Consider the following 60,738-nt stretch of genomic DNA (forward strand, 5'->3'; position numbering starts at 1 on the left):
GCGTGTGTAGATGCAAATACTTATTGGTAAATGTTGACTCGGAACAGATAAAGCCCGGGAGACTTCTTTACTACTTCTAGGAGATACTGCCTCGGATAATACTGATAATACAGATAGCTTAGAAATACATATGTATTGAAAAGTTAAAGGCATTTTATAGGTCTTAGGTAGTAGGCAAACGAGCAGGCAGAATTTAAAGTTAAGTGCTTACCGCTGGCCATGGACACCACTAACAGGAGGTTTGCAAATGCGTTGCCGGCCTTTAAGTTAGTAGTAGTTTTATTTAAAATACTTGACCTGAATGTAAATGTCCGATGGCATTATTAAAGAAGTTTCTTTTTTATATCAGAACATATAATAACGATCTTAAACAAGTAGAAATTACTTGAAAACAAAAATAATGTTCTCTTATCACAACCCGGAAAAGCAATTGTTTCGCCGGAAATCTAAAGCAGACTTTAGTAGTCGTCCGATTCATTCTGTAATTATTGTTACTTATATTCAAAAAAACTTTCAAATTATTCAAGTCCATAGATTTTCTGTTCCACCCCTGACCTTGGTTCACACTGATCCCGCGAATCAGTCTTGGACACTGTTCACTTAACAACAGTAAAGAGAGACCTGCAAATAAGAGTCGTAGACGCAGTTCAATTGATGTGTCTTTGTTCTTCAATAAAATAGATAATAGAGCATTAATAATAGTCGATATTTTAGTTATTGAAATAAGCTAGTAAGTTTCTTGACACAAATACGTTGGCATGTATATGTAATGTTTGGGGGTCAGAAATTGAAATTTCAAACAATAGCAAGTCGAGTTAATATATATATGTATATAATATATATATTTCTTTTTTTATTGATTTTACACACAACAAAGACAACAAATTATATGTACCAGCTTCAACTGGCACTACAAAGTAGCAAACTAGAACTACTAACAAGGTTGAAGCCTATTAAAATAAAAGGTTAACAATGTACACAATCAAGACAAAAACAAAGTCGTTAATAATAATAATTAATCGTTGATTATAAAAAAAACCATATCAAAATAATAATGCCAAACTCATAATAATAATTATTATGAGATTTGCATTAAAAAGAATGATCATTATTATCATTTTTATTTATTAAAACTTCGATACATACAGAAATATTCAATTGACATAATTAAGAAAAGGAGGGCAACTGGCGGCCTTATCGAAAAAAAAATTAGATAAGGTAAGCAAGAAGTGCAAAGTACATAATAAGAACATTACCTATAATTGTTGTCAAAACTTATGGTAGAAATACTCTCCTACGCTATTAAGGGCACCTTGCCTTTAAAAATTTAAAATAAATAATAATAATGCTAGAGCAGTGTTGGCCTAGTGGCTTCAGCGTGCGACTCTCATACCTGAGGTTGTAGGTTCGATCCTCGGCTATGCACCAATGGACTTTCTTTCTATGTGCGCATTTAACATTTGCTCGAACGGTGAAGGAAACATCGTGAGGAAACCGACATGTCTTAGACCCAAAAAGTCGACGGCGTCTGTCAGGCACTGGAGGCTGATCAGTGATCACCTACTTGCCTATTAGATTTAATCATGAAACAGATTCAGAAATCTGAGGCCCAAGACCTAAAGAGGTTGTAGCGCCACTGATTTATTTTTTTATTTTTAAAAATAATGCTGGTATTGTTTATCAATTTTTTAGCTTACAAATATAGTAAATATGAATATTAGATATTTTTGTATGTTAAATTGTCTGTATATCGATATAATAAAAAATTGCGAATTCTATAGAACGCGTCAGAATTCTATGTTGGGTTTCTGCTAATGATATTTCTCAATAATTTTAAAGCTTGCATTGCCTGTGAAAGCATGCTAAAATCAAAACTAATTTTGTATAATTTACTATTTAAAATAAGCTGAAAAACTACGAGATTTCTTTTTACGTAATACTAAATATCAAACTTCATGTCGACCGAGCTATTACAGAAAAATAAAAAGTAATTGGATTACTATACACAAAGCTTGTCACGTACTCTTTTAATTGGTCCGATTAACTTGGATGTTAAAAAATTAGGCCCACTGTTGGTAATTGAGCAACAACATTACCAGTAATTAAAGTATTTATCAATAACCTGTTAATGTATTTATTTAAGCATATATTTTGAGACACCGGAGTCATATTTCGCACTGTCTGTTTGATTTCTTACCCATAATACATTTATCTCAATAGTTAAAGGATTTTTGTATCACCTTAATGTCTGTCGTGTGTGTGTGTGTCTGTGTGTGTGATGTGGTTTACAACTGAACGTTTTAAGGCTTATTTTTGGGAGCTATGTGGAACCAGCTGCCCTTCGAACCAATTCGACTTAGGGTCGACTTAGAGTCCAATTGTTAAAAGACCGGCAACGCACTCACTTTCTGATATTGTGAGTAACATCAGATGAGCTTCCGGCTAGTTAGCCCCCCTTTGTTTCGTAATCCTGGCTGGGCGCTAAAAGATTGTTATAATTTTTGTGCAGTGAAAAATCGTGATAAAACCGGCATGTCTTACAAAAAATCGACGCGTGTCATTCTATATAGTGATATGACGCGTGTCATATACACGTAGTATATCAACTAACGGTCTGCCTTATGGTATCTGAAAGGCATCTTTTTCATTAGAGCCTATAATGTACTTAATTTATAGACATTGTAAAATTTTAAATTTTTTTTAAGATGGATGATTTGATAATTTGATGATTTGTGCTGTACTATTCTGTATTATGTATTAATCTAATATATAAAAGTCTCATGTCACAATGTTCGTTCCCATACTTCGCCGAAACGGCACGACCGATTCTTATGAAATTTGTATGCATATTCAGTAAGTGTAAGAATCGGCTACTATCTATCTTTCAAACCCCTTAGTGATAAGGGGTGTCCACCCCAAATTTTTATTTTATTTTTCGACAAATTTTTTTGTTTTTATTTTTTTATGATAGATCATACAAAATTACATTCAAACCCTAATTTTCATCTATCCTCTACGACCAACTCTTATTTTTTATTTGTTAGTTAAGAACTTATAACTTGAACTCTGAGGTCTATATAGAGAAAAATCACAGAAACACCTAAAAAGTTTTCATTCCGGAAAACCGAACAGTCTCTGGGGTAGCATAGCAAAATGTTCCATGTTGGTATGTACTAAAACATAGGCTAGGCATTAAGGTGAAACTAAGTTTGCGCGGGCAGCTAAGTAATCTTAAAAAATTTGGCAAGATCACATTATAAGCCCTAAACAGAAAATCATACATGTCTTGACGCAATAACTGCGTGCTGATCGAGATCAGTTCCTGTAACCAACCGAAACAACAGAATAGAATAAAACTTTACTAGAATATAATAAATCAGTGTAATAAAATCATCTATACCGCAGCATCGTGGTCCAAAGCCCTTCAAAATTAACCGGTTCCTCTTCCCTCCCTCTCTAACCGACCACGGAACTAACCTACCATCCTACTTTGCCCTTCGGTCATTTTTTCATCTCACTCACGCCAGCGCACTAACTACCACTTTCCCTTTTCAAAGGACGAAGACACTAAAACGGCTATCCTTGTCCGTCCAGCAGTAAACAGTATGTGTGTCCCGTTCTAGCGAAGTCAGGATTTGGCCTTGAGACTCAGATGCAGACTCTGGTCATAGTTATTTTTACTTTTTACTCGGAACGATGACTAAATGCGTTAAGCTGCAAGTCGGTGGCCAGTTTTTGTTGTATATCGATGCCCGAGTAATTCAAATGTCCTATACTTGAAAAAAGCTACCGTTCTTTTAACGGGCGGAAAAGCTCGTTTGGAAACTTCGTAGTATTAAAATTATAGGGGATTATGGGTTATTATTATACTCTTCGGAGACTTAGATAGTTAGGCTATATCAGTACACGAAATTAAGCTGCAATGAAGCTTTTAAGATGTGTAGACCTTTTTAAAAACCTTGCATTATAATCTCAATAGAAATGTGTAGGAAATAGCTATTATTTCATAAATTGCTTTCAAAAATAAAATGTCCTAGACAAACCACGCTTTCGGCCTAATTATATATAATCACATATAATATATAAATCGATTAGTAAGAATGTAATGTAATACTGTTACAATATGAGGAGACTAAAGAATTTTAAAGTCCATGCATTTTCTACAATTACACTAATATTCTAAAAACTATCGCCTCTTCAATGGATGGAAAACTCTTAAAAAGAGTGTCGAGATTCTTATCAGTTCTTCTCGTCAGAGAACTGGCAGTAAATGTAAATTTAGACAATTTATTATTTACGTTCCTTTGAACATATATTATAATTATTAAATTATATTTTGTTTTTTTTAAGTGTCGTGTTACTTATACTGTATTCTTATCAAGCGACGATAATTATAAAATTGCAATTAATTTTTCTTTTGTACCGCGATCGTTTGGTGGCCTGAATAAAATATTAATAGGTTTATTAAAACAGATTCATCAATCGACCCTTCAAACAAAACAAGTGATTTCGTACTTACCTTCTGCTCAAAAGCAAGCTACAAAAAGAAATATCTGAAATCAAATGCACCAATGGCTTAATTAATTCAGTTTTATCAATATTTCTTTCTATTTATCAGAAAGAAAGAGAACATCTCTCTTCTCTTTTTAATCGTGCACTCTTTTCTGAGTGATCGTGGTCGATTTCTGGTCCACATCGTTGTTTTCCCGGATCTGCTGCTCGTATTACAATAGATCCCCATTGTCTCTTCTCCGCATATGAACAGCACGTAAAACATATAGGTATCTAATAAAGGTATTTTTTTATTATTTATATGATTGGGAACTACAGGACGGGAGTCCAAAATACTCTTTCTTTACAGAAGTATACTCGTGGAGTATTATTCTTTACTTTACTTCAAAAAAGACCCCTACCGGCAGTGGATTCCAATTCCGCTAGTTCGCAAACGAAAATGTCTTGTGAAGCAGACAATGGAAGACTTCCAGCCATCAAGGTGATGCGGATGAAATAAATATTGTTGTATGGTCATAGAATTGTGACAAATCCAAACGTTTTTTGCTCACCAAACAAAAACTACCTAAATTGCATCGCTCACGGCAATCCCATAATAAATAGTTCATAGTAACATATAATAACTATTCCTACAACTATCTCTTGCTAATGCGAATATAATTTATATAAGTGTCATTGACCTCGAAACAGCAAAAACTTGGGCAATTAACTGGCAACATTGTTAACCACAATGAATCATTTACTCTCGATCGGATGGCTGTCATTTGAGACCGTTTCAGGACGATATAATTGAGTTGTTAGGGTTACAATGCATTCTAAAGGGGATTTAGATCATTAGATCGATAGATAGATAGATTATTAGATCAGGAAATCCATTCGAAGCGGTGTACGGAGGTATATTTGAACTAACCTCACAGTTAATTTAAACTTAAATAATTTTCTTTACGATATCCAAGGCATCAAATCCAAAACAACTGAAGGTTTTTTACCCAAGGAAACTAAAAAAAACGCATTTTGGTTCAGTAAAATTTATCTAGGCTATACCTAAAGTGACCATTTATTTTTTGGCTCAAAACGGGACATTCGTTAAATTTAGGTAAAATAATAAGAAGTCAATTAAAAAAACACTTATTGAAGTTATTTATTTAGAAAAACTTTGTTGGCTTAAAAGTAACGAATTACAAAATATAGGTAAGTAAGTACCCAAAATGTTTATTATTATTTATATTAATCAGAAGAACAATTTTTTTTAAATATAGCTGCTGAAGATTTCAAATAAGAATGAAACTCTTGGCACGATTTTATTTTATTTTAATTTAAAAAAAATAGTAAAATCGAAAACATATCCAATAATTGTAGTGCAAAAAACACAAATTCCTCATTTCAGGCAACAAAACTGCAACCCCGTTTCACTTCCAATCTCGCTAAAACTAAAAGCTCAATGCGGGTTCAATCGCACGATAATTACCACAAAACAAGCAAACATCCCGACCTTGGTAAAACCAAAAAGTCTGACCCACATACGAGCACAATAAAAGCAAGAATTAAGCAAATAAAAGTACAGGAGATGAAAAATAAAAATAATCACCGTCTTGGTTACGCGTGTCGGCGTTTTTCATTCACGCTCCGGTAGAATAGTTTTCTTTTTACAAGAGGTTGGTACGTGCCGGTTCGTCTTTCTTTTTTAATCATTTCTCGAATATGGATCGTCGTTTTTATCGTTTTCCCGGCGGTTTTGGTTGGTCCCATTCATGCACTTGCCTTGTACGAGTTTTTGTTGGGAACAATTACGTTGTCTTGTTTATGCTTTTTATTAGTTATGAGGTAAGTACTGTCGTGGGCTGATTATGGTGTTATTATACCAAGTATTTCTCTTGAGACGTGTGTAAACTGTTTTATAGTGAATATCGCATATGATTTTTAAAACGCTTTATCACGATTTAAACTCAACTCTGAACATAATAATCAAACCATCTTAAACAAACAATATTAGCTGTCACTGCAATGACATTTACCATTTCGGGCAAATTAAAAATGAATGATGAACAAAGAATTATAAACTACTAGGACCCGATAGACGTTACCTGCATGATATTTCAAGTGATTAGGATATTACCATCCAGGGCGTCACCCAAACGCATACAAAAAAATTCATTCAAATCGGTCCAGCCGTTAAACAGGAGTTCAGTGACATACACACTGATAGTAGAATTATATATATAAAGATATGAATAAATAAATAAATATAGTCTTCTCTTCTCTATCTTCCTTTAAATTTCTTCTGTACAAACATTACCTGTCCACATCGTATCCTTAACTTTCGTACTAACTACTGACGTGAGAGTGATCTTAAATTAAATTCTCAAATTAAATTATTATGATTCATGTGCACATTCTTGTTTTTATTTTTCATGTATCCTTTATTAGTTTAGTTTATTTTTTGTTCCTGTTCAGTTAATTTTTTTACTAACTACAGTAGACTCTCGATAATTTGACACTCGTTAATTTGAATCTCTCGCTAATTTGAATTTTTTTCCGGTCCCTTGAAAAATACTCGATAAATTGAATAAAATCAATGATAATTGGTCCCTTCGGTAATTTGAAGTTAAAAAAGTATTATCTTGCTCGCCAACATGCGACAATTTGAAGTCCGGTCTTGCCTACTCTCTATAATTTGAAGCGTTTATCATGCACATACCTGTCGTTTGTTTACATACATGCACAGACTTGTCAATTGTTTACATAAATGAGTCACTCACTCAAAAAAAGATTACAGACTTCTTTTCGAAATAAAAATTTGTGAATAATTGTTATAATAATTGTTAATACATAATAAGAATATAGAAATAATAGGTAACAAATTTTGATCAAATTCCTATTTCCTTCAGTCGCCTCTCCCCCTCGTGGTTATTCAAACACTTGTTATTTTGAACTCTTGATAATTTGAAATTTATCTCTGGTCCCTTGAGTTTCAAATTATCGAGAGTCGACTGTATATGTAACATGTATTTTTGCACTTCTTGCCTAATTTAATACATTTTTTTTCTTTTCTCACAGTGGTTGCCTGGAAGAGATCGCTCGAAAGCGATAAGGCCGCCAGTTGCCCTTCTTTACATTTAATTATGTTAATTTTTTATATTGTAATGCAACGAAGTGTAAATAAATAAAAACAAATACATAAATAAATATAGCCTTTACTGACAATTTTGTAAGTTACATTATAACTTATTTCTACTTAGTTACACAAAGATCTATATCTTGCTTTCCTCGTCCATGTATATATATGAATATATGATATATGAAGATACAAGTCACTTATAGACGTCATTTAATGGCTATAATTTAAAATAAAGATTTTAAACGGTAAAAATCTATCCAAATTTAACCTAATACCTAAAGCCACCGTAACCACAGATAGAAAGTGTTAGCCCGTGGATGTTTTTGCCTCTTTTTTACTCGTTAACCGCTACACTAGTTCCTACCAATTACTTGTAGCATGGTCATTGACTTATCTTCGTAATCTAGATTTTATCTGCTTCCGTTTTGTATTATTTCTATAAGTGGAACCTATTTTTGAACAAATAAAACGAAGACTTAAGATTATTTTTTATTTTAGTAGTGTCGTTATGTTCATAGTTACGAGGAAAACAAAAGCTAGTTATTTTTTGTCTAAACTGATACTGATATACCACGCCTATATCAAAAGAGAAATACTAATAAGGTGCGCGATTATTAGGTAGACTTTTTCCTTCTTATCGTTTATTGTTTTTATATAGGCAAACAGGTGTTCCCATTTTGTGCCTAATGTATGTCATCAGATCAAGATATGGCGGCTTGTACGCGAAGATTTCCTTCGTCATACGAACAAGTGTTACCTGCGAGAATAGAAGTAAAACTAAATGGTAATTTTAATTGGATATTGAACGAACACCCTCAGTACCAACAAATCAGCTTAGTACACCTATACAGAGACAATAACGACATCCCTCACGGCTTATAACAGAAAAATATAAAACAAAAGAACGGCGCAAAATCTTAAAGCGATTATAAAACTATAATCGGTTTTAGAAACCTAAAAACGACCATGAAAGAGTCATTCGGATCTGTCACTTTAACCTTTTATGAGCCTAAGCTGTGGTCTGACGCAACGTTAGGGTCACTTCGACCTCTGGCAAAAATTATGCTAAGCATTCGACCTACAGACGTTCCGAGAAACAGGTATATTTTTGGTCATCTCCTTAATAAATTCTATTTTATCTTATACGAGTTACCAATACTTGTGTGTATTAAATTATGTGTAGACACATTTTTATCTGTATTATTGCAGGATAATCATTTTGTTCCTTTCAACGGCAATTGTATAAAAAAAGTAATAAATTTAGCCCACTTCACGTAATATATATTACATCAAAAGGCACTCGATATTATGGTGTGTTTCTAGCCGGAAATCGAAATCATAACCTCCAATATTTTTTAAAGTGTGCTTTACTCTATGCATGCATAAAATGTGTAATGTGTGATTACATTTAACCACGCATTCCGCATGCAGAGCCCATAAATATATAAATTATAGTATATAGGCATATAATCATTTATCTGTGACAGAAGATTAATTATTATATGCCTATATACAATTGTACTCTGCTCAAAGTTTCCGATTAGATAATGACTTAGTTAGAAACCATAGGGCAGGAAACACTTTTTTATAAATAGTTGCAGCTATAGTATACTTGTTTAATCATCACTGAAAGGCATAAGTAACCATGGAGAGTGTTCGCCTGCAGCTGAGTTTCATCATCGGGCGTCAAGGCAGAATACGAAATCCCACTCATATTTTTGCCGCGAACCAGCTGCCCACTGAAGTATTTCCGTACCAATTCGACTTAAGCCGGTTGCAGACCGAAAACTAAGCTATGCCAAGGCTAAACTAAGCTATGCCAAGCAAGCTAGGCTAAGCTAAGCTAGAAATAAATAGCGTGCACACCAACAGCTAAGCCAAAGCTCAGTCAGTGTGGCGAAGGATGTGCAAATGGTGTGCGGGGTAGCGGGAGGGGCTTAGCTTAGCTCGTGTAGCTGCGCATCGGCATACACAACTAACTTAGCTTCGCATATTTTAGTTAGCTCACATAGCTTAGTTCGCATAGTTTGCGGTCTGCACACAAGTATGGAAAACTGCGTCAGCTATGCGAGCTAAGCTAAACTAACTTAGCTTAGCTCTTGGTCTGCAACCCGTATTAGAGTCCTTCCATGGGCGGCGGTACCGCTTAACATCAGGTGAGCCTCTTGCCCGTATGTTCGCTGTTCTATAAAAAAAACCCGTTAACTCTTAATGAGAAAATCGTTTTTAAGTCACGGATGGACTACAGTATATTGAAATATATTTGACAACATTTATTCGCTAACATACTTTGACACATGTGTATCTACGAGGAGTGTGAGAGATTTGCCATGATATAACATATAATCGAATATTATATAAATCCATCAAACATACGACATTCATAGCAAATAATACATCATTCAGTAAGTCTTCTCAGAAAGAGAAGAGAAAAGAATACTTTTCTGAATAAATGAAATGATGCGTTGCAAATAAGAATTAGTTTCCTGTGTGAATTGAATTAAACTCCTTTTCATTTAATTATGTTAACTTTTTATATTGTAATGCAACGAAGTGTTAATAAATAAAGTATCTGTTACCGGATATGGCGCCCTAATTCTATTCTCTATGGTTATAGATTTTTTAATTATATCTTGGTCGGTTTTGGAAAGGTTTACCTACGATATGAATAGAAACCTCAGGTCAGTAAATTAGGTCACCTATTCACACTTAGGCGCGTCTTAGACTGTCGAGAGTCTATAGTAATCTTTTAAGATCATTTATCTTGAGATCCGTTTCAAGGGAGTCTGTAAAGCAAGTTTTATCTATGATCGCGTGCTATTAGGAGTGCATCTACTTATAATTGTTTAATTCAAATACAGAACAGTAACCGCTAACAGAACATTAACATTGATGTCACTTTTTAATGTTGATCTGAGTGAGTTGTTGCCCCACATATTTTTATGGTGCCACTGGCGGTATTGTTGTGTACCGGGTTGTGCAGCTCCCTCAAAAATGGTTGAGCTGCATGAGCTACTCGGGGCATGCTAGCCGTCTGCTGGCGCAGGCTTGCTCAGATCGATCTGGTTCTTTCTTCCAAAGACCAGTCCAGTAAATACTCTGCATTTGTTTACACCAACTTATTAATTTATTATTGTATTATCTGGACTATAAAAGAGACCAAGACCCCCGAGTTTGTTTCGACATTTCTTCTCAGGGCAGTCAGTTAGGAAATGTCGACTTCATCTAGTTTAGGAAGACATTGTAAAAGTGATTTATATAGTCCTACTTGCAAGAATAAACTATTTCATTTCATTTCATTTCAAAATCAGCAGAATTTTCCTTATTCCGTCTGCAGAAACCAACCAAGGAGTTCAGGCTCTTATCATTCGAATTCTTCGTGAATATGAATAAACACTACTTATTCAGGACTTAATATATTCGATAGTGGCGTGATCACTTAAAAAAAAGCATTGTAACACTTTATCTGGCACATAATCCGCTATTTTACTTATTAGTTTAGTAAGCTTTTGTAATGTGTTAAGCAAAAACTGGTAAAAACTAAAATTTAAAGTGTAATATATATTTAATTTTTGAATTTTTCTATGTTTATCATAATTGTAATGTATTTGGGGAAATACAGCTTGTAACATATACTGTAGAAATATCATTAAATATATGATGTGCTGAACTTTAATAAATAAATAAATGCCAATCAAATTTATTTATACGAAAAAATCACTTTAGTTCCACGTATGTTTGTTCCAATAGGAATGGACACATTTTGTGTCTCACTAGTTAATTTTTAGAGCAAGTACTGTGTTTGCTTGAAACTATTTATTTCGCCGAGAGTTGAAGCCTATATAAGTTATAAGTACAACCTATATGTGAAATGGTCTCCGAGCACTAACCTTCACTTCGCTCTTTTCTGAAGATATTACCTGCGTGTAGCGATACTGCGGGTTACCAACCAAAATATTACCTTTATATTTTCTTAATTGTTAATTTTTTCGTAAATAAATGTGTCTTTTATGGCTATAATTATTATTATTTAAAGTTAAATTTAATTGAAAATGGAACTGTTTATATTATATATTATTTAATATAATATATACTCATTGAAATTCTGATCATTAGTAATGTAGGAATACAAATGCCAATTTATCCAAGCCATAAATTACAAAAATTCTAAACTCTTTTTTTAAACCCATAACGAATACGCATACCTTCAACAAATACGTAGAATCGTCATACAAATAGTCGATAGCCCAAACCAAAAATCATAAAAACCATAACATCTATTTCAATGGCTTCGCATAAAGCTCGTGCTTCTAGAATCGAAGCAGCGTATTCTTTTTAAAAAAATAACACATTGTCGTGAGGCCTCTTAAACTACACATACTTGCATGGAGATAGAGGCCATATTCCCGCGCAACCGGCATTTCCGTGAAAAAAGTTAAAAGAAACAAAAATTGAATAGGGGATCGGCAAAACAACGATGTTGTTATGGATACGGCCGCATACGACTGCAGTTTTAGAAATGGCGAGCGAACTTAGTATTTATCGTGTTGAAATAATTGGCTCTGAAAGGATTCGTATGGTTTTAAGGGTTAACGAAGCAAATTCGTTGCTATGCTGAACTTTGTTGACGTTCGAATGATAAGTACACGTCAAGTAGTTAATTCACTTCTACAAGGATCGTAACTTCTATATAATATTTTCCTCCCCAAGTACAATTACGCTGTACAATTACCTATTTGCGTAATTAGTGAAAACAGACCAAGTATCAATAATATCGAAATTAATCTTGCAGGAATCTCAGCTGTCGTTATATTATACTCGTATGACGTTTCATCAGTCGTTCAGTAATCACATCAATTGAAATATAATTATTAGAATAAGTATACGTATTATTCTATAATTAAAATATTGTTTTTACTACTAGACTACCACTACTTTCATGATAATATCGAATATATTATTTTAAAATTGTTTATAATACCCATACCTCTTATCTTCAAATACACTTGTTCAATAAAATGTAAAAGGCCTTATTAAAAGTCGGTTAACGCTCAATTGGTCACACTGGTGTCCGACGAAATGAGATAACGGCACAAGGTATTGATAAGAAATTAATATCGAGTGTTCGCGACAAAGGGGTTAGAATGAGATTTTTAGAAAGTGCATTGTGACCAAAATGTCCGATATCAGACGGGAAATTGTTTACAAACTTTTATTCATATGATCTAGAACGTGACTGTACTAAATTTACGTTATTATAACTATTTGATTCGATTTCACTTACTATAGATTAATATTATGGGGGGGGGGGTTTACGGGGGTAATCTCTGGGTCTATCCAACCATATTTGAAAATTATTTTACCAATAGAAAGCCATGTCAATTGTAAGTTGAGTTATGTAGGGATTTGCAAAGTGAGTCGGAGAAAAAATGGCCGAATGAAAATGTTTCTTACGAACGCTTCCTTAACGACGAGAGTTGTATTATTGAGTTCTAGAGCTTAATAATGCCTACAAAAATGTCAGCGATAGCATCCAGTCTAACTTTATTTTTAAGTCACGAAATTACTAGTGGTAGTACTACTGAGGTGTTCCGTAGATTTTACTGTTTCTTGTATTTGTAGTTCGATAAGTTTCATGGTATCCACATCACACCAAGGTTGCTTAATCTTGACAGTTAATTTTGATTAAGCAACAACTAATCATTTAATTAGACAGTTTAGGCGCTTAAGACAAAATGGATTTTCGACTGGCCCATTGCCCCATTGCCACGTCGCCAACGCCAAATGAAAATGGTTATGTGATAAAGCGTGAGCTAATAATATATTTCCCATACAAATTTGTTTAACGTTAGTGGGCCACGCCTGTCGAATATGGTTTTGTCTTCAGATTTACGTGAACATTGCACAATAGTCTGATCAGGAGTTATATTTATGAATTTGACCTGATTTTAGTATAAATATCTTTACTGAATTGTACTTTCCTATAGAAATCATAAGATTTAATTAAATTAAAATTTTTCGCTCATCACTTTATAATAAAAATTGATTTTTAAACGAAAATCATCCAATTTGACAACAATGACATGGTTATGTCATTATTGTCATAATATGTCAAAGTCAGATGTCAAATAATATTTCGAATTTCGAACATAAAAAATAAAATCGCGAAGGTTTGTTCGCGAACAGTGTTTCGCAATAATTATTTAATAAAATAACAGTCATGCTGTCCAGCCTAAGATCTGGCGTTCAAGGCTTGGTAGGTTTCAATTCACTAGTCTGTGTACATCTAATAAACGCATTACATAATATTGACCGTCCTGCTATCACGAATATTGTGCTTTTATTTTCAAGTGGAGAGCGTCTTCTAGAGCCTTACAGACGTCTTCTACTCTTCAACATGACAGTCTTTTCGTGCACAGAGACACCCCTGAAGATAACCCAAACATTGCCTTTGAATTTACACCAGAAAACCAACAGGTGATTTTTACAGAATTTGAAATTAGAAGAATTCTAATACATGACGTATTATAACGAGATAATCCTTTTTTCTCTATATACAATAAAAAGAATCAGTTTTTGTATCACTGTTTGGTGAAAATAAATAAATTCAACCTTAATAATTTCATTAGTACAAAGTAAAATTGCTATATATTTGGTGGTTAGGTATATAATATTTATGTTAATTTTTTCAGAGAATTGATGCCCTCCTAGCTATTTACCCTGAAGGCCACAAGCGTGCTGCAATGATACCATTGCTAGATTTAGCCCAACGTCAGAATGGAGGCTGGTTACCCATATCTGCTATGCATAAAGTAGCAGAGTTGTTGAGCCTACCTAGAATGAGAGTTTATGAAGTTGCAACCTTCTATACTATGTTTATCAGGTATGTTATGGAGTCATACTTATTTGCAAGGAACAAGGATGTGGTGGAGCTTTTAACTAATACATCCCTAGCCACTTTTTTTTAAATAACAAAACAATGTATGAACACTTAGCAACTGTATATACTTATAATATATATTCTATGCCCGGATTGACATGCTTTAAATGCACTACAGATATTAAAAAACATTAAAACTGTATACATAAATGTTGAGTCCTGTAGAGCTATTGCTATAGGAAGTAAATAAATAAGCACTGATATGAAAATAACTCCTTCCAATCAATCTACAGGTATGAATGTCAGTAAAAAAATTAATGAGCAGTGTTTGCTTAGTGGCTTTAACATGCGCCTCTCATCCCTAAGGTCGTAGGTTCGATCCCCGGCTGTGCACCAATGGACTTTCTTTCAATGTGCGCATTTAACATTCACTCGAACGGTGCAGGAAATCGACATGTGGGTTAGGCACTAAAGATACTGATTACCTACTTGCCTATCAGATTTAAAAATGATCATGAAACAGTTTCAGAAATCTGAGGCTCAGACGTAAAGAGGTTATAGCGCCATTGATTAAAAAAAAATTAATCATTCTAAATTTACATTTACTGTCAGTTCTTAAATCAAGGATGGACAAGATCTGACAATAAACTCTTCATTGGTCTTTTAAATTTTGAGTAGGAAATAACTTTACCACAAAGTTTAATTTACAAAATATATTTACAGACGGCCAATTGGAAAGTACCATGTACAAGTATGTACCACCACTCCATGTTGGCTTCGTGGTTCAGATGCTGTCCTTAATGCCATCAAAGATGCTACTGGATGTGAAGTTGGTGGCAACAGCCCTTGTGGAAAATTTTCAATCTCTGAGGTTTGTGTGGTGTGCCAATAATTTTGGTTTTCTATGTGCACTATTACAATTTCTTATACTGTTTTACAACTAAAAATGACGGCGTGTGTAAGGCATAGAAAATTATTTAACTATTTACAATGTGTCTCATCAAAAAATTATGAAAACATACATTTTCAGGTTGAGTGCTTAGGAGCTTGCGTCAATGCACCAATGATGCAAGTGAATGATGACTACTATGTAAGTAACGCATTTTAATTAGACTCGCATTGGTTACTTAAAAAAATGGGTTGATGGCAATGTTTTTCTAATGTTCCTATACCCTATGTATATTTCACAAGTTGTTGTAACTTGTCTGACACTTAGTGAAAGTGTTAAGGACATGAAACTCATACCAGTGACCATAGATCAACAGTATAAAGCTGTCATTGAATAAAATAAAATATGTTTATTATGGAACATAATATCAATTATTCCACATCATAAAATTATTAATTCCTACTCATCGGCAAAGAAGACAGGGTGTAGGCCGAGAAAAAAAGCTGCCATAAAACCTCTTGGTACTCTTTTAAAATAGCAAATCATCAAACAACACTTATTTTAACTATACTTACTACACTTATTTTAACAACCCTTATTAATAACTTGCCAACATGAAGCAATTGCTTGTCATCAGACCACAATAAATCAATTTTTTTTTTTTTTTATTTCTGTTTGTATTTTGTTGATTAAGTTGGACTCAGCATGTAAGGTTTTAAGAAAAACCATATTATTAAAACAAAACAGTCCTTAACATTCAATTACTGAAAAATTAAACTGTAGCTTCCGCTTCTTTATTTGTATTTACATTTCAATGTTTCTGTTATTGCAGGAAGATCTCACGGTAGAGGACACAAAGGAAATCATTGATAAACTGAAACGCGATGAAAAACCTAAACCTGGTCCAAGGTAGAATAGATGCTTCATATTAGTATTGTACACTATATAATATTTTATAATTAGCACAAATTTCAAACTTTGATAGGGGCCTCCCCTTGTATCTGTAAGTGGGTTTTCTAATTGCTACTGCTTGATTTATCATATATTCAAAAATTAGCTTTAACTTCTTTAGCGGCGTTGTACACTTTTTTGGAATGGGTAAAAAAAATTAAACTCGCGTCAGGACACGTGACCTGATCGAAAATTCGTAAGACGGATGGAGAGTAGACAGCTGGCGCGGCGTATTTAATGTTTTTTTTTTAATTTTTAATCCATCTTCAATCAGCCTATCAGTATTTAATGTAATCAAAATTTTCATGTTTGTGTACGATAGCGCAATAAATAAATATTGTACTCCACCACATAAATGATACTTTTATATTGAAAATTAAAGCAATTCGTGCAAAATTATTCCCTAACCATTCCAAAATATCAAAAATACACAACGTTAATATTCAAGTTTACACTTCTGCCGGCACTCCCGGAGTGCAAACTGTAGTTTTTTTTCCTTTGCCTTGCTATATTTCTACATAATTGCTATTTATGTATTTACATTGTATATCTTTGGCGGGACCCATGTATTCTTGAAACAAAGAGTACCCTCGGGAGTTCTGTACTGCGATATTGCGGGCTACTTATTTAACCGGGGAACTGTCAACCCTGATGTTGTACATACAAGTCACGGCTAAATACATATATCCATCAAATCGCGGAAATGGGACAGCAATCTGTGGCCCTATGAGATTTCATAATTCATACATATAAAATGCAAACCCACTATAAACTTCTCTAGAGTTAAACCGCTATTACCACCTGCCTTATTTGTTTAATATGTTTGTAATTTCTGCAAGTGTTGAATATTGTCTATTTATTTATTATTTATCTGTTTAAGGAGTGGCCGTTTTGCATCTGAGCCCCTTGGAGGTCTCACATCACTAACAGAAGAGCCAACGGGACCTGGCTATGGATTGCAAGATGGTTTGAAAGCATAAGTGTATAGTAAATCTTTATTTAATTAATAAATCATGTTAGTTGATTCTTTTATTTTCCTTTTCTGATATTAAAATCATATAAACTGTATACATAATAAAACGAGATTTGGTGGTTGTTAAAAAAATTTTTTTTTTCAATATTGATGATTTTGAGCATGTTTTCTATCCATATAATGTATATTGAATAAATAATATACCAATCTTTATCAATACCAGTCTTGAATTATTAGGAGGCAAAATCTTGTGAACCTGAAATTAAGAAATGATTTTTTTAAAGTTTGGACAGCAGGAACTAGGCCGCTAATCTAACTACTAAGTTACTATAACGAAAGAAAGAACTAGAAAGTTTCTTTAAAATAAATTCTACTGAAAATTATTGCGATCTATGACTGAAGGGCAAAATTTAATTAGGCATCATTAGTCAAAGTTATTCATTGACATTTAAAATTAATTATTAGAGCTATCACTCTGATGTTAATGACCCTGAACAAGTATATCACTAATCAAGCAGTACAAGTTTTTGACCGGCCTTTCTTGTATGCAAGACTGTGACGTAAACGCCACAGTAAAAAATCTTAAGCAGAAGTAAAAGTATTAGCTCTAAGAAATAGTTTTTATCACTAAGAGATAAGATTTATTACATCGTTGTATGTATTGACGGCATCGCAGTGTTTCGTGATCATGTTGTGCTAATTACATAGTCCACGTAGAGTGGAAAAACGCTGAATATTTAATTCAGTAAAAGAAAAATATCTAGTGTGTTGGACGTGTGTTGTGTAATGTAAAAATGCATGGTTGTAAGTTAATTGTACTGTGAATTCAATCTCATGTTTCGCCGTACGAAAAATGATGGATTGCAAGATTATGTTCAAGTCCCGCTTTGGGATACCCCGGAAACGGAAAAAAAGTATAGTAAAACTGTAAGCATAAAATAGATATCTTTCCTAATTTTATAAAATATCACTAGATCCAAAGTGGTAAACTGAATCAGGATTTTATTAAAGTAGATAGTGGGTCTGGCCGATAAAGTAGATAATACTTTGTCGTAGTGGATAATTCATTCACAACCTATAACAATATCAAGAAGTTTTTGAGCCCATAACATAAACCATTTTTTTACAATATGTACATCATCAAAACCGAATAAATGAACACTTTATATAGTTTTATTTAAATCTTTGTATAATTTGAAATATTAAAGTAAATATTTTAATTTTTATAATATCAAGACTTTATCAGTTTACAATAATTATTTCCGACGTATCAATGACATTTACATATAGTGACAGTTTTGAACTTTGACGTTTGTCATGCATTGCGATCATACATTTTTGAAATTGACTTTTGTAATTTGTTCAGTCGCTTTGTGAACATCATTGGCTTATGTAGTGCATTTTCCGCGTGAAAATGTATTTTGAGGCTTAAGAGCTTTTACTCATCGTGAAAAATGAAAAACAGTCCTACTCGTAATTATGAAAATTTCTCCGACCATCGAGGGAAAGAGAGTGATAAGTTTTCCTTAGACAGCCAGGATACGGCAAGTTTGGTAAGCGGCTACATTTTGTTGGGTTTATTGATTTTGTTTATATACTGCTCTGTTATTGATTCGAAGTTCTTTTGGTTATTCTGGCAGTTCCGGGAATAGCATTTATAAATAAAGTTGGTAGTCATTAAAACTAAAAGCTTATATTGCGGCACAAGGGTTTCGTTATGTTTTACGTTAAGAGCGACCTAGTTTTTTTAATTGCAGGTGTTATTCTAGATATTTTCTTGTGTCCTAGGCATAGCACGTATATGGAATGGTGTTTAGGTGCAGTAAGGATGCGCATAACAATATCGACGTTTCTCGTTGCTGTACTTTCTCATGTGTATTACTTTTACTGGAAAGTAAAAGTTGTGGTTTTCTATGATTTCTATTTCATTCACTTTAAAAACTATGGTAGTGATTAATTTAAAAAACAATATTTTTCTTTTTTATTATTTTATTTCTAATAATATATGGAATTATTTATTTGTATTTATAATTATTATAAATTAGTATACAAATCACCATTATTTTATCAAATATTAGATGCTGATAAAAGATAACTGATAATATACTGTGCTATAAATTATAACATGTCATTCATGTTTATGAGATTGACTTGATTAAAATTATTCAAATGAATTGCATTCTTTATTTGATAGATTTAATACTGTACTTCTCAGTATGCATGATTATGAACCATGGTATAATATATAATCAACATGCTTTTATAATAGCTTTTTACATTTTAATTTGAAAAATTATTTTACTTAATCAAGCTGTGGATATCTCTGGTTTAAATTCTAACATATCAACATAGCTAACATTTTGTAACTAATACATATTATAATACAAAGAGATCTAACATTGGGGCTTCAGGTTACAAGAAGCCATTGGAAATGCATATTATGTCAAATGAACATCACTTCTAAGCTGAAAATACTCTTATACTAATCTACTTTTGGGTTTTAGTAGAATAACTATCTAGTCTTAATGATTTCTATATCTTAAATTGTCTTTGTGTAGGTAAAATGTATTAGTTTGGGCCGACTATTATAAATGTTACAACTGGATTATTATGGTAATATTATTTTTTTTTCCTATAAAAGTGTATTTTCAAAAAAAAAAGTATTCATTTTGAAGTTGATATAATACTTCGTTGAATTATTAAACTATTGTATTTAAAGGAGAGATCACTAAATATATTTAATTTACATATCTTAAACTGTAATTAAGACAATAATACTTTATGTGCACAAAAAACTGTTAATGTATTTATTGGTACTTTGAAATGGAGTAAACACTGACTGAATCTGAATTCTTATTCAGTTTGTACATGGAGTTGTCCCCATGGATTTTACTTTAACAATAGACAATCCGGACCCTTCTTAATATTCTATCTATGTAAGGTTCTATATATTCTGTGACCCATGTAGTGATTATGCAGCCTATGTCAGTTGTGAGAAAATATTCCACCAGAAAAGCTTGCATTTATAGTGCCAGCTAAGTGTTGTAAGCGGCTGTGCATAATGGATATTTAAACAATAGATAATAACATATGCACTATTCAATAACTGAAAACTATGACTCACACCACCTGTTTTTGTTTTATTTAATTCATTCAAGTAGTTTTAAATAAGTTATTATTTTATTTAAATTGTTCAAGACATTATTTTGCTTCATAACAGCAACTCCTGTTCATTCTCACAATACTGTTGTTATTTACAATTTTAAACAAAAATAATCCCTAAATCAGTCTAATTAATAGTGTTAACTAAAGAGCTGAACTCTTTATTTCAGCTTAGCCATTTGATTTACAATTACCATTAAGTAGTTTTCTAACAGTAAATACAGTAAAAACAATAAATGCTTTTATTTAAATAAGTTTTTAAAGTTTTGCCTAGTACACAAAAACCGTAATGCGTAGTTATTGTGCGCGTTTTCCGTTTAAATATTATTGATTGATCACAATTTAAAATCGTGTGACTGTAACTGATGTGTGTGATTCAAGATTTCAATACAATAATCGATTAAAGCATGTTTGCTTAAGACGTTACACTTAATTCATAATATTGTGTGGTGACAAATGTACTACGTTAAATAATTTAAATATTTACTTTCTTTGTTATATATTTGTAATGAGGCTAGGTAGGGAGGTTGGCTTCTGAACTAGCAGCGTATTGTTCGGCCATCAATGCGCGTATTCTACATGTCTTGCAGGGATTCATGACTTAAAGCAAGGCTTTTGGGGAATTGTAAAATATACCTTAGGAGATTTGCTGCAATTAATCCCCCCCCCCTCTTCTTGTCAGCAAAAGTAAGCAAATCTCTCAAAAATAATAGTACACAAACGTATTAATTTTTTGTAAGAATCCTCGAAAATGCACTTCGCTTTCAAGCATAGACAATGTGTGGGTAATCTGTGTAGAAAACTAAATAATTTAGTTCTTCTAACGTAATTCTTATTTAAATATGTATAATTAAATTCTACGATGTCAAGTTCATCAATTAGCCATATTGTCATTGACAAAGGTCTCCTCCATTCCTGAACCTTTCTGAACGTGCTGTTGTTTCAATACCTGACCTATTTTGCAGTGTTGTTCCCGCTCGGGTTCCCTTTTTTCTTAGTATGTATCTGAAAATACACAATACAAAAATTGAGCACAAGTCACTTATAGAACAAAGATAAAATTAATTAACAATAATTGATACGTGTTATCGATAAAGGAAATTTGCGATTTTAATAACAGCGGTTTCCTTACGTGTTTTTGTAAAGGTAATTTACCAACTTACCAGTGTCAGTCTAGTAAAAGAATTTTAGGTCTGAGCATATATTTTGATAGTTAGTATGGGTTCGAATCCTGGCTGGCTAATGAGTTTTTCTATATCTACAATTGTTCCTATAGACAATTTATAAGACCTGGCTTGTTGGCAATATTTAGACTTGCGACTATTTCTGACTCTCCTATGTAAAAAATCCTTAACGTTATATATATAAAATTCTCGTGTCACAATGTTCGTTCCCATACTGTTCCGAAACGGCTCGACCGATTCTCATGAAATGTTTTATGCATATTCAGTAAGTCTGTGAATCGGCTACTATCTATCTTTCAAACCCCTAAGTGATAAGGGGTGTCTCTGTCTACACCAAAATATATTTTGATGTAAATTTTAAATATTTATAACTACTTATGGTAGATAAATATTTTCCGTGTTTACGAGCAGAATAATATATAATTTATGAACAAATAATTAACAATGATTTCTATTTAAGTCAGCCACTAATTTTTATGCTTTTTCAGCATTCAAACCCGGAGGAGACTGGAGTACAAGGATTGAGTGACGTCGGCGTAGGCGCAGGAGACATGTGGATCAGCGCTGTTGAGAGTTCTATTCTTAGCTGGGAGGAGGTAATTTTATATTTACTAAACATTTTAATATAAGCTAAAAGTCTTCTGGTTCGAGATTAGCGTTTGTAAAAAGTTGTGTATTTTCTTGTTCCTATTAGGGGGCGTTCATAAATTACGTGAGGTGTTTCTTTAAATTTCCTGTTCCTCCACTCTGGTGAGATGTCGTGAGATTTTATTCAACCCCCATCCCCCAATCTCACGTGAGATATTTCAAAATGTGGGTTTCTTACGTAAACGCGTAAGAAGCTATCAACTCAAAATAACACAGAATGCGTTCTATTGAGCTCGAAGAGCTCAAACACAAAATAAGTGAAATGTTGAGCGTTTAGGTATGGAGTAAGCGGGGAGTTGCAGAGATGGCCTTTAGGGTCAACCGTTTTCCCAATTTTTTTTTCAATCAGAAAAAAATGCGTGATGTTTGCCGAGACCCCCCTTCTCTCCAACGTAAGATTAAATGAGATTTCACTCGAGTTGCATCTGCGTTTCATCATTGGACGTTGAGGCAGATATGAAACTCCACTCCTATCACCTCGATGTATGTCGTTCCTAGTTAACTAGAAACCAGCTGCCCGTCGAGGTATTTCCGAACCAATTCGACTTAGAGTCCATCAAGAAAAGAGCGTACCAATTCTTAAAACGCCGGTATTGCACTTGCGAGCTTTCTGTCATTGTAAGTGTCTATGGGTTAGGGAATTTTCACTTCACATCAGGAGAGCATCGTTTGCTCTCTGTTCTAAAAAAAAATGATTTTCTCATTTCCCGCTAAGTTCCTCAAGCAGTTGTCATGAGTATACTCAATTAGTGAATACGTTATTTAAGTTGAATCATTCACTTCTTCATGTACTATGTGAAGGAGTGTATATTTTGTATGTGTATTTTATGTTCCATTATGGTTGTGTTTTATGACTTTTTGTTGTTAACAGGCATTAAATTTTATTAGCACTTAAGATCTATAAAAACTAAACAAGGTAATAAACGTAAAAAAGCTAAAGTCACCTCTTGCAAATGCAGTCACTTATTAATTCCCACGAAATTCTATTAGTCCATTGAAATGTTACATGGGCTGAACATTTTGTAGAGGACGCAATCTTATTTTTGGGACATGTAGGGAGGTCAATACAAGCTTAAACCCCAGTTTGTGGGGTTTGTGGGGGGCGCCCTTGTCCCCCGAACGCCATCTTGGAAAAAGGGGTGAAAACACGTTTTTCGCTATATCTTTTAAACTATCCATCGTACAAAAATTTGTGATTACATATTTTGTAGGAAATCGCTTTGCCTACAATTATGTTTATCAGTTTGGCCCTCAAATTGTAACATTTCAATGGACTATATAGAAATACCTGCAGACGGGAAACGTTGCCATATAAAGATTGCTATAATATCGCTATTTAAATATGGGTTTTTGAAGTGAAACTTCTGGAGGTGCATGACGGTAATATTTTTACGGAACGTCGCGAAGATGCAGCGTTTTTGTCGAAGAAAAGGGAGAGAGTGGAGGGGCGAATTACCTTATAGAAATTTTAATTTTTACAATTAAAATTTCGTAAAGAGAATTTATGAAATATTAGTATTTTATGCAAAATAATTTATTGAAATCTCAAATGATGAATAATTGTAAATTAAAATGCCACGTGTTTTTATTATCAAAGAAATAATTTGTATTAATTTTCGACACTTTAAATATTTTAATGACACTTATATTCATTAAATTCCTAACATATCTTCCTTTTTCCCTCCCTCTAAATCTCGGAAATCCAAAGTTTTAGATTTGTATAAATATGAACAAGAGTTAAAATTTAGTTGTGTACTTTATACGCACGCACTTTTTTTTATAGAATAGGAGCAATCGGTCATAAGGCTCACCTGATGTTAAGTGATACTGCCGCCCATGGACTGGACAATGCCATAGGGCTCGCTCGCCCGCGGAGTTTTGATGGGGATGAAAATTATATGTGTTTTTAATTCAAATAGTTCCTCTTTATAATGTGCGTATATCTACTAATATACATATTTATCTTTAATATATGGCAATGTAAATAACTTTCCGTGTTACTTAACACCGTTACTTTTATCGCTAGGTCATTGACCTGTAATAATTTTGACTGTAGCGAGTTTTTTTAAATACAGTTACATATATTAGTTGTGTATCTATAATGATCAATATGTCCTTAGGTGTTTAATTAGTGATCACAAATTACGCCTTATTAAAGTAATTATAAAAAAAATGTTCGAGCTAAAAGTGGCTTTAGCGTGCGATTTTTAAAAAGGTTAAATCAAATCGAAATTATTTATTCATATAGGTAACACAATGTACACTTATGAACGTCAAAAAAAAGAAATAAATATTAAATGCTTCTAATTTTACATTTACTGTTAAATTAGAAGGTCGGTCATGTACGCACTACGCCGCCGTAAGAATAATCTTTATAAAAAAAATATTTATTAAAATTATACATTAACTTCAATTTCGCTGGATGACGTATTATTCAGTTATTAAAATTAAGAGTAATAGTTAAATTAAAATAAAATAGATAACTGTTAATCATTAAAATTAACATTGACAAGATTTTTGTTTCAAAAACAAATCATTCTCATGTTTTGGGGAGAAAGTCGATTACGAAAGTATGTCTGTATAAAACGTGAGGATTTCCTGGGCATAGGTTACATTACTTTTAAAGCGCAAAATTTAAAAGTATCGTTGTATCGGCAATTAAAACCCAAAGTATCGCCGATATATCGATATCGGGATCGATATCGGATTCATGTCTGAATGAGCCCTTCCTTAAAATTAAGAATGTGAATTTTAATATATAGAGTAGAAATACAAAATAATATATAATTTTGTAATGATAATAATAATGAAATACAATGATTTGGAGCAGATATGTAACAACTAACAAATCAAATGGCATTGTACCAGAGGATTTTAAGAGTATGTGCGCATAAAACACTTGCTATTTTGGGATTGCCAAGTAAAATTATGCGTCAAAACTCTCGTATGTCCAAAATAAAATACATTTTATAAATAGTCCTAAGTCTTAACTCTGTTTAGGTAACCTTCACGATGACAAGCGTCTGGTATAAACAATATTATAAAATGTTAGACCAAGGTCCATCATGGGCCAATAATATGAATAATATAAAAGGCGTGTGTACCTCTTCTCAGGTGGCTGATCGTCTGCAGGTGGAAGTCAGGCGAGGTCTATCATGGCGAGACGCAAATGATCGCATGAACTTCGTGGGTCCCAACGAGTTCCAGGTGAAAGAGGAAGATCCATTATGGAAGAAGTACATCGAGCAGTTCCAGAACCCTTTGATACTTCTGTTGTTAGGTAAGATGTGGTAGAATTTTTGTGCTGCTAGTGATTTGGTTTCAAAAAGAAAACATTTATAAAATATTATACACGCAACGTTAAAATACAAATTAAAACGCGTTTATTTATAACATCTGTTTAGAAAAATTATAAAATGTCTTATAATCAATATTAATATAAATAAACCTTTATTTCACTGCACGTAATTTACAAAACAAATAACAATTATAAATAATTGAAAAAAAAAAAACAAGTAACATTCTTTAGCAACCAGTTTTGTCCATTCTGTTCTATCCCGTGCCTGCTCTCTTTCTTGTCTCGGCAGACACTATGTCTTCTCATGGATACATCTTTTATTAAATTTCTCTTTTTTAGTTCAGTTTATTGTCTTAATAGTTTCGTAGAAATAAGAATAAAGTGCTTTTATTTTTTTTGTCTCAAATAGTTTAAATGTGTTTGTAGATAGAATATCTTCGTAATTACCACATATCTCTTGAATTAATTATTGAATTATTCGGTATGATGCAAATTGTTATTACGTTCTAAGCCCTTGGTATGAGAACTGGCCGTAATTTTAGTTATTTAATTTCTCTTAAAGATTATGTAGGTGTGTAAAATTTATAGTCTTTTAGGTCTTGGCCTCAGATTTCTATATCTAATAGACAAGTAGGTGATCAGCCTTCTTTGACAAACGCCGTCGACTTTTAGTGTGTCGGCTTCCTCACGATGTATTCTTAGCTCTCAAAAATAATAGTACATAAACGTATTAATTTTTTGTAGGAAACCTCGAAAATACATTCGTTTTCAAGCATAGACAATGTGTGGGTAATATGTGTAAAAAAGTAAATAATTTCTGTTGACGTAATCACCAAATAAAAAAACTAAATAGTGCTTACGTAATACTTGAACGGGTCCAAATACACAATTATACTAATATATATTACCGTTAATATATTTTCATTTTGAATTACGTATTACATTAAAATATATCTGTAAGTGTGTGTGTGTTGTATAAAGACATCCAGCGTAAATAGCGACGTAACCAGTTTTTGCACAGGTTTTTTCTATTTAGACCCCGTTCATTGACTTTACGGACAATAGGTTTTAGTGGATGTGTTATTCTCACTTATTAAAAACTTAGTATTATTAAACTGTTTTAAGTTCTGAATAAGAAAAATACTAGCTGACCCGGCAAACATTGTTTTGCCATGTATATTATTTCTAGAAAACATTTTTTTAGCTTAATAAAAATAACTATGTATCTACAATAATAAAAAATAGGGGTTGATTGTAGAAGGGTGAAAATTAGGGGTTGTGTGTATTTTTGTATGCTGAATCATAAAAAAATAAAAACAAAAAAAGTTGTCTAAAAAATAAAAATTAATTTTTTGGGGTGGACACACCTTATCACTTAGGGGGTTGAAAGATAGTAGCAGATTCTCAGACGTACTGAATGCATAATTTTTTTTATAAGAAACGGTTGAGCCTTTTCGGAGGAGTATGGGAACGAACATTGTGATACGAGAATTTTATTAGAAAAATATAACGTAGTTATAATGGTGTGGTACCACGAAAGGGAAAAAACGAGTGCCAGGTAGACAAGATTGGAGGATGATAGTTCGGAGACATTTATTTTGTATTTAGCATATATTTAAGTGTTGATAAATCTTTGGGAATATTATATAGAGTCGCGAATTTATATTGGACACAAGCGGAATACATTTGCACGGCTGGGTGTTTGTTTTTTATATTTTTAAAATAAATATGTGTTAGGGAAGAAGCATTATGAAGCATTCTAATGGTGTTTTTTTGAGTTTACATATTTGTTACAAAAATCCAAATCTTGGGTAATATTATTGTAAACTAGTTGCCCTCGCGAACTTCTTTTCGCCTTAATATGATTCTTTACTTAGCCTACCTTTTAAGTACCTAAATACCAATTGATCATTTTGATATGACCATAGAGACTGTTGGCTATTCCGGAATAAAAACCTAAGTAGTAAATAAATCGATTTTTTGAAGTTATACTTCTTTAGGCGCGTTATGAAAAATTGATGAGAGTGAAATTTTACAATGCGCGCGCACCGTGACACAAAATTAACAGATGAAGTTGCCCACGGAAGATGCTACGGCATTGGACATAATTTAAAAACAACATTCGAATAATAATAGAATTTATGTTAGGTACACTTAATGTAAGAGAATAATAATAAATATTTATTTATTTAATTTTTCAAATGTAAACTGAACTTTATTGACTATAATGACTCCTTTTCCAGTCTTTGATTACTAATTGTAATTAATTATTTGCATGCAATCAAAAACTATTTTTCATAATGCCAAAGAAGTATAACTTCTTACGCGCGTATATAAGTACACGTACCCTTTTTCTTTCTTAAAACTTTCTATACATAAAAACTCTCAGAGTGCATGGAATAAATAAAATAAAATACTTGTATTGGTACAGCCGTCTTCGAGTTTTGCACTTAAAAACATTTGTGAGTGATATTTATTTATACATATTACTATAGATAACTCATATCCAGTGCTTTATATTTTGCGAGTTTATATTCGTTAGTGTTTTGTTTCCATTAAATAAATAAAAATGTGATGTATTCGCGTACAATAAAACAAAAGAATGAATATTTAAATTAATAATAAAAAAATAAATATAAAAATTCGAGTAGGTATTATTATACCTATTATTTATATCTATCTATCTATAGGATTACATTAAGTTTATTATTGTATTTAATATTAGTACGACCGATGCAGTGAAGCCTCCTCCAAATTCTTCCATTTGTCTCTCATCTCAACTATTTTCCAATCTTTCTCAATTTATAATAAGAAATGTTAATTCTTCTAGTCTAGGTATATATAGTCTAGTTATCATTGATGATAATTTAAGTGATCCTATTCCTTGGGATTTTAAAGAGAGTAGTTTTAGATTACAAAGAGTGGGGGAGAGTTTTTTGCCAGCTCTTCTTGCCCGCTCTACGCCCTTGACTTGCGAACTGGTAGTAAATGTCAATTTAAAATCAATTTAACATCTTCTATGTTGACGTTCAAAAGTGTGCTTGGTTACCTAAATGAATGAAGTTATTTTGAGTTTGAGTTTGTGCTTCCATATTGTGGCTATGACACATTTAAAACTATAATTTACGTGTAAATAAAATTGTTCTACTTGTTAAACATATATTTTCTAATTAGATAAAAATAATCCTTATCGTTGTGATTTTTTATCAAAGATAACACAAATCGGTCATGCTGGGGCTGATGTTTCTAGTTAGAAATGTTCCGTAACCATAACATATTTAGGTTCTGCTCTCGTATCGGTAAATCTGGAAATTAATATCTTTCATCATTATACATAGGACTCTACATAGTAGCCCATTAGGCACGCGATCAGGCCGCAACTGTAGTCGAGAAGCTAGGCAGCAAGGAAGTGGCAAACCTTCTCTTTCCTTAAAGGGACTTTATTTGCTTAAGGTCAGATGGGAAATAAATATCTAGTAATGTTTCGAATCCAAAGACAACAAAATTGAAAGGATCATCTGGGAAAAGATGAGTGGGCAGGCCAAAATGAAAGGTGGGCTGATGAATTGATAGAAATAGCAGGAAAGGAGTGGCAGACTATTGGCATAGATAGACACCTGGAAATGGTTAGAGAAAACCGTCACCCATATCCAAAGTCGACTAGCATATTACTACTAACATTAAGTAATTAATTACTGACCAATCGCAGTTTATTAGGACCGTGTTGGTGTCAAAACTCCTGTAATGTTCGAGAAAATGTTAAATGCGCACATAGAAAGAAAGTCCATTGGTGCACAGCCGGGGATCGAACCTACGACCTCAGGTATGAGAGTCGCACGCTGAAGCCACTAGGCAAACACTGCTAACTTTAGATTACTATTACAATTTCTAAAGAAAGCTAGTCATTGTACACTATAATGTATCGTATATGCCGAGATAATTGATAAGATTCCACATTGGTTTCGCATTGATTGAATTACACAGCGATTTATGCGATAACAAACAAGGATAATGTACAACATAATTTAATTTTTTACATTTATATTGACAGGTTTCGCGTTGTTTATTATTTTTTGGTAAATTTGCCGAATGTCGAAACCTTAATACAGCTCAAAAAAAATTTTCTACATATTTTCATCACTTGGCGGTGTACCATGCGACAATGTAGTGGATGGCTCTGTCCCATATAAATTAATTAAATCTGTGAAATTAATTTACGACTTGTATGAAGTACCCCAAGTAATATTAAAGACACAATTTATAATATTACATGCATGATGTAAATGATATTGTCTCAGTTCCCAGTTAATTACATTAGGTTAGGTGTTTTTAGAAATAAACTTGCGCTCCGACTGGGAATCGAACCCGATACCTGACCTAATTAGTTATCTATTCGTAAAAATATTTATAAAAATGTGATGCGCCTTTAATAATAGAAATATACATTTACACGAATAAACGGGTTGCTTATTACTAAGGAAAATTATTAACGAATAAAAAAACAATGTTCTACGTATATTTTTATAGATTGTGAATTAAGTGTTATTTCGACTATTATATCGCTTTGGAACGGTGTTTAGAAAATGAATCAAAAATGGTTTAATTATACGTGGCTTATCAGCTTCGCTATTTCCTACCTGTATGCTAAATAATAATAAAAAGTTGTAGGTAGTTTGTGCTTCTCTTTCTCTTTTTAATCAAACATTATTGCATATAAGGTAAGGACCTGATAAAGTAATAATATGTATTTTATACGTAAGGTAGTGTAGTGATAGAATGTAAACACGTGATGTACTCACTGATTGATGTACTAACTCTCATGTATCGTATACCTTCATATTATAATACTAATTACCAGCAAATAGATATATTTAATTTAACTAAAACATATTTTCTTTGTTATAAATTATTTAAATAAATGGTGTTTTTAGAACAATGTTTTAGTAGTCATTTTTCGTGTATGTAATCCGTTTTGGCTTAATTTTAAATTAAAAAATTGTAAATATTTCTTTAAAAAAAAGTGGATTTGTCAATAAACTGTAAATAGAAATAATACAATAATAATTACATTTTCCTTAATTAAACGCTAGTACTACACTTCTAACTACAACACTAAACATTCTTTATGAGATTTAAACATAAAATCCTCTGCGATTAGCTGCTTACAATTTTAAAAAAAGTGCTTGTGTACAAAGAAAAATGTCAGAAGTAAAACTTCTTTGACAAACTAATCTTTAAGTCTTTTCATATTTATACAAAGCTAACACATTAGATTTCCGAGACTTAGAGGGAGTGAAAAGGAAGATATGTTAGGAATTTAATGAATTTAATTGTCATTAAAATATTAAAAGTGGCGAAAATTAATACAAATAATAAATTTATTTTTTTATAATTTATTTCTTCGATAATAAAAACACGTGGCATTTTAATTTACGAATTGTAAATTCTTAGTCATTTAAGATTTCAATAAGTTATTTTGCATAAAATATAAAATACTAATATTTCATAAATTCTCTTTACGAAATTTTAATTTTAAAAATAGAATTTCTATAAGGTATTCGCCCTTCTCACTCTCCATCGGTCTCAATCGCTCTCTCCCTTTTCTTCCACAAAAACGCAGCACATCTTCGTGACGTTTCATCCGTAAAAATGTATCCTCTTGCGCCTAAAGAAGTGTCACTTCAAAAAAAGCGTTGGAAACTTATTTATTATACGTAACCTTTATTAAATGTAATTAAATGTTTCAGTTTTATTAAATTTAATTCCAAAAGATACAATGTCAAATCCCGTTGCTGACAATGCCCCAACTTTCATACATTAAAGTTGTCTATTGTAATCTGTGGTCTCTATTTTTGCTTTTAAAAATGGCGTCCTATTCACTGTGCTCCCATTTCGAGTGAATCTATTGAAACGGCTGAAATATTAATATGAATTGGTATAATCGGTGTGTTATTAAGCGAATATAAATCTTATTTCATTGTTGTAGCCGACTAAATTGCTTTTACGCGTTATTAAACTCCTGATTGCTCGTAATTAGAGGCGCAAGGTCGATTCTGGCATTGGCGTTTTGGTAGTAAATGAAAAGTTATAGAGCCAGTTAAAATAATTAACCTAATTTGTAATTATACAGCCCTGCGATTCTGTAACTCACTTTTCGAACTCACACAGCGGTTTTCGCATCGGCGGTCGCTCTGAAATCAGTTGTGAGGCAGTCATTTTATGATTTGGCACTCTGAAAACCGCTGTGTGAGTTCGAAAAGTGAGTTACAGAATCGCAGGGCTGTATTTATTATATTCTTAAACTACATAGTAATCACTACATAGTATAAAACAAAGTCGCTTTCTCTGTCCCTATTTCCCTTTATATGCTTAAATCTTTGAAACTACACAACTGATTTTGATGCGGTTTTTTTTAATAGATAGAGTGATTCAAGAGGAAGGTTTATATGTATAATAACATCCATTAAATAGTGGAGAAGTACTGTTATTTTTGAGGTTTCTAATGTGATGTCGTAAATAATTAAATTTTTTCCGCTTACATTGCAAACGCAGGCTGAACCCTACGAGTTTTATCAAAATAATGTACTAAGTATTGTACACATTGAAAAGGTCTACAGAAAAGTCCGCGATGGTATATGTCTATCTCTTATGGATAACCCACAATAACTTTTTTTTGTCATTTACTTTTTACGACAAATAATGGCTAATTTTCGAAGCGATTTTAACCATTACAGCATTAATCCTTAACCAATTAAATACCTTGAATACATTGTTCATTTAATATAGATCTATATGGCCCTTTACACCGTATGATTTAAGTGAATATTTTCGAAGATATTACAGATTTAAAAATTGCGGGACGTAGCATTTGCGGCGGTACCGGCCGGCCGCACAGTTTTTCTGTAGTGTATTTAGTATCAGCATTGCACCCGTGCGAAGCCGGGGCGGGTCGCTAGTAATAAAAATAAATCAGTGGCGCTACAACCTCTTTTGGTCTTGGCTTTAGATTTCTGAATCTGTTTCATGATCATTTTTAAATCTAATAGGCAAGTAGGTGAACAGCTTTCAGTGCCTGACACACGCCGTCGACTTTTTGGGTCTAAGACATGTCGGTTTCCTCACGATGTTTTCCTTCACCGTTGGAGCTAATGTTAAATGCGCACATAGAAAGAAAGTCTATTGGTGCACAGCCGGGGATCGAACCTACGACCTCAAAGATGAGAGTTGCACGCTGAAGCCACTAGACTGCACTGTTCAATTTCTATTAATTAAAATTAATATAAATTTAAAAGTTTGGTCCCGGTGGCAGTGTACTTTTATACCTGGCAGCATTTCCTCGATGTATTGCGATACCTATTCGTAATTTAATTTATAAAATCTTTAAAAAGTATCTAATCTGTACGACGTTTTATATTTATAGGTTTTGAGTAGATTGAAGTTGTGGAAATATAAGTTTTATTCCCCTTTAATATGCAGAATTTGTACGATTAAAAAACATATTTTTTAGGGTGGGGTCATCATCAGTCATACAACATTTATTAAAGTTAAGAAATGCGTTAGTAATATTTATTTATAGGACTATTTATTTTTAGGCAAGTAGGTGATCATCTTTTTGTCTTGACACACGTTTTAAATTTTCGAGTTTAACATGCCATCACCGTCGATCTGATCGAGAAATTGGTATGGTAATGGTATAGAGCCAAGATTCAAACCCATGACCAGCTAAGTGGAAAGCTACCCTTACCCTCTTACCCTCTAACTCTATAGACAATATGAATATCAGTATACATACAATAAACTATTGCAGCGAAGCAATAAAGAAAAGTGCCGATCGATTTAATAAGTGTTGTATCGCTATAAACACAGTGTTGGGCTTGGGCGTGGTTAAATGATATGGGCTATATCAAACGAAATATCATTGATTTTGTGTTATTGTATTATCAATGTGTTTACAAACTGAAATTTCGAATAGGAATTGTGTTCGAATTTAAACAACATATTCTATGTCGTGTAAAATGAGTTTAACAGATTGAAGTAATAATTTTAGGGTCCTTTTTACAATGTCAGGATAAGTTCCAATTTAGCTATTTATTACTTATTGGTAGGATAAACACTATTGTTGCGTTTCACGACTGTCAGATAGCGCTATTCGTCACATAAAGTCCATCATAGGTTATGAGTCCGATGAAGTGTCAAATAGCACAATTTATTTGGTACTTTATCCATACATTGTGCAACTATTAACTAACTACTAACATTGTGTTATGATGTATTTAACAATACAAAAATCTAAGTAATTATTATCTTACTGTGATTGTCATATTATTTTATCAATTATTATTTCAATAACTTAATTAATCAGTAGGTAAATGTAAAATTTTTCGTTAATGTCTCATTTCCATAGGCAGGCCGAAACAAAAACTTCAAAGACAAAGTATGAAACCCCCGTACCACTAACAAACATTTGCTTTCAGGCTCCGCTGTCGTAAGCATTTGTATGAAGCAATTCGATGATGCGGTGTCTATAACAGTGGCAATTATGATCGTGGTAACGGTGGCCTTCGTTCAGGAGTATCGATCTGAGAAATCCCTTGAAGAACTGAATAAGCTTGTCCCGCCCAGTTGCAATTGGTAAGATTTTTATTAGTTACCTCTTAAAAAGCGCAGTAAGCATTTTTATGCTATCCTGGTGGTGACTCTTGGCATAATAAATTGAAAAAAAAAAAAAAACAATTTAAATGCGCAATCTTTCCCGGCCTATTCGGTGAATTAAAATGCTTTGAGGAAGCCGACACATTTAACAGTAAAATCAAAAGTCGAGAATTTAAATTTTTTTTGATATGTACAGCGCTAAGTCTCGACTATGAATCTTACCCTAAGGACCATATATTAATAATAATACACTAAAATTACAAAATTGTAATTAAAATTCTATTTAACTTTGTAATGGAAGAGCTAGAAACCCTGACAGGTATTTTTACTTCCCAAATCTTACACATTGTAATCCATTGTTTATAATGAATAAACACATTTTTATTTTATTTAATACAAATTCCTACAAAACTAATGGCGCTACAACTCTGTTTATTCATTTAGGTTATGGGTATTAGTCTTAGGTTAAACGCATTTATTGGTAAATGTATAAATGTTATATTATATTTGGTCGAGATAACTAGATATTATTATTTAAGTGTTTTTGTGTAATGAATAACTTCAGTTTTTATGCAAAAATATTAATCTACTACGTTTTAACTATGAAACAAATCGAAACGGAAATCGAATTTAGGACCATTAGACACTTAGTGTGGAAAATGTTTAGGATAAGGTGGGAATTTTATACTCTCTTCGATCTGCAACTTTAAAAAACCATTAACATGTATTAAAAATTCATTGAGAATAATTAAGGCGCGGTGTGCCGCTGCGGTAGGCCGCGGTATATACGGTCTGCGGTAGCGGCATGCCGTATTCCGGCTAACCGTCCCTATTGCGGTCTGCCGCAATCGTCACTCGTCAAGTGCTTCTTGAAATATTGCACATGATGGACGTTGAAGAAGTTGCGGCAGTTATTTATTTATATCATCGTAGAAAATATCGTCAAAAACCTCTGCGTAGTGTCTAGCGCAAAGAACAAGCGATGACTGAGGCGGGTAGGACGCGGTATTTGCGGCTAACCACGCAGAGTGCGTGGAGGGGACGCGGCGCGCCGCATCATTCAACCGGTGCGGCACGTCGCAGCCCCAGAACAACCGGAGCGGTTGACAGTTGTCCGCAAATCAGTGCGTCGTTATCGTGCGGTTTCATATAATAATCGATGTGCGGCCTACCGCAGCGGCACACCGCATCGCGGCCAGCCGCTAGTGCGTTGTAGGCCTAATTCAACTTTACCCCTCTTTCCAGCCTCCGCGAAGGTAGCCTCGAACATTTTCTGGCAAGAAACCTAGTACCAGGCGACATAGTGCATCTGAATGTTGGCGATCGGGTACCAGCTGATCTACGACTGTTTGAATCGTCTGATTTGGCCATTGATGAATCGTCATTTACTGGTGAAACAGAACCAGCAGTGAAAAGTGTTCTGCCGAATAAAGCATCCGCTGGAAGGGTGAACAAAGACAACATTGCGTTTATGGGGACGCTGGTTAGGTGTGGGAATGCTAAGGTAAGTTGGTATATGTTTTTTTAGAGACAAATTACTAGATTAGATTACTAGAAGCGATTGTCCAAAAATGTACCAATACTAATTACAGAGACAATAGGACAATTTTAATTTCAAACACTATTACTAGATGGTGCTACGCAGGCCATTTTTCTAAATAATAAGAAATATTATGATTATAAATATACCTTACAGTTTTATTTTGAAATAAAACCCTGTGGAGGAACAGAAGAACATTTATAAAATATATTTTTTTTGTATGTTTTAAAATCGAAAACGAATAAAACGTTCGTATAGAATCGTATCCAAGTAATATTAGGTCTTTGCATATGTAGTTGATGTTTTGTCGTACTTGATCTCAAATATCTCCTCTTTGATTAGGAATTCTGGTAAAAATTCAACTCTGATGGGGTAGTCGAAAGCGCCTTCAAAGAATATGTTGATTCCCGTCCGAATGGTTTGTGGTAAAGGAATCAATGAACTACTTATAAGAAGGCAAAAGTAGATAGATAACATAGATAGCAATGGTACTATTATATCTATGGATAGTTTGATTAATTAAATATATTCTATTTAAAAAAAATCTACTATTTGTAACTATCATACAAAACGCCAATTTCATATGTATCAGCCGTGTTGTGCCGGCTTATAGAATAGCACCTCCCCATCTCTACCCGTGGGTGTCGTAAAAGGCGACTAAGGGATTTTTAAGGCGTAGGGCAGTGACGACCCCATCGCCCGTTGGTGGGATATTTGAACAATAACTATTTCCACCAGCGCAGTCAGTTAGTCCAAGTAGTGGGAGTGTCATGCTGCGTAAGCAGCCGAATGAGCCGACACGACCGGGGTAATACCACTCTCCCATTGAAAAAAAGCGTGAAGTGGCCCACGCAGGACGTGTGTCGCGTTTCGTTTTATATTGTGGGATTCCCGGAAGCTCATTTCCTTCCTCTCCGAATCATCATGGCAGCGTTATTAAATAGAACTTTTTTACCCCAGGAGGGTACCTGCACTTCTAGTACAGGAGAATCCGTCCCTGGGTGTACTCACTCAGGCTGTCCCGCGTATTCTGGGGGGGACAAAATACCGCTCAACTGCAGAGGCAAATCTAGAAATAAACTCACGGTAACACAATTTAACACAGACTTTACTAACATTAGGGGGCTTCAATCTAATTTAAATCCCGTCCACTTTCACCTCGAGACGGCTAAGCCGGCCTTATTGTTTCTAACGGAGACCAAGATAGTTCCCTCGTCTGTTGAACATTTGCACTATCCAGGCTATTGTCTTGAGCATAATTTTAGGCCACAAGCCGGTGTATGCGTTTACATTCGTGAGGATATAAATTTCCGTCGCCTCTTACATTTGGAAGAATCCGATCTTTCTACCTTGTGGGTACGCGTAGAATGTGCTGACCATCCCCGCATATACTGCTGCCTTTACAGGTCACACAGCGGCAACACCGAGGTCGATCGACTTATAGAACATGTCCAAACTGCACTCGATTCCCTTCTGTCTCTATCGCCTGCTGAAGTCGTTATACTGGGTGATTTCAATGCCCATCATTCTGAGTGGTTAAATTCTCGTACGACCGACTATTCGGGAAGAGGCTTCCATGATTTCGCTCTTGCATATGCTTTAACTCAACTGGTCACAACGCCTACGCGAATACCAGACCGAGCTGACCATCAGCCTTCGTTATTAGATCTTATGCTGACTTCTCACCCAGACTTCTATGAGGTTACTGTGGATGCCCCACTTGGGTCCTCCGACCACTGCTTGGTGCGAACCGTTGTGCCAATTAGGCGTCGAATCCGCCCGCAGTTTTCGGAATGCCGTCGTGTCTGGCATTACAAATCGGCCAATTGGGATGACATGCGTCATTTCTTTGCAGCATACCCATGGTTGCAAGTCTGCTTCAAGGGTAGTGATCCTGACGCCAGCGCTGAATCTGTCGCCGATGTGGTGCTACAAGCAATGGAACTCTATATCCCTTACTCTATGGTCCCCATTCGTGGTAAATCTCGGCCATGGTTTGGCCACTCTTGCAAAGAGGCTTCCCGTCTTAAGCTAGAGTACTATAAAATCTGGGCTCATGCAATGGCCATAAAGGATCCCGATGTAGCTCTCCATAAAAAGAAATTTAACGCAGCTACCCGAACCCTTAAACGAGAAATTTTTAAAGCAAAATCGGAACATATTGGCAGAATTGGTGAAAAGCTCGCGAAATTGCCCTCTGGAACTCGAGCCTTTTGGTCATTGGCGAAGGCAACTCAGGGAAACTTTTGTCAGCCCTCTTTACCATCCTTGCGAAAGGAGGATGACTCGATGGCTCACTCGGCGAAAGAGAAAGCAGAGCTCCTTTGCTCTCTCTTTGCTTCTAACTCCACGCTCAATGACTCAGGGACCTTACCGCCCACTATTCCGCATTGCGGGTTTTCTATGCCTGAAGTTCGATTCGAACAGATTGGTGTGCGGAGGGCCTTAATCTCCCTTGATACCCACAAGTCAAGTGGTCCTGACGGCCTTCCCTCGATCGTTCTTAAGACCTGTGCTTCTGAGCTGACTCCGGTGCTTACACGGCTCTTTCGACTCTCGTACTCCTCGGGCGTAGTTCCAAGCTCATGGAAGACTGCGCATGTTCATCCCATTCCCAAAAAAGGTGACCGCTCTGAACCATCCAGCTACAGACCTATCGCAATCACTTCTTTATTTTCAAAGGTAATGGAGTCTATCATCAATAGGCAGCTCTTGCGATATCTGGAGGAGCACCAGCTAATTAGTGATCGTCAGTATGGCTTTCGCCGTGGCCGCTCGGCTGGTGATCTTCTTGCCTATCTAACTCATAGATGGGCCGAAGTTGTGGAAAGTAAGGGAGAGGCATTGGCCGCTAGCTTGGATATAGCTAAGGCCTTTGATAGGGTTTGGCATAGGGCGCTTCTTTCGAAACTACCGTCATACGGTTTGCCCGATGGCTTATGCCGATGGCTGGCAAATTTTCTTGTAGGACGTAGCATTAAAGTCCTAGTTGACGGAGCGTGTTCCAATCCTAGACCCATCAATGCAGGCGTTCCGCAAGGTTGTGTCCTTTCGCCGACCCTGTTCGTTCTGCATATCAATGACCTGTTGAATATCGACGACATCCATTGCTATGCAGACGACAGCACCATCGACACATTATATTCCGGCCATCCGAACATGTCTCGATCTGAAGTCGATGAGAGTCGCAACATACTTGTTCTCGAAATTGAGTCGATTCTGGAGAAGGTTTCTGTGTGGGGTAGTAACAACCTTGTTAAGTTTAATCCTACAAAGACTCAGGTTTGTTCGTTTTCTGCCAAGAAAGATCCTTTTGTCGTATCTCCCCAATTTGAAGGCGCTCTCCTTAGTTCGTCACACAGCCTCAGTATCCTTGGGGTTGGCATTTCGAAAGAAGTCCAATTTCGCAGTCATCTGGAAGAAAAAGCCAAGGCTTCCAAAAAGCTGGGTGTTTTGGGTAGGGCTAAGCAGTATTTCACTGAGGTGCAACGTATGCAGCTCTACAAAGCTCAAGTACGACCTCATATGGAATACTGCTCGCATCTCTGGGCCGGTGCTCCCAAATACCAGCTTCTTCCTTTTGACCAAATTCAGCGAAGGGCTTGTCGAATTGTCAATCTCCAATGTCTTACTGATCGGCTTGATTCTCTATCGCTACGCAGAGACATTGCGTCTCTTTGCGTTTTTTACAAAATTTATTACGGAGAGTGTTCTGAAGAATTGTTTGGGTTGATCCCTCCTGCCTCTTTTCAACACCGTACGAGCCGAACGACCTCTAAATTTCACCAGCATCATCTTGATGGTTGGAGGTCTTCCACGGTCCGCTTCACTAGGCATTTTCTTTTGCGAACTAGCGAACTGTGGAATCGGCTCCCGGGGGGGGTCTTCCCTCAGAGATACGACCTCCAAATTTTTAAAAAACGAGCCTACTCCTCCCTCAAAGGCCGGCAACGCACCCACTAAAATGGGTGTCTATGGGCTGCGTGGACTACCCTTTTTGGTCGTCCCGCAAGCTCGTTTGCCCCCCTATTATATAAAAAAAAAAAAAAAAAAAAAAATATGTAATTACCTAATACTTTATTTAAAATTTAAAGCAATTGCATCGTTAATCTCCCTCTCTTTACTTCCGCGTAAACGCAATTAGACAGAAAGTGACAGAATAATACTTTAGAATGTCGATTTACTGATTTTTATGAACTGTTTTCAGGGCATAGTAGTAAGCACTGGCGAGCGATCTGAATTCGGTGATATATTCCGTATGATGCAAGCCGAGGAAGCACCAAAAACACCTCTTCAGCGATCCATGGATACTCTTGGAGCACAATTATCGCTGTACAGCTTCTGCATCATTGGCTTCATCATGGTGGCTGGGTGGCTTCAGGGCAAGGCTTTGCAGGAGATGTTCACTATTGGAGTCAGTTTGGCCGTGGCTGCCATACCAGAAGGTAATATACATTATTGAAGTGAAAAGTTCTTTAGCGGCGTTGTACACTTTTTTTGGAATGGGTAAAAAATGTTAAACTCGCGTCAGGACACGTGACCTGATCGAAAATTCGTAAGACGGATGGAGAGTAGACAGCTGGCACGCCGTATTTAATCTAATATAAATCGTCATGTTTGTGTACGATGGCGCAATAAATAAATATTGTATTCTACCACATAAATGATAGTACTTTTATACTGATTATTTTTCCGACCCAAATATCGGCCAATAGAATTGCACCATTCGACGTCACGTGGTACAACCTACATGGTATTATACTGATAATTTTTTGTGAAAATTTTCTCTGGTCGTTCCTTCAAGAAAAGTATTAAGTAGTTGTTTTATTCATTATGAAATTCTTATTTGTTAACTGTACATTTCGTCTCATGGTGCAATTCTATTGGCCGACATTTGGGTCGGAAAAATAATCCCCCGAATACCACACGAGCTTCAAAATTATCGGGCATTTCCCTCAAGGTTCCCTGCAAACAAATATAGTCGTCATGACGACTATATTTGTTTGCAACGAACCTATCGGGAAATACCCGATAATTTTGAAGCTCTTGTGGTATTATAACTGATAATTAAAGCTATCAAAAATGCAAAACGTTAATAATCAAGTTTTCAGTTCTGCCGGCACTCCCGGAGTGCAACCCGTAATATAATTTTGAAATACAGCACTAGATGCCGCTTGCTTTAGATTAGGCTTTAGGTAAAGTTCAGTTGAAACTTCGCTTAGTATGACTGTCGTATGTATGAAGAATTTATATTTACAAGATCATACAAAAATTTGCAAGGTTTTAACTACGTTTTCGAGTCGTTATGTTCTAGATGTAATAGGTAGACATTTTTTTTTGTTTAAGCTAATGTTTAAGTTGTAGTAAGAGCAGAGTTGGCCTTGTGGTAGTCACTCTCATCCCTGAGGTCGTAGGTTCGATCCCCGGCTATGCATCAATGGTCTTTCTATGTGGGCATTTAACATTCGCTCGAACGGTGAAGGAAAACACCGTGTGATATGTCTTAGACCCAAAAATTAGACGGCGTGTGTCAGGCACAGGAGGCTGATCCCCTACTTGCCTATTAAATTGAAAAATGAGGCCCAGACCTAAAGAGGTTGTAGCGCCACTGATTTATTTTATTTTTATACGTGCAAACTAGCGTAGGTTTTAAAGTAATAATATTTGACTGACAAATATACTCAGAAGCATTATTAGGTTCCTTTGTAATTAAATAAATATACAAAACCTATAAAGTCTTTAGTTTTTACAGTCTATATATTTTTATATTCTATAGACTATACTTTTATTTACATTATACGTGTCTTTTAGGTCTGCCCATAGTGGTAACAGTGACACTAGCACTAGGAGTGATGCGTATGGCCAAACGGAACGCGATTGTCAAAAAACTACCCACAGTTGAGACTCTTGGATGTGTCAATGTCATTTGCAGTGACAAGACAGGTAATGTTGACAAAATTTATGTGATTGTTTGTTGTTTTTCGTTCCATTTACAAACGTTTATCGGGTTTAATTTCTTCTGATTATTTTTTTTTATATTTCTATAAAAAAAATATTTTACTAGCTGACCCGGAAACCGTTTGTTTTGCCATGTATATTATTTCTAAAAAACATTTTTTTAGTTCAATTAAAATAACTATCTACAATAATAAAAAATATGAGTTGATCGTAGAGGGGTGAAAATTAGGAGTTGTATGTACTTTTGTATGCTGTATCATAGAAATTAAAAACAAAAAAATTGTTTGTGGTGGACACCCCTTATCACTGCGGGGTTTGAAAAATAGATAGTACCCGATTCTCAGACTTACTGAATATGCATAAAAAAAATTCATAAGTATCGGTCGAGCAGAGTTTCGGAGGATTATGGGAACGAACATTGTGACACGAGAATTTTATATATTAGATTATTCTTACACTTGACTCTATGATTTGAGAGTTATGTTATTTTTTGTATTTAATTTAAATTATTTAGTAATAATAAATTATATTTGTTATTTTTTTTTATTCTAGGTACCCTTACAAAGAATGAAATGACAGTGACAACACTTTCAACGTCCGGGGGACATATAGCCGAAGTGTCAGGTTCGGGATACAACTCCAAAGGGGACATTCAGCTAAGAGCTTATAAAGGACGAGACCTGGATATTGCCAGGATGGGAGTCAATAGTATGCTGGAGGTATGAACAAAAATATATTTCCACTTGTGTGTGTGTTTAGCTGTGAATTAGTGTGAGTGCACGTTAGTCTTAAGTACTACATAGGAAGCGTCTTCCCCTTAATAGGGACTGTTAGTAGTGTTATTGGACACTTATGTAAATGATTCTGTGTAAAAAAATTGGTTTTTTTTGATAAACTGATAACCGCCCATGGACACCTGCAACGACGGGGGCTAGTGGGTGTGTTGCCGACCTGTTAGAAATAAAGCTTCTATAACAATATAGTATTGTCTTTGATTAACATAACTTATGTTCATTTGAATAAAACACTATTTTGACCGGATTGAAGTTATGTATTATTATAAATTTACAACTATTTAACATAATTTTAAATTTATCCGACGATATCGATACCAACCTCCATCTTTTAGTCGATACCAACTCCGGGGAAATAAATACACATAATGCAACTTTCTCTGCAGCTGTGATACTTTTTGACATTCAACATCTTTTGTCTTCAGTCACCGTGACCACGCACGCTGTAAAGCACGCGAAATTCGGATAAATTTAAAATGATGTTAAATAGTTGTAAATTTATAATAATACATAACTTCAATCCGGTCAAAATAGTGTTTTATTCTATAACAATAATTTTAATATTTAATAAAAAAGCTGCGGTCTTTATATTATATTCTTTAATATTAAAATAGTACTGGTGTGTAGAAAAATATACTTAAAAATATTTATTTCAGGTTGGTATATTATGCAACAACGCACACATAAGGGATGAAATATTGTTCGGACAACCCACAGAGGGCGCTATACTTGCGTGTGCGCTTAAAAACAATATGGAGGATATACGTGAAACTTATACACGCCTGAACGAGATACCGTATAGGTAAAGAATAATTATTTAAATATTTATTACGTTTAAGGTCTAAAAGATTTAGAATTAAGTGTTGTGTACTAAGAAATCACCAAAATACTGATGTCGGTATTTTACACGATTTTGTATTGGTTTTAAATTTTATTTTTATATTTATATAAGTTAAAATCATACTTATATACACGAGTATTATTTTATATATAAATATTTATGAGACATAAAATACATCGGCATTCATGACAATAATAATATATATATAATACTAACTAAAATTAAGTACTACAAATAAAAATAAAAAAAAGCGGGATAATTCGTAGATGTTTGGGTTCGTTTGTTCAATCTTAAACTGTTAGGGGATTGTAGGGATCTTTTATTAGCCCGTGCCAAGTGTTGAGGTACAAGGTGTCTTTAAAAGTTAATTTTATGTTTTTACTAGTCGATAATACATTCAAAGATGAAACAAATACTTAAATTGTTAGAATTTATAAACAAAAACAATTTTTAGTAGGACTTTAATAAAAATGATTGTACGGTTTTGGTTCGAAGTTCGAGGTGCAAATAATTATGCAATTTATGCTAGAAAATTGCTATGCTTTGCGTATTATAGGCATTCTCCACGCCACGCTTATAAAATTAAGAAAGTCCGAGTGAGCAAAATGGCCTTGGCTCATTCAATTCAATTTATAAATTAAATGATTAAAAATATTTCAGCTCTGAAACAAAGATGATGGTGGTTAAATGTGCTCCCAAATTTAACGACGGGCAACACAAAGAAGAGGTATTCGTTAAGGGGGCAATTGAGAATGTGTTGCCACTTTGCACACATTACATAGACAGTGCTGGCAACTATGCAGTTATGAGTAAAGAGAAACAGACCGACTTTATGAATGAGGCTTATAATATCGCTAGGATGGGTAAGTAGTAAAACATTTACAGACTAAACGTTGTTATTTTATATCAGATAAATGAATTATGGTATAAACTTCAAAGTTTGTTGTTTTGTCTTCAACCATATATATATATATAAGACAATAGTCTGTATTTCAATAGCAAGCAAGAGGCTAAATAAAACTTATATTTGTTTCTCTGTAAATAAAGAATGCAATTTTATTTATCGAGTATGTTACACACTGATACAATCCTTACAAGACTAACACAATCTTACCTGTAAATAAAGAAACGACAATAAAAGTTCATTGTTATCACCTCTCGATGCATATAGCTTAATGGTATTAAATTAATTTACAAATAAGATTAAATACAATTCAACAATCTCAGCATATTTGCCCTTTGCATCTTTGACAATGTCAGCTAGCTTGACGTGACACGACGCGGCTCACTCACGAACTAGCAGTGCGCGCGAATATTCAAATTAAAGAGATCATTCTCTTTACATATATATATATATATGTATGTATGTTTTAACTAATTATCACTCCAGCCCAATAAAATATCTAATTTAATTGGGCTGGAGTGAATCATTTTTATTGATTGACTTTAGACTTAGTTCAAACAAAATATTGCAATACCTACAGAGCCTTCGTCAAATTGAATGGCGCTACAATCTTCTAGGTATTGGCCGCAAATTTCTGTATCATGCATGTACGTACATGTCGCACGTATACGGAAAACGATACCATCGCACGTTCAAGCCACTAACACTACTAGTCTATTTAGATGTTATAAGAAATATAATTTTCCAGGTCTACGTATAATCGCGTTATGTCGCGGTAGCAGTCTTGAATCGTTAACGTATACGGGCGTGTGCGGAGTCTGCGATCCGCCCCGCGAGTCCGCTCGTACGGCCATCGCTGCCTTACGAAGATCTCAAGTGCAGGTCAAGATGGTCACTGGGGACGCCAGGCCTACTGCCCTTGCTGTTGGTAAGGATTTTGATTGTAGCATATACATGTTATTTATTTTTATCGACATCTTTTTATCGTTACTTGCACATAATTACAAGACAACTGGTTTTGCATGTTTCGCGCGTATGTGTGCGTGCACGCAGGTAACCAGAGACTAGAGAGTACGTAGTCATAGTGAGTGCGCTTGATGTCTTTTTATTGGATGCACATATGTTTACTTCTTTATATTATTATTGTAATCGTAACAAAACATTAAATAAATTTAAAATGGTGGTTGATTTATCTACTCCATATGTTTAATATTGATGGAATTGGATTTAAGAGACTTTAATGTAATGGTAAACTCTTCTATTTAGTTTGACCGGTCAATCGGATCAACCATTAAATTATTAAACAAGATCGTGGACGTTGTAACGACGTAAAAATTTGTTTATTATTATTATTGAATTTATAGTAATATTGGCAAATAAAAATCCAGTTATAATCTGTATATATCTCATAGTAACGCCATAACTCCGACATATATTAGGCAAATAAAACTTAGAAAAATATATCCCGTACCGTAGTGTTGAGGTTAGAAAGTTCTACGACTGATTTCTAATGTTTGTTCGTTTTGGGAACTAGCGAGCTATGGCTTCCATTGGAAGTCTTTCCTGGGAAGTTCGATCTTCAATTTAAAAAAAAGCTGGCAACGCACCCACTAACATTTATGGCCTTTCCGTAGGCTTGTTTGCCTATATATACATTACAAAATGTGATAGTATATATCCTCAGTACAGTTCACTTACACAGTAATTGTTTCGTTGTAATCGAAGCCATGCGTGATAACGATAAGGCATACTTGCTGCTAAAACTTGCTGAGTTTTTTGCCCGTTCTTCTCAGAACAAGGCCTCCTGGTAATTTTGCGAACGGATGGCGTAGTCTTGCTCTTTCGCGAATTTTGTAAACCTTTTTGACATTCATAAGCATGCCCTAAGACGCATCTAAATTGAATAAACGTATTTTGATTGATTGATTTGCATCAGGAGATAGTTTAAATATCTTATGTGTATGTAATTTTAGGACAAATGGTGGGCTTGGATGTTCTCCATTCGCAGTCCCTGTCTGGAGAACAGCTAGATTCAATGTCTGATGATGAACTGGATGCAATCATAGATACCGTAAGTTTATTGTTTAGATTTTTTATAGATTTATAAAATCTAGCGATTAGGTAATGGTTATAAATTTCAGAATGTATTTTCCCAAAATAGAAATAAGTAATAAATTTTGTTTAATTTCAATTATCAAATTAATTAAAATAAAACATTTTTAATGTTCTTATTTTTGTGGTGAAAATACTTAGGATATTGTTTTTAACATCTACTTATTTTAAATCAATAAAAATCAAGGAATTAAATATTACATAAATGCTTAATACAGCTATTTCAAGTAGTCTTGGTATCAAATCTACGAAAATTTATGTGTTTTGTTAAACATTTATAGGTGAGCGTGTTTTACCGAGTGACGCCAAAGCACAAGTTATGCATCGTGAAATCTCTTCAACGGCTTGGGAATATAGTTGGAATGACGGGTAAGTGTTCTAACATATCATCACTCTATTCTATTCATATATACATATATAAATAGTATTTATTATGATCTAAATATCATCACGAAATCGTGTCCTATAAAACAATTGTGTACATTACTTTAAGCTTAATATGAATTTAAATTGAATTGTAAAAAATATTACTATAGATATATATACCCGTCGAAGAAATTAGGAACCAAAATTTAGGGGACAATGAACATTTAACATCTCATTCAACGCGTGACCATGCTTCATTCTTGAGGTGTTGGCCATGCATTTCATAAATTCCATTAAATAAAGAATGGTTGAACTGTTCATTTATGGTCTTTTAAAATTTATGTAGATTCTGACATGAATAAGGTATATAATATTAATGATGTATGGTTTTTTTCTATGTGTATGCATTGATATGTATGTGTGGGAGTAATCTGCTGTGGTAGTTTATTTTGTTAAATAAATAAAATAAAAATTACAGGTGATGGGGTAAATGACGGTGTGGCGTTGAAACGCGCGGATATCGGGATAGCGATGGGAAAAAACGGAACGGACGTGTGCAAAGAAGCCGCCGACATGATACTTGTTGATGACGATTTTGCTACTATTATGTAAGATTTTTGAGGTTTATTTATATATATGTATATTCATAAAATATTAAATTTGAAAGTCATTTATGTCGGGAGCGCGATTTATACATATGATAACTGCTATGTTACTGAAACAATTACGGATTATTCTAGTTTTTAAACAAATTAACTATATTAAATAAATTATAAAAACTAAATATACGTGAAGACTAAGTAAAGTAATTAATAATTAATCAAGTACCTGAAATAATTATAGAAACAACATGAAGAGTTTGTTACTTTATAAGAGAGTACAATTATTTTAATCTCCCAATTAAAATCTGAAAATATTCTATCAAAAAATGCTTAAAATTTAAATTTAAATCTTAAGCATTTTATGAAAAAGATTCGCGTCTTTCCACAGAGTGACATTAATGTTTAAAGAACTTTATTTCTCATTACAAAAATTATTTTTTATTTACACGAAAAATTTAATATTATATACGATATTATGTACGTCGCCATCAGCCAGCCCAATTTTAGTCTAATGGGCTCATTCTGATGTGTATCTTTAATTCCCTTTTGAACTGATTAATCACGCTAATGTTACGAATTACATTAAATGAAACGTCACTCTTGATACGTGACAATAAGTGGACTGGAAGACGTTTGTTATTTTATTCTTCTTTTATAGTGTTTAATTTTTTTATATTTAGTAAGAATTTGAGGGTTTTTTTATGATTCTAATTCACTTTGTATATATATTTTTTAAATCCATAGATCCGCAATCGAAGAAGGAAAGTGCATATTCTACAATATACGGAACTTCGTGCGTTTCCAACTGTCAACATCAATCGCTGCGTTGTCGCTTATCGCTCTCGCTACTCTCATGGGCATACCTAATCCGCTCAACGCCATGCAAATATTGTGGATTAATATTATTATGGACGGTACGAAAATGTCTTTCATTTCACTGCAATTATTTTGTTAACACTTGGAAAAAGCTTAAATCGTAAATATAAAATAAACTTTTTTTAATTTCTATAATTATATAATACTAGCTGGCCTGGCGAACGTCGTACCGCCTAACAGTCGATTCTTTATTTTTTTTTAATACTTATTCTTCTATTCGGGACACCGGTCTAGCTAGTAAGATAAAAAAAATAAAGTTGTTTATGTTAGTTAGTTTATGATATGGTATTAAAGTTCAAATTGCTTTTAAATATTAGTACGAATATTTTGTATGGGAATATAGAAAAGTGTTGTTTTTAGACTTTTTCACTCATTTTTTTAAATTTTTTCTCTCCGTAAGAACCATCCTCGTACTTCAAGGAATATTATAAAAAAAGAATCAGACAAATCGGTCAAGCCGTTTTCATGTTATGTCGTGACAACGGGAAACGGGTTTTATTTTTATATTATATAGATAAGATTCTAGTTTCCAAAAAAAACCTGATTATGTTTTAATATTTAAAAACTTATTTGACTACGACAATTAAGAAAAACGTTAATTTTGAAATAATTTTTTTTTTAAACGTAATTTTTTTTAAATTAAATTTAAAATTAGTTCTTAAACTTTTCTTTAACTACTCTATTTACTATGAGATTTTTGATTCTAATTTTTTTAAACAAAATCTGCTAATGATGAATTCTGTACCCAGGTCCCCCAGCTCAGTCGCTGGGAGTAGAACCTGTAGACCACGAGGTCTTAAAACGCAAACCACGCGACACATCACGACGGATCCTCTCCCGCGCAGTACTTGGCTCAGTACTGCTGTCCGCTGCCATCATCATAGCTGGGACTTTGTGGGTGTTTAATAGGGAGGTGAGTTATCGGAAAATGGGTGCCTCTTTTTTGATATAAGAAACTTATTTTGCAAGTAAGGGAGCGTTCAAGTATTACGTAACGAATTTTGGGGGGAGGGGGTGTCCTTACGATACGATGCGAGGCGGGGATTGAATTAAGTCGTTAAATGGGGGGGGGGGGGGGTCAATAATCTCCAAATATTGCGTGACGTAATACTTGAACGGTCCCTAACCGGTCATAGATTTAACTAGCGATTATAACTTTTATTTATCATTAATTCGAAAGTAATCATTAATTTTAAATATTAATAAGCACTAGTTAAGTTCGGTGGCGGTTGTTGTATGGATATGTTCAAATACTGGTCTTTACTGGTTTAAAATATGAGGTTATATCTAAGATAACATTAGGGGTAGTAAGTAGTGTTGCGACGCTGGATTAACAAAAAACTAACTTGACTTATTGTCTGTTAAATTACAATTTATGAGTGTGGTAATAACTAAAGGGCTTATATTGGCTTCAAGTGTGCGATAATTGCTTACATTCACTTTTAATTATTAACAAAAGTTACTAACTAATGTTGGGTTACATAACTCACTTTTCGGTTACTTAATCCGTATTAGACGAATTAGTATTTTTAAATAGGTTCTAATCAAATTTGTAGATAAATTTTTAATTTTTAATTTTTGGTAATGTAAATTTAGGATCTTTTCATCTTTTCTGTTGACGTTCTTAAGTGTACTTGGTTACCGATATTAATAAAGTTATTTTGAATTTGAATTTGAATTTGAAAAATACTAAAACTTATAGTCATTTTTTATTAATATATGTCAAAAAAACAATAACTTTTAATATTGTAATATTTACAGTTCAGTGAACTAAAAAAGGGAAAAATTATGCGACTTTCAATTTTCCTTGTAATCGATACAATTTAATGTTTGTCTCCATATACAAAGAAAATGTGCAGTCCTTGTAGTCAGTTGCGTAGAGGGAGCCGCAAGGGCATTTTTGGGGGCGGCAACATTTCACAATAAATAATAAAGATATTTGAATGACTTCAAATTTTTGTCGTAACAAATTCAGAGAGCAGGAAATTGTTCATTACTTATTGTGCCGAATTCGGGAAATCCTCTTTCTTTAAATGATATTTTGTAGCGACTTCACACTTCTTGTTGTGCGAGCGTTGAGTGCAGACCTATCTACCTACAAATAAAAAACTACAAAATATAAGTACCTACAAAAAATAAAAACAAAATTGTTTTACCCAATAATAAGAATATTGTTATTGTATAGCAATGGTGGTTAAAAAGTGTTATAAGTGCAAGAAAAATATAACAAAAAAGACGCCGGGGATTGACTGCAGTAGATGCAATCGCATTGTCCATGCTGATCCTGTTTGCACGAAGCTATCTAACAAGCAACTTAACACCCTTCGAAACTCATCAAGCATCGAATGGAGCTGTGATGAATGCCAGAAGAATGTGTCGCGCAGATCATCCTTCATCACTCCCAATGATGATACTGATGACGAGGATGATGAAGAATCGGAACCGAAGGAGCAAGGTAATATATCAAATCTGAATGTGAAACAACTTGTTGCTGACATAAGCAGAGAGCTTAAGAAAACTTTTAAAGAAGAGATGGGTCACATCGAGTCCTCCCTAAACTTCTTATCGGACCAGATGACGTCAATGGAACAGTCCATAAAGACCCAGAAAGAAGCTATTACAAAACTTGAGAACAAAAATTACGATCTCCTAAACAAAAACAAAAATTTAGAACTGAGGGTTTGTGCAGTGGAGCAGCAACTGAGGTCATTGGAGCAAGGAAAACTTGGTGATACGCTGGAGGTGGCAGGTCTCCCGGATACTACGCCAGGACAGTTGAAAAACGTTTTGGAAGTGTTAACAGGCAAGCTTGAGGTTGACAATGTTGATATTAAGTCAACCCAGTGGACAAAAGGAACTAATGAAAGACCTGGACTACTACTGATAAAGTTGAACTCCAGAACTATGCAGCAACAATGGATCACTGCAAGTAAAGCTAAGTGTATAACAATAGGTCACATAATACCAGAGGCCCCAAAAGAGATCAGCAATAATAGGATCTATGTGAGAGAAGCCTTAACAAAACACATTAAAACTATTTTATACAAAACTAAATCCAGACTCAACATGTCATATAAATTTATATGGTGTAAAGATGGCAAGGTCTTTGTGAGGAAAACAGAGGACAGTAAAATTCATCAGGTTAGATCTCTAGATGACATCCTCAGACTAGAAAAAACACCTGTCTTTTCTACACCTATATAAAAAAATATAAACTAATTTTAAGTGTTTGTCATAACTTGTAATAAGAGATACACTCTTATACATACATCTTGCAAACTAAATAATGGCAACTAGTACAGGTAATGAAATTTTTAATTGTAGTTCTATTAATGATTTTTAAAATCACTTCCTACAAAATGTCATGTAAATATTTCATGCATACATATTAATATTAGATCTATTATAAAGAACTTTCCTAAATTGCTTCAAATGATCAATAATAGCCATCTCCCTATAGATATTATTGTATTAACTGAAGTAGGCATAAAAAGTGAAATCTCTCATTTATTCAATATTCCCACATATAATATGCACACTCAACTAAGAACTAATCAAAAAGGGGGTGGGATTATAATGTATGTAAAAAATCATTTAAAATTAACTTTTCACACTTTTAACGCTACCACATTTGAAAATATAATAGGTTCATGTAAAATTGGGTCAAACCAACATATAGCTGTATGTGCTATTTACAGGCCACCAAGGCCAAGTACCCAAAACCTGTTTGTAAGGGAGCTCGACAATTGCATATCGAATTTTAACACAGTTACAAATTTGCTTTTGGTTGGTGATATTAATATTGACCTAAAAAAGAATTCCACCTACAAAGATACATATTTAGAGACGCTCAGCGAGCATGGACTGTCGTGTGGAATATCTGACTTTACTAGAATAGAAACAAAAAGTAATTTAATTACTCAATCTTGCATAGATCATATTTTCTTCCGCGTTCCCTCATTAGGTCCGTACTCGGCGGCGTTAAACACCGTACTGGCCGACCACCGTGCTATTATTTTTGCCTGCTTAAGCTACATGCCCGTGCCTACTACGCCCACACAGGGACGTACTTGCAAACAAATTAATTACAAAACATTACATAACGAATTAAAAAAGGTTAATTGGTTCGAAACAAACACAATGAATTCTCCCAGAGAAATATATAATTTTATTCGCCTTTCCTTCGAAAACGCTAACAAAAAAGCGACATGTGAAATCTCAAAAAAATACCAAAGCTATTCCAAAAAGATTAAGATACCTTGGATAGATGACAAAGTTAATAGCCTCTGCGACAAACGTAATAAATTATTTCAACAATGGAAGTCCTCACAGGATCCCGAAATTAGGCTTCAATATAATAGTATCAGAAATAAAATACACAAAATTATAGAAGTAAAACGAAACAATTACTATAACAATCAAATATCAGAACACTTTAGGAACTCAAGAAAAGTTTATCAAATATTGAATCAAATGCTAGGACGAAGAACGCTGTCTATCGATGAGGCTATCATGAAAGCTTTCGACTCGCAAGGTATCTCGGTTAAACAACTAGCTGATAACTTTGCCCTACATTTCAGCACTGCTGTTGGAAAAAGTGTCGTTGACTGTGATACAAAATTAGCAATCACGGACATTATGTGTGACCATACGAAACAAAGCATACGATTCAAATACGCGACCGAAGAAAAAATTTATAAAATTATAGAAACTCTAAATGCTCGGAAAACTCCGGGCCTTGATAGCATAAAAGTATCTGACCTAAAGTTAATAAAAAACGAAGTTTCTCCTGCAATAAAAAATTTAATTAACCAAAGTCTTAAATACGGGCTTTATCCTAACGACTTAAAACAAGGGTGTGTAAGACCTGTCTTTAAAAAAGGAAAGAAAGATGATTATGCCAACTACCGTCCTATAACGATACTATCTTCTATAAATAAGATAGTAGAGAAATATATTGGGGAACAAATTAAATCTTTTTTTAACAGACATGACATAATATACAAGAACCAATTCGGGTTTCAAGCAGGCAAAAATACCTCGGGGCTGCTATCGCGTTTCACGGACGAAGTAAATAATAACCTTGACCTTAAAAAATATACTCTTGCTTTGTTCATAGATTTTTCCCGCGCTTTTGACACTTTGGATCATAAACAACTTGAGAATAGACTTAATCATGTAGGAATTCAGGGGCCACTAGGCACTTGGTGTTCAAATTATTTAAAAAATCGTACTTATGTAGTGAAAATAAACAATACACACAGCGAGGTTGTTTCAGTATCAGAAGGCACCGCCCAAGGCTCGGTCCTCGGTCCTCTCCATTTTTTGACTTACGTAAACCAAATGCATAATCAAGTAGAACACTCCACTTGCTACCAGTTCGCAGATGATACGTGTTTATTAGTTGGAGATAGGGACCCTCATATAGCTATTGAAAGGTTACAATCAGATTTTAACAACATACTAAAGTGGTGCCATGATGCTAAACTAGTACTTAATATTGAAAAGACAAAACTACTTATCATACAATCCAATTCCATAAAAGAAGCTACTGGTATAGCATTGGTGGCTCACGATCACGCTTGTCTCCACAAATCAACAGTGTGCAAGTGCCCTTCTATACAAATAGTCGATAAACAAAAATATCTCGGATTAATTATAGACAAAAATATGCATTGGAATCAACACATAGAATACGTCTGCGATAAACTTCGACAGTTTTTGGCACAAATAACAATACTCAAAAAGCGTATCCCATTTAAAACCAAACTTTCACTTTACAACGCGCTTTGCGAATCAGTCATCAATTACGGTCTAAGTAGCTACGGGAGAACTTATCCAACGTATCTCAGCCGAATACATAACCTCCAAATGCGAATCCTCAAACATGTTGTCTCGAGAAATGTGCTCGACTCATATAAAAATGAAGAAAAAGGAGTTTTCAAACACTGTAAAATATTGCCCGTATCAGAAAAAGTTAATAAATGTCTTCTAGTCGAGCACTTTTTTCGAGATGACTTAAAAAAACGAGTAGTGCATGACGTACAGACCCGAGCGGTAACGCAAGTCCGGCTCTGTACAACAAGAGCAAACAACGTATATGGCGAGAGAACGTTGAGGTATTTGCTACCGCGGCTAATAAATGGTCTACCAAATCACATATTAGATTGCCTAACGCCAACCAATATAAACAGCAAACTAAAAAATTACTTTTATATGCATTTGTCGCGCTCCTAAACAAGATTGTTATGGTTACATGAATATAAACCACAGCGGTTTGCTAATGTAACTTGTTATGATTGTATTATATTTTTTTTGTAAAATAAAGAAATTAAAAAAAAAAAAAATTTAGTTGTTATATGGCCGATGGCTGACCATGCGTCATACTCGTGAACGGGTGCTTCTTGTGGTGACTGGTCGTACTTGAATTCGTGTATGCTGTGATGTTAGTTATTTCGACTATGTGTTTGCGTGTTGTTCCGACGAGAAAGTAAGTGCGTGCTCCTATTTCACCATGCCTCCTGCTGATATAGGAGAAGTCTTTGTTTTTAATTTATTTTATTATTATTAATTACTTAAGATGTCATGTGGAACATGGTGTAATGGTTGCAGTTTCTTACAAACGTTGTGTGAAAAAGAACATGGCGATTAAAAAGAGTGGCGGACAGTTTATTGCCAGTTCTTCTCTTCCGTTCTACGCCCTTGATTTGAGAACTGGCACTAAATGTAAAGTTAGAAGCATTTCATATACATTTCTTTTTTTGACGTTCATAAGTGTACATACCTGCATGATTAAATGATTTTTGACTTTTATAACAATGTATCTATTTCTACCACAGTAATAAACTTGATTGTAAAACTTTTATATATAAATTCATAGTGTATAATGTAATGATAAATTCATACCGAAATGTTCTCTAGAATGTATTATATGAATTAAATTGAAATATCTAAATAAGGCTACGGCCCTGAGCCGACATCCACGCTCCTCGGCTGCGTAAACAGTTCACTCCGTACTTTAAAATTAAGTCTGTAATCATTAAAAATCTTTTTACAGATGTCCGACAACAAAATAACCCCCCGCGATACGACGATGACATTCACATGTTTCGTCTTGTTCGACATGTTCAATGCCCTGTCGTGTCGTTCGCAGACCAAGTCGATATTCGAAGTGGGACTATTCTCTAACAAGTATGTTTATATTAAAGTACCATTTTATAAATGAACATAAAATTACGTTCTTTTTTAAAACGGGGCACATGGGCAGGTGGCTCACCTGATTTTAATTGATGCTCAAATTCGTTGCCGCATTTTTTTGTTTACAATCGTGTGATATATTTTTTAATAAATATATTCAATTGTATAAGCAACTCGTACACAGAAGGAAATCATATATATTTTATAATTTGTGTACTTTCTTGATTTTATGTCAAGTAGCTTGGTATTTTACCTAGGTCTAAGTCAAAATCTAAACTTGCTTACATACTCCATTCCTAAATGTTTATTCCTTCATAATTCCAGAATGTTCCTGATAGCGGTGACGCTAAGTTTGATAGGACAAATGCTTGTCATATACTTCCCGCCGTTACAAAGGGTGTTCCAGACTGAAGCGCTTACTGGACATGGTAAGGAATTTGATTGTAGGTCCATCTGACAGATGTCAGAAAGGAAATCGACATAAAAAAGTCGACCGATTGTCTGGAAATAGGGCTAATATTACATCTACTTTTTATCAAGAAACACTTTTAATTGCATCTTATAAAGATTAGGATATACGTTATTTGCCTTTGTAATATTTTAATACCAACATTTCGCAGAAAAGCAAATTAATAGTAAATGCCAACATATCAACGTTTTGTTTCTTTGCGAATGTGCAAACATTCGCCTCGATAAAAAATATTAAAATCTTTTTTCAGATCTGATATTCCTCGTGTGCTTGACGTCAAGCGTGTTCATAGTGAGCGAAGCTAAAAAACTAATAGAGCGTACGATCAAGAGGCGATCCTTCCCAAAGTTTTCGACGAAGGCCCGCGATGCGATGGATTTTGTATGACAGGAGCCCGAGAAAATGGATTAGGCGAGTCTGACATGTGTCACGCTGACACCTGTCAGTATGAGGCGCGTGACAGTGGCTGTCAGTCTGACGCGGCCCGACATGACGTATGTCAAGCCGAAACGCGTCAGTCTGGCAGCAGTCGCGCCTTCGTTGTGTTAGATCTGCAGGACAGTAACGAAGACGCTAAGCGTCATAGAAAGTTTAAACTGTGCAAACACTTATTTAAAACTAATAATTATGACCCAGTGAATGACTCGTGTATAAGTGATACCCGTTTTAGTAAAAAAAGACAAATTGTGTCGAGGTCGTGTCAAACAGACCAGTTGGATAACGTTGTATGGATGCTTGATGAGTGTGATATCGATAGACCAATATTTGTTAGACGAAAATCGACTAAGCGTGACAAACACAGGAACCAAGCTAAAGAATTTAAGTCTGAGAAATCAGATGTGACCAGTAAAAGTGAAAGCAAAGACCCCCTCTCTCATTCAGTTGCCATTAATCTGTCATTAACGCCACAGTCAGGACCAAATTCTTTGATTGATGAAGCTATGACGTCAAATGAGAGCTGTCAGACGTCTTTCATCGATACACGTGTGACAAATGAAACATGTCACAATGTGATGTTTGAAGTCCCGTTAGGACCTCTAGAGGGTCCATCTGACAGATGTCAGATCATTGACACACCGTTGACAGGTAGGCCTAAAGACCGAGAGAGCGATAAATCGGATCAAGGACCATTTGCTATTTACGATGGCAAAATTAATATTCCAATGCGTTTTTAATGTTAAACATTATTAGATGTATAATTTTTTTTTACACTTTCAATATTAATTGCTTAATCGGTTTTTGTTGTAAGAATGGATCAAATAATATTAGATTAGTGGAATATTATAAATAAGGTCTACGTTTTAATGTCTAGTTGTTAGGGAGCGTTCAAGTATTACGTCACGTAATTTTTGAAGATTGACACACACACACACACACACACACCTTTTAACGCGCCGTAACGTTTTTCTGTACCCTAGTATAGTACTGTTCTCAAGTATACTAAAACGTTTCGTGACCAGCTAGTGACTCTTTACACCTAAAAGTTACCATTATGTGGTGTAAAGTACTGGAAAGTCGAAAATATAGTCGTAATTCAATCCACGCCCCGCATAGTATCTTTTTACAAAAGGCCCCCCCCCCCCCCCCAAAATTCGTAACGTAATACTTGAACGCTCCCTTACCTGTCTTCACTGTAATTTAACTTTCCAACTCAAATTTAGGGCCTATATAAAACGTCTTAACTCAAAATCCATTTAGTTCTGTCAAATAAACTGTTTGACAGATGCTAAAATTAGATTTGAGGTTACGATTTACAATACAGGCCTAAATTTGTTTTATCTAGTTATGAAGGTTCTGTATTAAAAAAAAAAAAATCCTATAGCACCGCTTAAGAGTAACTGTCTCTTTTCATCACAGCGTAAACACGATGTAATAGAAAGAGACAACAGATTAGATACATTTAGTTAATAAGGGAGTAAAAATTTAAGTCTCCGGGCATTTTGTATCGCAGTATTGTGACTTAAGTTTAATAAGGTGACTTTTTAATTCCTACGCTTATTTTGATATTATATTTTCTAGTTAATTTATGCTTCTAATGAAAAAAAAAACCTTTTAAACGCCTCTTTAGTGTTTATGACACATTGAATGTGTGCTTGGAGGTGCTAGGTTTGATTTAAAAGTTTTTTTATTTCGGGTATAATTCCATGACTACGTTTGATATCTAGATTTTTTTAAAGTATCAGATTTATTTTATTTTTGAACTTGCTCGTTATATATCGATATCTTGTCTATGGATGAATTGGCTCTAATTTTTTTAGTGCATATAATAATGTAAAGTACAGTTTAATGTAGTTTAATTGCCAGTGTATAAAGCTTTCATTATTGTAAATATTATTATTTTAAATCGATATTATTTATATATGTATCCTATTTATTCCATAAAAACTAGAAATATTTTATGTTTTTTTATTCTTTTTCACCAGTTTAAGTTGCCATCTTTTTTGAAGTGATAACTTCTTATGGGAGGGGAAACCGCTTCGTTACGTAACGCGTTACGGCGCCAGTCTGTCTAGCTTCCCTTTCTCACACGCGTACGGCAGCGGTAAGCACGCTCCTCTCTCACTCTAACCCGCAGCGCTAGCCATATTTCCGACAGACGCTTTCCCCTCCCCCTACTCAGTGTTTAGTGTGCGTTAGACATTTACTGTGACAATGAGCATATAACCTCAAATTATCACCGTTTTTAAAAGTCGTTACAAAAAATATTACAAATGAAACAACTTAGATAAGTTCACACTTTTTTTTTAATATTGAGAGAAAATTATGTCGCTTGTCCTATAAGGGCTTTGTATAAAAACAATAAAAGCATGTGATACCATACCGTATTAATATAATTATATTCACCTAATGGAAAGACTCTTCAATGAACAGCCATTGCCGTAAAATGCCGTAAATACTTTATAAACGGTCCTAAACATTCGTTTGTACGAATAGGTATAGTATATTTTATTAATGGAATGTAAATCTTAAATGTTGCTGCGCTCAATTTTCATAGTTATTTCCCAATACTTAATAGGTGACCTAATAACAGCAGTTTGCGAAGTATGACCGACGTCCGTCGTTCCACAACTGAGCGTTTTTAAGGCAGTTTTTCCCGCGCACCACCGCACTGTGTAACCACCCCGACCCAAACGAATGCGTAAATTTTCCCTACATTAGATACAGGATATTAAGTTCTGTCCTTAGTTGCCTACTTACGTTTTAATAGATAAAATTAGTTTCACGGCAATGGTAAGGACCACTCTGCATATAAAAAAGGTTGATGTGTTTTATGTATGTATACATTTATATATTTGCAGCTATATGTAGTGCAATTAAGGGTGTAATTGATCGTAATGTATAATACTGGACGGACGATTTAATATAATAGATTCTAATTAATTCTGTATACAGAAATATATATCGTTATATTGAGGCTTTTTAAACATATCGCTTAATATCGATATATGTATATCAGAGAAACGTACGATTTTATTCATAAACGCATTGTAAATTCAGAAACAAGTCTGCCCGAAATCAATCATGACAGGCATTAAATATTTAAAAAAAAACATATGACAGTTGTCAGATTCGCGTCTAAAGTTGTCTATGAATCTTAGCGTTTTCTTAGGACGATAGAGACAAAACAATCAATAATGAGTGAGGTATAGTGGTTATGTTTTTGAATTCTATACATAGCTTTATATATTTTTATTTAGCCTATATATGGCCTAATGTGAAGTTTTCATAATTTTGTATAATACAAAAATTTGGTCATCATTTGACCGGCATTTGGCATTTGGTGGAACATGATGACCGCCATTTTGAATTTGTACTTAGAGAAAGGGATATTTTCCTTCATCCCACGCAAATGGTAAAAGTACTATTGTTGCTTATAATTTTTTGTTAATATCACATGAAATATAGGTATGTTATCTAAAGCTGGCGGCTTCAACACATTAACACTGTGCTTGTGTAGTGTCTGTGAATAAGCGCGAGACGTGATGTCAAACTGAAATACAATCACAAATACATCACGAAAAGACTGTCCGTCTCTCTCGCGCTCGGTCAAGCTTATGAGTATAAAGGAGACAGTTATTGTTTTTCTTTTGCTACTGTTTATGTTGATCTTTACTGTTTTATATTATTATTATTTTATACATGTTGATCTTTTTTCAAACATTACCAGGGCAATCTCGTGAAATGGTGCACAATGTTTTTAATTATTTTAAGCATCTTAATAAAAACAGTTTAATGAAAAAATGGTATATTTAATTTGACATCAGATGCGACTGGGGTTTCTCAATACTGAAAGAATAGTTAGTGAAGTGTGTTGAGCTAGATGGAGCTTATGTCGAAAAATGAAAAATTATTTACACGAACTACTCTTTCACGTTCTTGGTCTGGCTTAGAACTTTTGGATCCACCCTCGTATGCACCTAATATTTATATGTATTTGACACATTTTTATTTATTTACAACCCACCCAACCTTACTAAAACCAGAGTGGACTAAAATGTATAGCATGGCAAAAAAATCATATATTGAAACATACTGTATGTGAAATTGCATTAGTGTGAGTACTGTGAAACCGCCAGCTTTCGATAACCGACCTATACTAGCTTTAAATGGAAAATATATTGAAAAAATTTAGAGGCATCGAATTCATTTCATATAATATTTGAAGGAACAAGAATACTTTCGTACTGTTTGGTATGTCCATGTTTTCTGCTTTAGAAGTGACATAATGTGGGTTTGAAAACGTAAAGGTTGTTAAGCGGTGAAACCGTGATTTAATATTTACGGAGCCATTTTGTATGTTTTATTATTTGC

General features: G+C 34.2%; 2 protein-coding genes across 3 annotated transcripts; both read left to right on the forward strand.

Annotated features, from left to right (window-relative positions):
• The first annotated feature begins 13,723 nt into the window (after window positions 1–13,723).
• On the forward strand, window positions 13,724–17,374 carry LOC125057042 (NADH dehydrogenase [ubiquinone] flavoprotein 2, mitochondrial). Its single transcript, XM_047660470.1, has 7 exons — window positions 13,724–13,886; window positions 13,982–14,107; window positions 14,323–14,513; window positions 15,234–15,381; window positions 15,541–15,600; window positions 16,232–16,308; window positions 17,231–17,374. Exons 1-7 carry the CDS (start codon window positions 13,851–13,853, stop codon window positions 17,328–17,330), a joined length of 738 nt encoding a protein of 245 aa, XP_047516426.1. The 5' UTR covers window positions 13,724–13,850; the 3' UTR covers window positions 17,331–17,374.
• Window positions 17,375–17,990: 616 nt separating this feature from the next.
• LOC125057041 (calcium-transporting ATPase type 2C member 1) lies at window positions 17,991–58,322 on the forward strand. Of its 2 annotated transcripts, none has more exons than XM_047660469.1 (19): window positions 17,991–18,250; window positions 22,158–22,265; window positions 25,432–25,597; window positions 34,090–34,246; window positions 35,513–35,771; window positions 40,015–40,252; window positions 41,619–41,750; window positions 42,318–42,484; window positions 43,216–43,361; window positions 44,061–44,263; window positions 45,053–45,232; window positions 46,278–46,375; window positions 46,698–46,785; window positions 47,261–47,390; window positions 48,129–48,298; window positions 49,010–49,173; window positions 55,318–55,451; window positions 55,782–55,885; window positions 56,177–58,322. In XM_047660469.1, the coding sequence occupies exons 1-19, from the start codon at window positions 18,158–18,160 to the stop codon at window positions 56,311–56,313; spliced, it is 2,874 nt and encodes a 957-aa protein (XP_047516425.1). In that variant the 5' UTR covers window positions 17,991–18,157; the 3' UTR covers window positions 56,314–58,322. The 2 variants fall into 2 exon arrangements, with proteins under 2 accessions (XP_047516425.1, XP_047516424.1); XM_047660468.1 differs by lacking the exon at window positions 17,991–18,250 and adding an exon at window positions 18,687–18,876.
• Window positions 58,323–60,738: the final 2,416 nt, after the last annotated feature.

This window comes from Pieris napi, chromosome 16 (genome assembly GCF_905475465.1).
Source record: "Pieris napi chromosome 16, ilPieNapi1.2, whole genome shotgun sequence".
Taxonomy (NCBI): domain Eukaryota; kingdom Metazoa; phylum Arthropoda; class Insecta; order Lepidoptera; family Pieridae; genus Pieris; species Pieris napi.

Excerpts from the sequence above, each read along its gene's own strand:
- LOC125057042 (XM_047660470.1), top strand. The coding sequence starts at position 13,851 with ATGCTGTCCAGCCTAAGATCTGGCGTTCAAGGCTTG. Across the intron at positions 13,887-13,981 it reads GATCTGGCGTTCAAGGCTTG|TGGAGAGCGTCTTCTAGAGC; the intron begins GTAGGTTTCAAT and ends TTTATTTTCAAG. Across the intron at positions 14,108-14,322 it reads TTACACCAGAAAACCAACAG|AGAATTGATGCCCTCCTAGC; the intron begins GTGATTTTTACA and ends TAATTTTTTCAG.
- LOC125057041 (XM_047660468.1), top strand. The coding sequence starts at position 18,778 with ATGAAAAACAGTCCTACTCGTAATTATGAAAATTTCTCCGACCATCGA. Across the intron at positions 46,786-47,260 it reads GAATATAGTTGGAATGACGG|GTGATGGGGTAAATGACGGT; the intron begins GTAAGTGTTCTA and ends TAAAAATTACAG. Across the intron at positions 48,299-49,009 it reads GATTAATATTATTATGGACG|GTCCCCCAGCTCAGTCGCTG; the intron begins GTACGAAAATGT and ends TTCTGTACCCAG.